Raw genomic sequence first — 72,089 nt, forward strand, 5'->3', positions numbered from 1 at the left:
CTTGCACTTGATAAGGTACGCCTCGTCATTTTCGAGACGGGCGTCCTTTTTAATGACGAGCCACTATTCTGTGAGTGACTTGCACTTGATAAGGTACGCCTCGTCATTTTCGAGACGGGCGTCCTTTTTAATGACGAGCCACTATTCAGTGAGTGACTTGTGACTGATAAGGTACGCCTCGTCGTTTTCGGGACGAGCGTCCTTTTTAATGACGAGCCACTATCTTGTGAGTGACTTGTGATTGAAAGGGTACGCCTCGTCATTTTTGAGACGGGCGTCCTTTTGAATGACGAGCCACTATCTTGTGAGTGACTTGTGATTGAAAGGATACGCCTCGTCATTTTTGGGGCGGGCGTCCTTTTGAATGACGAGCCACTATCTTGTGAGTGACTTGTGATTGAAAGGGTACGCCTCGTCATTTTTGAGACGGGCGTCCTTTTGAATGACGAGCCACTATCTTGTGAGTGACTTGTGATTGATAAGGTACGCCTCGTCATTTTTTAGACAGGCGTCCTTTTGAATGACGAGCCACTATCTTGTGAGTGACTTGTGATTGATAAGGTATGCCTCGTCATTTTTGAGACGGGCGTCCTTTTGAATGACGAGCCACTATCTTGTGAGTGACTTGTGATTGATGACGAGCCACTATTCAGTGAATGACTTGTAATTCATCACGAGGCCCAATATCTGACTGTCCTTTACGCTCTTTTTCTTTTTAGCATGCTAAGGACGCGGCTAAGGCGTCTGGGAAGAAAAAGGGGATGACTCTGTCCCAATTGAAGAAAAGGGTCGTGCCAGCTTGCTCAGAGACTCCGAGTACCTTCAAAAAGCCCAAACCTATACCCCGCCGTCTGGTGAAGAAGGGCGAGTCAAAGGTTGCTGAGGGGGGTCGCCCTGATGACGATGAGATTGGCGTGGACAAGCCGTCTCTGGTTGTGGACTTGGTGTCCAAATCAAAGTTTGGTGGGCATCCTGACGAGTTGGAGGACCCTCTTTCGGGAATTCCGGCCGACGTCCGTTCCCAGATTCCTGCGGAGGTGGCCCGCCGAGCTAGGTCATCGGGCGGTAAGTATTATTCGAACGTCGTTCAGACGTATCGAGCCTCCTCTGGCAGTTCTTCTTACTCTCCGCGTCATCCTAAGGCCGTTGTTTTTCCTATAGCTAAAGACAAAGGGAAGGATGCAGCTGCTGTAGAGGACGAGAACGTACCCGCTACTCCTCACTATTCGTCAAAGGATAGGGTGGCTATATGCCGTAAGGTATTTAAGGCCGTCCCCGCAGAGTATGTTGCTTCTCTTCCTGGCCGCAAGACTGACGCCCAGTTTGGTGCAATCCAGGCCACCCTACTCGACGTGAGTCTATTTCCCACTTTGCTTGTACTTGTTTTTTTTCTTTTCAAGTCATTTACTAACATGTAGCTCCTTTTGCAGTTGTTCTGCCGCATGGAATTCTGCAAGAGTTGGAAGACGCGCACTGCTGAGGAGCTCAAAGCTCAGGTGGCTGAGTCCACCCACCATGGCGACTATGCGTTCAAATCCATTGAAGAGGTCCGCCTGCAGATGCAGACGACCATAGACCTTCAAGCAAAGGAGGTAGCTTCATTGAGGTCTTACAAGGCCGAGCTGCTTAAGAAGATCTTGGCGCAGGACAAAGACATGGTGACAATGGTCGAGGAGGCCAAGACAGCGGCGGCGGAAATACGGACGCTTCAGGACCAGTTGCGGGAGTACCCTCAGGTCAAAGAGGCGGCTGAGGAAGCCGAGCATCTTCGGGGGGAGCTGGAGACGGCCAGGTCGCAAGTTCGCACCTTGCGTGAGCGTCTTCTGGAATCCTATGATCAGGGGGAGCAAGCGGCCAAGGACGCTGTGAAGCACGCCTGGGAGAGCCACATGCCAGAGTATGATCTCGCGTGGTTCCAGCGGCGATTGAAACACAGTGCCGCTGTGTTGGCTGCTGAGCGTCTCGGTCAGCCGCCCCCTGAGTTTGTCCCTTCTGATGATGAGGACGATGCGGCTGCTCCCTGATTTGCTTCCTTCCAAGTTCTTCAAAATTTTATTCAAGTGTTCCCATGCCTAAGGGCAAAAACAATTATTTTGTTAAGTTTTGGCGCTGCTGGCGTCTGTACCATTGTGCCTGCTGAGCACACAACAATTTCTTTCTTTTTTGTTTTTGAATTCTGGGCTACTTTTACACGCCTTTCTACGGGCGTTGTTTTATAAGTAAATAGGTTATTTTTGTTGCTTCTTTTATCTCGCATTTATTTGCTCTTCGTAATTTGATTATTCCTTAATCAATAGGCTTAATCAATAGGTATGGTAGCCAAGGTGCAACTGAGTATACACTAAGCACGTTGGTGCCGCAGGCAACTGAGCATGCGCTAGGCACTACTGTGGTCGTCTCTTTCTTTGGCGAGCGTGTCTATAACGGTGTTGATTGACGCAAGTCAATCTATAGGTATGATTGCCGCTAGACATGCTCGTTAAATGGACTGGACGGCCAAACGTTCGTGCCGCCGAGCTTTTGAGCAAACAACCTTTGTTTCAAAGTTATTGGTGCCGCAGGAAACTGAGCATGCGCTAGGCACTACTGTGGTCGTCTCTTTCTTTGGCGAGCGTGTCTATACCGATATTGATTGACGCAAGTCAATCAATAGGTATGATTGCCGCTAGACATGCTCGTCAAATGGACTGGACGGCCAAATGTTCGTGCCGCCGCACTTTTGAGCAAACAACCTTTGTTTCAAAGTTATTGGTGCCGCAGGAAACTGAGCATGCGCTAGGCACTACTGTAGTCGTCTCTTTCTTTGGCGAGCGTGTCTATAACGATATTAATCGACGCAAGTCAATCAATAGGTATGATTGCCGCTAGACATGCTCGTCAAATGGGCTGGACGTCCAAACGTTCGTGCCGCCGAACTTTTGAGCAAACAACCTTTGTTTCAAAGTTATTGGTGACGCAGGCAACTGAGCATGCGCTAGGCACTACTGTGGTCGTCTCTTTCCTTGGCGAGCGTGTCTATACCGATATTGATTGACGCAAGTCAATCAATAGGTATGATTGCCGCTAGACATGCTCGTCAAATGGACTGGACGGCCAAATGTTCGTGCCGCCGCACTTTTGAGCAAACAACCTTTGTTTCAAAGTTATTGGTGCCGCAGGCAACTGAGCATGCGCTAGGAACTGCTGTGGTCGTCTCTTTCCTTGGCGAGCGTGTGTATACCGATATTGATTGACGCAAGTCAATCAATAGGTATGATTGCCGCTAGACATGCTCGTCAAATGGACTGGACGGCCAAATGTTCGTGCCGCCGCACTTTTGAGCAAACAACCTTCGTTTCAAAGTTATTCGTGCCGCTGAGCTTTTGAGCAAACAACCTATGTTTCAAAGTTGTTCATGCCGCTGAGCTTTTGAATGAACAACCTATGATTTAAGGTTATTTGTGCCGCTGAGCTATTGAGCAAACAACCTATGTTTCAAAGTTGTTCATGCCGCTGAGCTTTTTGAACAAATAACTTATGATTTAAGTTTATTTGTGCCGCTGGCACTTACTATGCCGTACTGGTTGGCCAGCGGCTTGCTATACTGGGAAGGGAGTTGGATAGGTGATCAGCCTACAACTTGGTGCTAATCTGGGCCACTTCTTAGGCTTCAAACAATTAGTCTTGCTGAGAGTTTTTGCTAATCTGGGCCACTTCTCAGGCCGTCATACAATTAGGCTTTGGTTATGCATTGGAGTGTACATTTTTATATTTATTGTGCGAGCAATAAATATTACGAGACAAATAGAGTAGTATTATTTATAACTTTGCAAGGCGAATTTAGCCGGTTACAAAAGTAATTACTACCCTACTATGACCATTAGAGGCCGCCCCTTGGGCAATGGATCGTGGTACGTAAGACAAAGCTTAGCACATATTTAGAAGAAATACTTCTTGAGATTGTCGGCATTCCAAGTGCGCAAAATAGGTCGGCCCTACATGTCTTGAATGCGGTAGGTTCCAACTTGGCGCAAAATAACCTCATCATAGTGCGCAAAATGGCAGTTTGAGCGGTTGATCTGTGTAGACCACTATTTTGTGAGCTAAGAAATAAGGACGGAGCTTTTTGCTGGCCATGAACAGAGCTAAGCCAAACTTTTCCACTGTAGGGTATCTAACTTCAGCATTTTGAAGAACATGACTGACAAAGTATACCGGCATCTGTATTCCCTCCCTCTCTGTCAGTAGAACGGCACTCAACGAGTGCTCGGACACTGCGAGATACATGTACAAAGTCTCTCCTAGCAAGGGACTAACAAGACGAGGCAAGGTATGCAAGTGCTCCTTTAATCTGACCAATACCGCCTCGGCTTCGTCCGACCATTCAAACTTGGCCTTCTTTCTGATTGCCCTAAAAAAGTAGTGGCACTTGTCTCCAGCCCTGGAAAGGAATCTGCCCAGGGCGGCCAAGCAACCTGTGAGCCGCTGGACCTCCTTCACTGTCTTTGGTGAGCTCATATCAATTACTGCCTGGATTTTGTCTGGGTTGGCTTCAATTCCTCTTTCATCAATCAAGAAACCTAAGAATTTGCCTGTCGTCACCCCGAACACACACTTCTTAGGATTCACCCTCATGTTGTAAGCTCGAATAGTCTCAAATGTCTCCCTGAGATCAGTTATGTGCGCCGCCCTCAGCTTACTTTTTACGATCATATCATCAATATAAGCTTCAATATTTCTGCCGAGCTGCTTAATGAACACAGTGTTAATAAGACGCTGAAAGGTGGCCGGTGCATTCTTTAACCCAAACGGCATCACTTTGTAGCAGTAAAGGCCTTGTTCAGTAACAAATGACGTTTTTTCCTGGTCGTCAGGCCACAACGGAATCTGATGAAACCCTGAGTATGCATCCATAAAGCTCATCATAGCATGCCCTGCTGTAGAGTCGACGAGCCGGTCAATCTTGGGCAATGGGAAACTGTCCTTGGGACATGCCTTATTGAGGTTGGTGTAGTCAACACACATTCTCCAGGTACCATTAGGTTTTTTGACGAGGACCACATTAGCAACCCAGTCGGGGTACTGACTAGGCCTGACGAACCCTGCCTCCATCAACTTTTGTATTTCCGCGGCTGCCGCCTGATTTCTATCCTCCCCATGGTTCCTTTTCTTCTGACGAACCGGTTTGAAGTTTGGGTCCACATTCAGCTTATGGACGGCCACAGCAGGATCAATACCCGGCATTTCGTCCACTGTGAAAGCAAAGATATCTTCAAATACTCTCAAAAGGTGGACCAACTCTGCCGCCAGCGGGTCGTCAGGAGAAATCCCGATGGGCACTACTCTGTCAGGTTTATTTGTGTTTAATACCACATTGAAATGAGCCCCAACAGGCTCTGGGCGTCTCTCTTCCATGTGCCCTGCTGAGATAGTTAATGTTTCTTTGACGATCTTGGGTTGTGTGTCGCCACATTTTCGTTTGTTTCCCGATGTCCCTTTCTCTTCACCCGTCCCCCGTGCTTCTGGACTCAAGGTGGTTAGGTAGCAATCTCCAGCTTGTTGCTGGTCACCATGTATAGTGCTGACACTCCCATCATCACAAATGAACTTAAGAAGCATCAGATGAGTCACAATGACAGCCTTTGCCCTATTCAAGGTGGGACGCCCCAAGATGATGTTATATGCCGTCAGGTCTTTCACTATGAGAAAACGGACGTCCATTTGTCGAGATTCCTTTTTATTTCCCATCCTCAGAGGAAGGGCAATTATGCCGACTGGGTGGATGATACTACCTCCGAAGCCTATAATGGGATAGTGGATTTTCTCAATCTTTGAGGAATCATGTTGCAGCCGATTCAAGCACTCTAGACTAATTATGTCCGACGAACTTCCTGTATCAACCAAAATACGCCTAACCCTCAGATTAGCAACTTTTATCTCAATTACCAAAGGATCGTCATGCGAGGTGGAGATTTTCCCACGGTCGGCCTCGCCGATTTCAACTTTTGGAAACGGGTCAACTGTTGCCTTGCCGGACAGCATCACTTGCCCCAATCGCTTGGCATAATCCTTCTGGCCCCTCATGGTCGGCCCGCCGGCGGCCAATCCTCCGGAGATGACTGCTACGCACTCTGGGTCGGTACGATTCCCATCTTCCTCCGAGGGAGGGGATTTGTTTTTCTTGTAGAAGGGTTTGCCAGAACCTCTCGTGTTCCTGCTGATATAACTCTTTAAGAATCCCTTGGAGGCTAGGCCGTCCAATGCCCTTTTCAAGCTCTTACATTCTTTGGTGTCATGCCCAATGTCACTGTGAAAGTGACAGTACAGTTTGGGGTCCCTACTTTCTGGTGGCGACTTCATGGGAAATGGACGATCAATGTCATATTTGGACCCGACGTCCATCAGAATTGTGTACATGTCTGTGTTATACTCAAATCGCTCCCGATCATAAGTTCTGGACCGTTTCTGGCCTGCAGCCCCGGGAGCCCTGTCTGACTCTTTTGCAATAGCCCACGTCCCGTTAGGCCGGCTCTTCTTTTCGAATTTCTCCTTTTTTGCCGCCGGCTTGGCGGTATCACTTCCTCTGGGATCTTTTGGGACGCTGCAAATCTCTGTTGCATGGATGAAGGCCTCGGCCTCATCCAGCACTTCTGGCATTGTTCGGACGCTTTTCTTAACCAGATCAAACTTGAAATAGCCCTTTTTAAGCCCTCGAATGAATTTATCGAATGCAACACCATCTGGCAAATCCGGAATTTGCCCTGCCTCTAGATTGAATCTCTTCACATAGCTCCTCAGAGACTCGTCTTTCCCTTGCTGAATCCTACTCAGATGCATGCTCGTCTTCTTTTCTTCCTTGTGAGCCATGAACCGAGTAGAGAACAATAGCTCGAGCTCCAAAAAAGAGCGAATAGTTCCGGCTGCAAGTCTCTCGAACCACTTAGATGCTACTCCTTTGAGTGTGCCCGGAAAATACTTACACCAGGTTGAGTCAGTTGTTCCTTGGACATACATGTGATGCCGGTAGACCAAGAGGTGCATGTCTGGATCTGTGGTCCCATCGTAAGCATCAATGTTGGGCGGCTTGACTTTGGGTTCCCTCGAGGCTCTCATGATGGAGTCTGCAAAAGGGGTGGTGTGTCCCAGGGCCATGTTGGACACCCCCTCCTGAATGTGATACACAGGATCTTGACGCCTTGAGTAGGGTGTCCGCTGGGAAGACTCGCGTCCGCGAGTTTGACGGGTTGGACAGGTGACCCCTGGGCGCGCCTGGCTCAGATGCGTATAAGTTGGATGAGGGAGAGGTCTATCCGGCATGACGGGGGTTGATCCAGTGTCAGAAAGTTCAGACTCAGAGTCAGGCAATTGCTCTGCGCGTGGCTGCTCACGTCCTCGGGACGTTTCTCCGATCAGCCGCCGTGGCAGTCGGCGTGGTAGATAAGACATTGCCTGATTGGGCTGACTTGCTGGCGGCTGTCTCCTCAGGTCCTCGCCTGTCAGCCTGGTCCAGACGTTTGGGGGGCGCAAAGAAAGTGTTGGCCTATTGCTTGCCGGCCCCTCATAATTTGCAGCCACAGCAGTGGTGTAGATCAGCATACTCTTCTGTACCTCAGCATTAACTGTCTTTCCCACATCAGCTTGGAACTCAGCCAAAATAGCCCGAAGAGCACCCACAGAGACAGGCATATCAGGGTTCTCCTCTATTACCGTATCCGCCCGAGAATCCAGGTGTCCTCCAGGAGGGGTGCGATTGGCCTGGTCGTCCTCCTCGCTGAGCACCTCTACCTCGGCAGCGTGACGAGGGGTGTGCCCGGCCGCAAATATACGCGCGGCATCTCCAGTGATTCTCGTGGCCGGCGTATGATGTTCAGTCGGCATTTCTCTTTCGGAGGGGTGGCCGCTCTACTCGCGTAGGCCGCCCAGTATCGTTGTCCTGTCGTTGATCTTCCATGTTACCGTACCTCCCCACAGACGGCGCCAAATGTTGTGGGGTTTTTCCGGTGAGATACCTTGGAGGTTTTCCGGTAACTTTTATGGATTTTACAAGATTGTATTTTTATAGAGAGAGAAAGTAGAGAGAAGGCAGAGCAGCAATTGCTCTTGAATGTATTGATTGTGACCCCTTTTTCTAGGGAAGTGGGACTATTTATAGTACTAGGTTTTTGTGGGAATGACCTAATATTCCCTTTACATGATTGGCTAGGGTATGGGAGGAGGACATGTGTCCTTTCTCCTTACAATTCCCTGGCCCTTTTGGCAATAGTGGGCTTTTTGGGCCTATTGTGCTTATTCATACCACTTGGAATACCTACTACCTAGGCCCCTTTTCAGGTATAGGTACATTACATACATTCATACATTCTTAAATACAAATACATATACATTGTAAATACGTAGATTGATACCCATGTTGTGGTCTAGTCTTCGTATGGTTTCTGCTTAGGGGGCGTAATACGTGCCATGTGTCGCATCCTCATTGGTACACGAAGGCATGGTAATTTTGCCCACAACAAAAGGCTCTTGTATAACCAATGGTTAACAACCAATTTTCTTTTGATTCAATAACGAACTAGACTCATTGGATGTGGTCATTCAAAATGAATAAAAGAAAGGGACTTTGTAAGTATAACAAAGTAAGAAGATCAAGCAAAGAGTAAAATCTTTTGAACTATAAGAAAACGTGCGAGAAAGGATAGGAAACGGGAACAAAAGAAATGAATTTAGATATTCTATTTCTACCTTGAAGTTTATGTTAAAGAGAAACGACTTAGCAAATAAACTCCTAAAGGTATTAGATTACCGCTTGAGGTTTTAACTCTTGTTAAGAACTCAAATTCCGGGAGCTAAGTTTGGTTATTGACCTACAAGTGGGAAATGAAGCAAAGTTGTGCTACATTAATTGCAGGGTCATCATGTTTGTTTTAAAGTCCTTCTAAAGGCTAGAACATGGCATTATGTTCCATTAATCATCATAATAAATTTATGTTTGGACAATGGAAAGACTCACATTCAAAGTAAACAAAAACATTCGTTGAGTGTTTATTTGAATGAAATTGTCATTTAAGGGTTGAGTCATATTATTGATTAATAAACAAACGAATCTCTTCACACTCAAACTTCAGAAGTTTCAAATCAAACATTTTGATTTGTGTTCCACATATCTTTGGCAATGTCATACGACCATATCAACAAGACAACATTCTAAGATTCCATGGCATGAATTTCTGAAAGTTGGTTAATTTAAGACACGTGGGTCTTGCTTGTTGAACATGATATCGGAATGGACTATTGTTAGAAGAGTCTGGACAATTATGTTCATGGGCCAAAGATGGATTTTATGACTTACCTATTTCACAAGAATTTGAGAAAATATGGCTATATTTACTCAACGTGAAATATGTGAAATGCTTCAATGTGATTCACAAAAGGGTATAAAATCAACTTGGAAAGAATTTTGGAACATCTAGGCTGGGTCAAGGTGATGTTTGCATGAGCCAAGAAAGATTATCTAGATTGTTTATATGGCAATATGACAATCGAAGCTCTATAAGAATATGGTATGTCCAAATGGAGAAATCAGAATCTATTCGATTAACGATAATCACGACTATTTTCCTATATAGTTTCTAAATGATACTCTCAAGTGACTATCACACTAAACAAAGTTGTCGGAGCTAAGGATAAGATGTCATAAGGATTGAACTTCGGTTCAGTACATCTTTTCAGCATATATATCTATGGTTGTCAAACCCAGTGGGAGTTAGTGTTTACATCAAACAAACTCAAGAATAAATATATGTTTCTTTATGAGCGACTCATAGAAACAAAGGGTATTGGTTCTACCACAAATCTGAGAACATATGGTTGTTTCTCTAGATAATGTCTTTTAGGAAACCATCATATTTCCAAAAGGCAAGTGGGAGAAAAATTACCTCGAAGTGACCTCAAAAGAACTTTGAGTCAAGCAACAAACAAATGTAGGATACTTAGGATTCTTTGGAAAAGCTCCGTACTTAGAAGCCTTTGGAAGAGCTTCAGGAAGACTTTGGAAGTGCTTCAAGAGAATCCTAATACTCAAAGGACTTGAGTAATGTCTTTATAGACACTAACGTTTGATGTTCAATATCTAGGTAAATCGTATAAGGAATAGAATTCAACCAAGATAGATACATAGATATCTTGAGGAATGAAAACTATGAAGACTTTGGAAGTGCTTCAAGAACATACGAGTTACTGGTTAGCTACGACGAATTAAAAATTCCCAAGTATGGTTTGAGGCCATCAGAAACATAAGTATGGTTCGAGGCCATACAAAATGGTTTGAGGCCATTTTATCCGAAGTATCTTCATCTTAAAGAATCAAATCTATGATTTGGTTGATTTGCATAAAGGGTTCACTCCCATTGGTTGCAAACACGTTTTCAAAACATACAAAGATGATATTGTATACACATACAAAAGAAAAGCTAGATAGGTGGTTAAAGATTATAAACAACTTCACGGCATTGATAATGTTGAAATCTTTTTCACCAAGTCGGAATGCTTGAAATATTTTGGATAAATCTAGAAATCATTGCATATGGAAATATGGCAATTGAAAAAGGAAACACCTTCCTCAATTGGACTTGTAGAAAGGAATTGTGTACATCACACAATGTAAAAGTTTTGGATGCTAGATAAAAGAGCAAGCTTAAGAAATCTATTCGTCGATTAAAGCATGCAAGTGGGAATTGGAACATATTTTTCAACAAAGCTATTGAGCAATCATAGCTTTATGAAAATATGCATCATATTATAGATGATGAGTTTAGTGGGAGCTAAATCAAGTTCATTGGTTCTATATATATGAGATACATATCTCTCTATTGAAAATGACATTCAAATTCTAAATGGTTAGATTTGAAAGTATTTGTCAATATTAGAACCATGGCGAAACTTAGAAAATACTGGGTTAAAGATCTATTGGATAGGATCTAAAGCGTAGTTTGGATTATGTAAAAGTAATTACTAAATCAAACACAATTGAGAGACTCAAAAGAGACTCTCAACCCATATGAGTAAGTCTAGGTAATGAATTCTTTAACTAAGTATAAAGCTAGGCTGTTATTACTAAAGTTAAGCATGAAGTACCTTGAAGAGGTGCCTCCACCTTATATCACATGGCAATGCCAAGATTTTATCAAGATTCAGTATCTCTTGAAACAGAATAAAGCTAAAGGTTACATGGATAGATTTTAAAATGCGAATGGTTTTTGCATTACAATCAATCATGTATGATGTGATATATAGATCGTCAAGATAACTCGTGAACATTGGGTCGTGACGAGTTTATACCAATCTCTCTTGATCTAGATCAAAGATCATTAGAACAATATCAAGAACATCCAATACATTTGGATATGCAGGATGAGCACTTGATAAGAGGAAGTGAAGATGAACTGAAGTTTTGATGCTACATGCATTTGCCTAAGCAAAAGTTGAATCTTGTTGTTAGGCAAACCACAAACATACACGGGCAATTAGGCGTCGTGATTAAAAGGTGGTAACATAGGTTCTAAGCCATATGTGATGCATGAGAAACTGAATCAATGATTAGTTTCCAAGTTCTTAGTTGAAAGATGTATCTCCCACATCTCTGTGAACTGGTTGGAGTATTCCAAAAGGATAACATTATTTGCAATTCTACATAATTGAAATGAGTTCATTATTGCGTAAGAAGCAATGAAAGGGAATTGTTTCTAGTAGGAGTTCTTCAATGAATTCAGGTTGATCACAAGTCTGCTATCTAGATGATTTTCTATTTTAAATATGAATATCATCCTAAACAACAATGAAAGATTAGATCATTCTATAAACATATTCAAAGATCTTTTCATCTTACATCGAAAGGATTTCGATAGAAAAGATGCTAAGAATAGAAAAGTATGATACACTAAACCTCTGCACCGAATGAGATACAACACTCATATGCAGAAATAGAATCAAGTTTGAATTCCATGAATGTTTTAAGTATTGGGTGAAAGGCCTATATCTGTAAAACATTAAATGCTTGATTTTTGGGTTAGAGGCCCACAAATTGGTAAGCATTTGGTTTAAACAGTTATCATTTATGAAATTACATTTCATAGATCATTTAATCTTGGTTTAGTATTAAATGATGAAGTCCAAGTGATTCAAAAAATTCAAATGATGTCAAGATGGATTCTTTGACAAAGAAACACCCATAAGTGAACTTGAATATTGAAATCACAAAAGGATCTCTAATTCAGGTCATTGAAAGGTTGGACGACCAATGACTAATGAAGATTAGATTGCAAGTTTATTTATAGTTCAGTTTCTTGAACTAGATGGACTGGATGTCAGAAATCATTTGCATAGATACTTATTGGATCTTGTATCGGATTGACCATGAGAACACTTTAAGAGATTAAAGTCATGTCATAAGCAGTTCTCATTAATGGTGATTAGAACCATTCCTCAGAACATGAGTAATTATGATTGCTCGTTTGAGAATTAGTTCGCTCTAATGCTAGAAAAACGTCGCACCGTAAAAGGAGGCTATAAAAGCAATTATTGGGCGTACTATGAATCAAAGTGAGTATTCATAGATTGCAAGAATGGATTGTCCTCCTATCTTTGATAGGATATGGTGTTGTTGTTGTACAAGGCCTCTTGAAGAGTTAGATACTGTGAAAATGCATGGCCGTGCTCAGAATAGTTAAGGCTTAACCTTCTGTAAAATTTTAACAATTGAACTTAGTAATTCGAGGAACACTTCTGGACCTAATAAGGATGGCTTGGATCTTACCTTATGTTCAGTAAGTAACACCAAGAGACAAAGGAATCGGAATGCACACTTGTCAGAATGACAAGTGGGAGACTAAAGGAAATGTGTCCTTCACCCAAGGTGCATTAATCTAATACCAAGGTTCAGATTAATTACGAACAATTAATTCAGTGAGATCAAGTGATCAGAACAGCTAGCTGTAGCAATGCTTCCGATCAGTGAGTTCTAATCGATATTAGGCTCACATCTTCCTCTTGACTGAACCTATAAAGTCACACCATTCGCATGTAACAGATCATAGGATTAAATGAATCGGATATTCATTTAATAGCTTTTCGGAAAATTATTTCGGAAAACATAATTATAGGATTTAACATTACATCGTGAAATCGTATATCGTGATTGCATATATTCGTAAGCTAGGTGAAACGAATAATCGTATCGTACGACAATGGATCGTCAAGTACGAAACGATAAATGAATTATCGAATGATAATTAAATAAAGAAAACATGAATGCAAGCCCACGAGCAAAGCTTAAGGAGCAAAGGCCCATGGCCTTGCTGCCTTGGCCGTGCACGCACACAAAAGCAACAGCAACAGCAGCAGCGAGGCCCAGCCCCACTGCGTGTTGTGTGCTGCGCGCTTGTGCAAGGCTTCGGTCGCAGGCCTTGCTGGCCAGTCGGGCTCTATGCTTGGCTGGTTGGCTTGGCTCACTTAATAGGTTATTAATATAACCTAGTCTATTATATTTCCCTAATTCTAATGCAACAAATCAGTTACACACATCAAACCCTAAGGAGGAGAGAGAAACCCTAATTCTCTCTTAGCCTCCATGGATGTGTTCTTCCCAAAAGCACAAACTCTTGAGTGATGTCTAAGCTACGAATCTCAAGACGGATCTGAACGTGTCGGTGAACCAAATAGAGGAACGACGATTGGAGTTCTTTGTTCGTGTTCGTGAATCATAAACTAGGGAAAACACGCTTCGAATGTAAGTTTGCTTAATATGTGCTTTATACATGTTTCCTGGCTTTGGGGATTGTTCCGCACATGTTAATATGTATTTAACTGTATTCCCCTACACTGTGTTTCCCTAGGATCAAAATCAGTGATCCTGTCAATAGCCTTGTTGTAAACATAAGGGTTGTAAGCATTAGAAGTTATCCAGAAGAGCTTGTGGAACAATTCTCCACTCCAACCTCCATTCTTGCAGTTCATCTACAGATGTTGACTGCAACACCTTCTAGGGGCCCTTGGAAGGTTCTCATGTACAGCTAAATCCACCCCCTGAAATTAAGCAAGTTAAGGAAAACAATTACAGGGAAGAGTATTTGATGAAATAATGAAATAATGTACTTAAGTAAAGGGGTAACTTTTGGGGTATTTGGTGAAATAACTCTATATTATGGGGTATTTGGTGAAATTATAAAAACATGAATAAGAGATAAAAGTTCAGATCTTACTCGCATTCTGTCACTAATGAATGTCCAGTCATCCCTGTTGCAGCCTTCTCTCTCAAATAGTGTCGTGAGGTTCATCATGAAATAGTTCCATCTCTCTTGGGTTTCAGTGTCAACAACCACATAAGTAAGCAGGAAGATCTCATTGTTGCCATTAATCACCAAGGCTAACAGAATAATACCCTTGAAATACCCACTAAGGTGAGCTCCATCAATTCCAATAATGGGCCTACACCCCTTCAGAAATCCCCTTACTTGTGCACCAAATGAGAAAAAGAAAGCCTTGAACCTTGGTTCCACATTTCCAGAATCATTATGCCATGTGATCAGTGCATAACTCCCAGGGTTAGTCTCCTTTATCATCTCTGCATACCTAGGTAACAATGCATTTGACTCACTAAAACTCCCATGGATGGTCTCCTTAGCCACTGCTTTAACCTTGTAGAACAACCTCTTATTAACTTGTATCCTAAACCTCTCTTGATTCACCCTCTTCAATATATGTTAAAACAGGAATATCTATGTTTGCTTCAGTCTCTGGAAACAACTTCCTCACTAACCATTTGGTGGTCACTATGGAGTTCACCTCAAGCCTACCACAGTGTTTGTGCTCCCCAGTCAATTATTTTATTTCCCAACTGATCTTATCAACCATCTTTGAAGCATTAATCCTCCAATCACAACCCTCAATTGCACAAACAACAGTGTATCTTCTATTGTCTTCCTTCTCAACACTAAACCCAAACCCCTCCTGTATGCAGTAGTCCTTTAGGACATTGACAAAGGCCCCCCTATATGTAAATATCAACCAGGGCTCAAGCTTAATAGAACCATAGGGTTGCTCCAACATACACCTTCTCGTTCTTGTAATTCTTGTCCATTTTGAACTCCCATCTAGACACTCCTCAAATGAATTCTCATGGATGGCATCCACCAAATCATTCAACCCCTCCTCATCAACAATGAAATCCCCTATGTTTGTTTCATCATCACTGTCTTCATCACCCTCACCACTCCCAGATTCCTTAAAATTAACATCCTCATTGTCTTAATCACCCTCGCCATCAGATATCATAGCACTACCCTTACCCTTACATGCCTTAGTACCCCTTGTGTTTCCCCTATCAGATTTAAGAACATATGTTCCCATTTTCACCAGTGCCTTTTTCCCCACCCTAAACCCCTTAGGTTTAGCCCTTCCTGGTTTTTTGGGTTTGGTTGGGACAGCTGGTTTAGGTCCTACTTGTTGTGATGGAGGTGGGACACCAGTTTCAGTTTGTGTGGGCTGGGGTGCTTGTTGTTTATGTTGTGTTGTTTCTGGTGATTGTGGGTGAGTTTCTTAAGTTGATTCAGCTTGAGGTGTAGGTGTTTGTGGTCTTGTATCTGGTGTGGGTATGGTTTCAGTAGGTTGTGGGTGGGGGGGGGGGGGGGGTTGGGAAGGTTTTGGTGTCTTTTTTGTGGGGTCATTTTCTTCCTAGGTTTGGTCCTGGAAGCAATGTTATTAGGATCGCGATCCGGATCGTAGAATCGTACGATCCTACGATCCGGAATTTTCAAAACGATCCGAATCGGTGCTAAAATCGCAAATACTCCAGGATCGTATACAGGATCGTTCAGGATCGTATAGAATCGGTGGGATCGTATAGAATCGCGATCCCACCACCAATTCTACCGATCCTGCTTTTGGTCGTTAAAATGAAGCCCAAAATAAAAACCCATTGTTTGAAGCCCACTTAAGACAAAAAAAACAAACCCCCCCCCCCCCCCCCGTGAGATTTGATGCCCTAACTTCATCTTCTCCATCGCACAACTACTGTTCCTCTTCTTCTCGAATTGAAGCTCGCTGCTCAGCTGTTCTTACTCGAATTGAAGCTCGCTTCTCAGCCTGCTCCCTCGACTTTGATGCCCACGCTGCTACTGTACCTCTACGACTCTTCTTCTTCTTCTTTAATTGAAGCTCGCTGCTCAATCCACACAAGGTAATTTCTTTTGTTTCTTCAATTTTTCTTTCAATTTGAGTACTGATACTTTCAATTTATTTGGTGATTTTGATGAATTGATTTTCGAAATTTTAATTTGATTTGTGTATTCAATTTGCATACTTTAATTTTCGAAATTTTAATTTGATTTATCATTTATGTATTCAATTCGAAAATTGCAGCAGCGTAATGGTAAATTCAAATTGATTTATGTATTTGAAATCCAAAATTGCAGCAGACAACAGTTTAATTTGATTTATGTAAATTCGAAAATTGCTGGCTTAATAAGGCAGGACTGCAGGAGGGTGAATTGTCTTTAGAATTGTGAATTTTTTGCTGCTTTCTGCTTGCAAAGACTCAGCCTTAATAAGGCATATGATAATGATAATTGTTGTGTGATAATTGGAGACTTGGAGTTGCTTAACAACACTCTGAAATCTGAATGTCTGATACTCTGAAATTTTGAATGCCTCTGTGATCAGTTTCTTACTCAATGTTCTGTAGAAATGCTGTAGAAATGTTGTCTGGTGAAAAAGAAAAGAAAACTTAATTGTTTGGTGTCCTAAATCGAACTGGTGTTTGTTAATTATATGAAGCTTATTTGTAATATAATGTATTTTATCTTTTATCATTAAACTTTTACTTTTCAATTTTTTGTATGATATACAATTAATTCATTCCCGTAGATGCGGGTGTCGAGCAACTTGTAATCAGTGACGACGAGAATGATGTGGCTGCTTGTGTTGCTTCAAATGGGGTTCATGATCCTGGAAACTTAAAATTTGATTTTGGTGATGGTGATGGTGATGATTATGATTATGATGATCTCAATGTCACGGGAACCGGAACATCGGGGGCATTAAGTGATTTTGATGACGGAATTTCGGCTATGATGAAAATTAATTTGTGTTGTTGGTTATTTACTTATTTAGATTAATTACTAAAAGTTATAATGCTTAAAAAATATTTTCCTTCTATTATTTGGATTTTTAAGCTTTAAAATAACATTCGAAGTATTTTGTTAACCATGTATGACACTTATATCGATCTTATGTAAGCAAAAGTGTGTTTTTGGGTCTTATTTTTATTAGAAAATCATGTACTAGTCACCTTCTATCATTTCACTCGCTCAATTTTTCAAATTTGTAGGATCTTACGATCCTACGATCCGATCCTACCGTTCCGATCCTACCCCCCCCCCCCCTCACCGATCCCAAGTGGGATCCCGATCCTGATAACCTTGCCTAGAAGGTTTCTTAGGAGGGGGGGGGGGGGGAGTCTTGTGTTTGTTGTTGTGGATGAGAAACCCCTGAAAATACTTCATCGGCATCCTATGTGTCAAAAATCCTCACATACTCAATCCCATCATCCTCAAGATCCACCACTAGAACCTCCACAACAACTATGTGTCTTAGTTGTTCCTCCATTTCCTTCCTCACCCTTTCCCTTTCCTCCTCTTCCCTCCTCTGCTCTTCTGCCTCTCTTTGCATCCTTAAAATCTCTTCTTGTCTCTCTCTTAAATTTCTTTCATCCTCCTTCCTTTGCCTCTCAATCAAAGCTATAGTAGACTTAAAAGTTACTCTTAGACAATCTGATTCCTCTACCCATAATTCTAATGTGTCCTTGCCCCTATTCCACCCCCACATTCTCATCATTACACTATCATCTAACAATTCTACCCTCCCACCAGGTGACTCAGTGTAAAACATAAACTTATCAGGAAAAAATACATTTTTCTTAGACGATTCAACAAATATATCCAGAAATATGTCGATCAAATGACATTTATCATTGTCCACAACCCTCACATCAAAATCATGAGACTTATAGTGCAACAACAACCAAATAGCAGACATCCTAACACAAAAAAACATCAAGAAAAAACAAAATTTCCATTACCAAATTGGCATGCAAGACATAAACAACTAATTCATGCTTTATTTCATGAAAACGCAAACAAACAAGTCATCTCCAACATCAAATTTCCAGAAACTATAAACCCTGAATTTGCGCAACAGAAGTTTGTAAAAACGGGAATTTTTTTTTGTGCGATTGACATTACATACCTTACACAATGCGCAAGTAACCTAAGAACACGAAATTCACATTTGACCTTCAACTTCTACAACTTCCTTGCGCAATTCGCCAAAACCCCCTTTTCGAGAAATCGTGTGTGGTTAAAAACACAGAAAATGACTTCACCAACACAATGCGCACAAAATTCTAAGGTTGTTTGTGTGATTGATGATGCAGTTATGGTAGAAGAAGGAGGAAGAACAGGGAAGAGAGAGAGAAGCAGTTTGAGGGTGGCGATTTTTTTTGAACTGTAGAATGGGTAACCCCGGGTAGGGATGGGTTATGGCGCCCAAAAGAAAAATAAGGGAAAAATGGTAAACTTCCTCTAACGGAGAGTTAACGTCTATTAACTGTGTGGGCATTCAATGATATTATAAGAATTGTGAGGGGTATTTTACGAGTTATTGAAATTGATGGGCGTTTGGTGAATTATAGCAAAACTCGGGGGCATTTCATGAAATTTCCGTAATTAAAAAGAGGGGTGGAAGCTGTAGTTGTGGAGGTGGCAGAGCTAAGTCAACAGGGATCATGGGGTGAGGGGTGGAGTTAGAGAGAAAGGGGTAAAGGTGGGTGAGTATGTAGGAGGGACAAGGTGGTAATTTCCCTTTAGAAAAGGTGGGTGACATATGTAAAAAAGGACGACGAATAGCAACACCATGTTGACATTATAAGCGAACAAGTAATAGCACCTTATCTTGTATAGGGTGATAAAGGTGTCCATGGGTACTACTCTTAGGGACGACTGACCTCTTTACGTGGAGACCTCGCTCGTGAATGAGTAATTTCATAAGAAACTACCAACGTGAACTCAATTAGTGAGTAATGAATGCAAAACGAAAGGCTTAAGATTAACATCAAATGATGTCAATAAATATCATTGATTGATATGTAATGAAACTGGACAAATAATAAATCACGAGGAAAGTTACCTCCATGGTTGAATTATTGGAGGACACACTGGCGCTGACAAACCAAATCTTGAGTTCTTCACTAACATAAAGGACGCTATGCTACTGGTAGGCTACTAAGCATAGGGTTAACTACGCGCTAAGCCTAAAAGTTAAGAAATTTAGAAATGTTCTTGTGTTGTTCATGATGTCTTTCTTCTGCCTTTTTAATCTCTATATATACTTCTTCATTTGTGGTGCAGTTCAGGGGGAGTGAGAGTTACTTTCCTTAATTTCCTTGGTAGGAGGAATAACCGACTGTTTGGCAGTTCATGGCCACGTTAGCTTTCCTTCTTCTTGACTTGGTCCGCGCGTCCTATCTTTCGATGATGGAGTTGAGTTTTGGCTCTTAGGCATTTACTCCTTTAGGGCTCCGCTCATCTTAGGCTGATCTAGCTTCTTTTTTATATTCTTTCATATGTTGGGCCTGTCCATATAACTGAGCTCCAAATGTTATTTTTGGGACTATTTAATTAGTCAAATACCCTTTCTAAGGGCAAGTTTTAAAATGTGTATAACAACCTCACTTTAAATTACAACCCCAAAGTCATTTTCCCGCATAACATTGGAATATGATGTTATTAATATCATAATCAATCTAAATATAAATTAAATAATTCCAAAAAAAATAAAACAAATTAATCAGAAATTATTCGTTTTTATTTCTTTAGGAAATTATGTACTCCAATTGTGTTTTAATAAGATTAATGACATCATATTCCAATTGATTTTGCCAAAAAATTATCCGGAGTTGTAGTTTAAAGTGGAGATGTAAGTTTAAGGTTATAATTTAAAATTTTGAAAGTTTGATGTTATAATTAATAAAGAGACAACTTTATTGGGTTGTATTTGACAAATTTGCAACATGTGAGATAGGAGGGTCTAACATAATACACCCTTACCCCTGCAATTGCAGAGATGATGTATCCAATTAGCCCAATAACAATAACGAGATGAGACGACCATCTTCCACTTCATGGAAATGAAAGGAAGTGAAGAGATTTTGAGAACGAGACTGATTTAATCAATCATACCCAAAGGCAAACGAACAAATGAATCTTTAGCTCCATCAGAAATAAACAAATTATTACATTGACAATATAACAAAAAAAATTTATTAAAATCCCCATGAATCGCATGAGATAAAAGCCACTCTCCTCCATATTTTTTTATTGTTTATGTTTTGTATCATACATGCTACTCCCTCCGTCTCTTTTTGTTTTTTACGTTTTCCTTTTTGGGTGTTTCAAAATGTTCTTTACATTTCCTTTTATATTATCACATAAATAATTTAATATTTTATCAAAATTTGTGCCAGTTATTACATTAACCAATTAAATCCATTGGGTCATTTAATCTCTCACACTTTTCCATAAAGACATTAACTTTTTCTCATATTTCCAATATCAGAATTTTGATAATAGTGAAAACATTATAAATAAACGTAATTTTCCTCGTTTACATGAAAAACTTAGAAGAATCTCAATGCACATTAATTAGTCGTTAAAACGCGTGCAAAATACCAAACGTAAAAAACAAAAAGAGACAGAGGGAGTAGTATTTAACAACTAATTAATGTTGATAAAAATTCTTCTTTTTTTATTTAAACAATGCAAATTAAATTTATTGATAATATTTTTACATTTATCCAAAATATGACATTGGGAAATTGTGAAAGATTTAATGTTCCAATAGGAAAATAGTGCACAATGAATTTGATTGATTAAAATAATCACTTGCACGATTTTTGACAGAATATTAAGAACATTTATGCTACAATATAAAATAAAATATTTCAAACGTAAAGATTAAAATGAGAAACCAAAACAGAATATGTAAAGAATAAAAAGGGAAAAAGGGACGGTGAAAGTAGTTTGTTTCCGTTTAAGGGGTGAAGGGCACCCAATAGGCGAATAGTAGGGAGTCCTGCTCACTCCTGCCTCAAATTCAAGACCATTAAGCAAATGTTTCTTCTTCTAAGAATACAAACAGTTTTGGTACACAGCTTTTACAACAACTGGAACAGATGAAATGTAGCCACAAAAAGGAAAGGTTCCCTCAGTAAAAAAAGAAAGCTATGAGCTGATTGTGTACAATACGCTACCTCTAATCTGCACCCAAGTCTCACATATATCAGAAAGGAAAGCAAATTTTTAGCAATTTGTTACATTGGTACTTGACTACTTGGTAGAGGGGGAAAAAATGGAGAAAAGGATACGAAGTTGCAGAAACAAATTAGCCATCACTAGTATGCGTGAAGGCGAGAATAATGATTATGAAGGTAGAGAAAGTAGTGACCAAAGGGAATAACCACATAACCTTGTTGCTTACTCCTCCTCCTCCTCCTCCCTGGTTTTCCTGACTTCCTAACTCAACTTGATTCAAAAGTTTTTGTACCTCTTCTATGTCGGAATCTTTAGCAGCTTGGATTAGCTTACCTTGTATCTTTTCTAGCTTATTAAGCCTTTTCTTTCTAGATACATCTTGAGCTGACCATATAAAACCTGTCATCTTCCACAACAGGTAACCCACGTATATAGCTACGATACAGTCTACACTGTAGTGATGTCGTTCCCTGATTTCTCTCTGAGCACTGTGCAGGACTAACACCCACACAAGGGCTGAACTAAAACCTCCATAAGCTTCCTGTATTAATTTCAGATAGTAAAGGGTACAATATCTGATAATTCAACAGCCAGTAGTCAAACTGTGTATTTAATTATGACATGGTATGGAAACAGAGATTTAGATATGGAAGGACAACTAACTAGATGAAGAATGCTAAAAAAACATATGTCAATTCAGATTAAACCTTTTGGAACTACAATCTGGTTTGTCTGGATATAATGGAGACATCCCATTGTGCGCTTCTAATAAGGAGCTCACCCTCTAATTATTTTGCTTTTACCCTCTGACTTTGTTGTTTTCCGTGTCAGTTATGTTCGCTCACTTTCCAGAAAAAAGAGTACCATAGAGCTAGCTGTAAATTATAAGGACAGAGCAAATGATAATCATACCGTCCAAGCCATGGCTGTGAGCACAGCAACAAGCATGTGGCCACTGTAGAGTAGGTCGTTGCAACCACCTCCAGCTTTCTTCAGCAGATGAAACCATGATGATCCCTCACCTGGAGTTGGCCGCAGAAAATCTATGAGAAAGCTCATTGAACCCCAGTCAGGCCGGTAGTCACCAAGTAATTTACCAGAATCAGCTGCAACACATTGGAATGGATTTGGACTGTCAGCAACAACTTGTTAATGACAAGATATGACAGTTGACTATAACACAAAAATTTGAAAGAACTTGATTACAGAAGCTGTGTATTCTAACTTCATTTTCTGATCTACATCAGCACAATTACACAACCAGGGACCAAAACTATCACCAACATCACAAAATCCCACGAAACCTGAAAGTCAATCACTGTGATAAAATGGTCATTGCTTCATTTCATGGGAAACAAGCTAGACATCTGATGTTCCAATACCCTCTCCCCACATTATAACTTGTAAGAACTTGTATTGGCCGCTGAGTCCTATTCTTGATGAGCGCAAAAGGTCTCAATTGGATGTCAAGTATTGAATCACCAGGTTGAAAGAATTTTGGCGAATGAAAAAGGTCCGCAATGGTATTCCTCTAAACAGTCGAGACAAATGGACTAAGAACCTTCATATCTCATTTGCAGAGTAGCTTTTGATCCTGCATTATTGTGGGGTTTCACTAAAATCATACACAATATGTTACACATAATGTAAGATTTGGCTTTTGGGTCAACAAAATTTCCAACTGAGACCCCTTTACATTAAATCCATGTAGAAGATTATTCACACATAACAGAAGAGGACAGACTGGTCAATTGGAAAACAACCTCTCTCCAATTGCAGAGGTAAGGTTGAGTACATCCGACCCCCCCTTACCCCGCTTGTTATGGGAGCCTCTTTGAAGACAATGGGGGTAATGCTAATGATGAACAGCAGAGGACAGACAACGACCAAGTATTTCAAGAAAGAAAAATGGAGAAACACACACGACAAATATAATACTAACCATAAGCAAAATCCTTATTTAATAACTGACGAATAGCATTTGCGTCAGAAGCATAAGGGACATAAAATTTCTGTGCCCAACGATGAGGATGGCCTGGAACTTGAAAGCGAGCTGAAGCGCACCAAGGCCGAGCTGATGGAAGAATCGTTGATGCAAAACTTATAGCCCGTAAAAGACGGCCAATTGCCATTGTGAACAAGTACCTCGTTCCAAGCCCAAAGCCAGGAGCTTTTACAGAGCCGAACAGCACAGAGAAAGCAAGCATAATAAAAAGCATCAAGAAGTGATGCAACCCAACTATGTGTGCTCTCAAAATATCAACCACAGTCTGGGGCAGCTTCTCATTCAGAGCCAAGAGTAACCACTGGCCAGTGTCAGGAAGCGGAGGTGTATTTCTGCCATAAGTAAAACAAAAATTGTTCAATTAATTGTGCACATAGACATCCACGCACCAAGTCTATGTTACTTGGACTCTTCACCTCAAGTATCCGTGTAGGATCCTCGACACTCAAACATGGATATGGATATAGGACACTTCGTTTTGGACCAAAATCATGTTTTTTTCCACATAATAGCCGAGTCGGATACTTGGACACGTAACCGTGTCCAACATGGGTACCCGAGTCCTAGTAACATAGCACTAAGTTACCCTAGAATGAGGCATGCATGCAATAATTCACAGAAAGGAGACACACTATGTACTCACAATCTACAAATTGATTTAAGCTAGAAACATTTACCAGAAGTGAAATAAGATAAATTCCCTACAACCAGAAATACCCGTGTTTGGTAAATAATCCTTAGTAGATTAGGACTTTCCTATGCAAACCTTCCCCATCTAGCATCTCTTTTTTTGAGGGACCCATCTAGCATCGCTTAAAAAGTACTTTATATTATTCACATTGGTGCTTTAGATTCCTGAAGTTTTCACTTCGACAGTACTAATCTTTTTTATGAACATGGTTCATAGTTAAGTCTTTTTTTGTATTTTTGCTTAGTCCGGTCCAATATGTTTTTTTTATGAGTACCTGTAGTTCAATAGATTTAAATCAAATTTTTTAACATTAATTATTTCACTTATACTATAACCAGAATGTATTTATGCTATTGTATATAATTTTATATCCAAAAGGAAACTGCTATACCCAACCGTTCTACAGATTATACTAACCTGCGCTGGTCTTTGCTACTACAATATGCTATCTATCTGCTATTTGCTAAAAAGGATCAGCTATCAGCAATATTTTGCCTAAATATAAAAGAAAATTGGATAAATTAAGCCAATTCCTAATCTCGCCTCTCTCCCCCCCCCCCCCCCCCCTCCTTTCCTCTTAAAAGAACCTCTTTTCATTCTAGATTCCTGAGCTTGTGGTCAAAGACACCAGTGAGCGAAGGAGGGAGAATGAATCCCAATCCAGATTCAACACCATATAATTGTAAAAACCTGAATGGAAAGGACTTGTCATCCAGTTTACTTTAAGGAAACAGGACACATGATCCCATCACCTCCCCTCACCAAACAGCTCAACCCCTTCCGACCCCAGATGAAAAAATAATAAAAAGAGAGCTCTTTTAACTGACAATATAATATGAGTAGCGAGAAAGAGAATCATGATTAAAATCTTAAAACCAATTTGTGATAGGTGGAGTAACCAACAATCTTATACGTTAGTCAATCTCCCTCTACTTCTTCAATCTTATAGAGGCATTATACCTGAATTGTTTTCTAATATCCAAAACCACCTAAAAACAAATGATTTCTTGCACAATGCAAAGTAAGACGAGACAGAGCACGGGAATGCACACTGCATACTACACACTGCCCAACTTCATCTACTATAGAAGTAAAACCAACTTTAATTCAGTTATTGATTTCCTACCTTAGTAAAAAGCAATGTCTCTTAAGTACCAATCATGAAGGAGACTCCCGTGTAAGCTGAGAAGTTAATTAACACTTATCAGGGTAAGTTAGAGCTTGAACTTTAGTCAATAGGATAAGCCTTTGGACCTTCTATTACTTGTATCTATACTTCCATACATTATATACTCTTATTCCATATTTCCATGACAGATCCAATAAACTAGATATTCTCATTTTCTAGCTGTCTTGGATCATCTTTACGACTTTTAAGTACTTGAAGAGAGTAAACATCACGTAAAGCATAATCTAGCGGAACCTCGGCTTGATTAAAACCACGTACTCAAAAATTAGCAAGCTCAAAAAGCTAAAGATTGATACTCAAAAATTAGCAAGCTCAAAAAGCTAAAGATTGATACTCAAAAATTAGCAAGCTCAAAAAGCTAAAGATTGACTTGAACTCAAAACCTCAAACCCGGGTTTGACTTGATTTCAGCTTGAAAATGAACGCCTATTGCATTTTTATTAAAGGTGCTAAAGACATAAAAAGAAAAATTTTGAGAATGCATATAGGTGATACTCACAAAACTTGACAATACTTCTAAAAATTAAGATATATTATAAGAAAAAAATCCTACCATTCTCCGACTTAGGGAATGAAAAAATCGAGCTTTTCGAATATCTATCGTGTCTCTTCAGCACCCCGACATTAAAATTATTATTCTCTGGAATAGGAATGTTAGTCGTGCAATTCTTCATTCGTGATGTTGGAGGGGAAGACATATGTAAATTGTGGAGAGTATATTTGCTTTAGGCACTACAGAAAGGTCTACTACTCTGTATAATTCACAAACATAGCTTTTAAAACATCATTTCCACACCTCTAGCTATACTAGACCACTCATAAGCACAAATATTCACAATGTAAATCAGAGCTGCAGTTTTACACACCTATCCAGCTATACGTCAAACACAGTTCCAGCACAAGACTATCCAAGAGGAGAACGAAAAACTCGTAAAAATCTAGAAGCACTCCAATAATCAGCACTTTCTTCAATTAGTTCTCGAATTATTATTATGGAAATAACTGCTGAAGCCTTCTACTTTCCTTAAATAAAATATCTTTCTCTCATAAATAAGAAAATTGTTCACAATGGTACTAACCCCAGACCAAATTTAAACCCAATTTTTAACAGAAAATTGCCAAAATTAACTCATAACCTAACATTTAATAATCTGTGGATTTTCCCAGATTACCAAAAAATTCTACTAACAGCAAAACCCACCTGAAATTTACAAAATAATTAACAAAATCGATAAACATACCCTTAAACGCGCGGTAAGCTAAAAATAGAATTAATGGACGTGTGATTTTGTCATGGGTTCCTGAATTAATACTCGCAACACGATGAGAAATATATTAAATGCTTAAATTCAGCCCGGAAACAAAAGAATACCTATGCCAATCGAGGCCGAGGACGGCGGTGACGGAGCGAACAGAAAGAGCTTCATAGAGGAGAGCACATAGAAGGAAAATGATGGAACCGAGAAAAGGAAGAGCGGCGCGAAACTCGGAAGACCAGTGCTTGTAAGTGAAGATACGAGAGAGGGCGATGAGAGAGAGAATTGACCAGAGAGCTGGTTGAAGACGAGAGTGCCATGTGGGGGAGATCTCTCTGAGGTAGTCTATGGCTATGTATGAAAATGCTGCTAGTCCGAGGCCACCCTCACTTCTGATCGGTGGCGACCACCGCATCATGGTTGTTGTGGCGATGGTGGTGGAGTTGGGTGGGTTGATGACTTGATGTTAATGCTCTCTCAAACTCACTGTGATAGCAGCTTTAAGGCTCCTACGACTGTCACTAGTACAGTCGTAGACTTTCTATTACTGACAGTGAAGAGCTTGGTGAGTTGGAGAGACCTTTTTAGGATGATGATCAAAGTAATCACCATCTTATTGAATTAACTAGATCAGGTCCCGAATGCAACTATGCACCTTTATTACTAAAATAGTTTATTATTTCAATAGTAACTTAATATTTGTAATAGAATATATGAAAAAGTATAAATTTAAATTAGTTGTGTAAAAAATATTTAAATGAACTAAATTTGAATATTACAATACAAAGTTAAGGATTTGTTGACTCTAAAGTTTTGATGATGACAAAACAAACTCCTGACTATTGATTAAGTTATGTTGCATAATAGGTTCCGAGATCCTTAGAGGGATAATGCAAAGTCACTTGATCCATGTCAGACACTACGTTGAAGAATTAATCATCTAGCAAGTTTACAACGCGAGATCCTTAAATTAGGCGAGTTCCTAAGGCGAGATCCTTAAATTAGGCGAGTTCCTAAGGCGAGATCCTCATATATTATGTGGATCCTCGGTGTTCCAGAGAAAGAACAAATTGGGAAGACTTCGAGTGAAGCTTCTAAAGGTGCAACATGAAGACTACAACATATGAGTTTATGTTTAGGATTTATGTAAGTATTTAATAATGTTTATACGTAATTTGGAACGCAAGGGACATAAGTATTTTTTGGTACGTTTTAAATGAAATATGTTAACTGTAATTATAAAAGAGTTTTAACTTGGAAAATCTTTTTAATAAATAAAATGAATTTAATTAATAAATGAAAACATAGGATTCTGATTTCATTCTCCTTGTTTCTCAAGCAAAAGATTTTTCATGATCCTTGAAACTCTCCCACGTATTTCTGTTTAAACGTGCAATTAATGTTTTGATTTGGTCTCCCCTGTTTCTCTCCAACTATGCCCATGTTACTGAGCAGTAGCAGTTAGTGGGTAGTTGAGGAGAACATGGGTACCCAACCTTAGGTAAAAATCCTCTATAAAAGGAGAAGATTTTTTGCTTTTCAAAACACAATTGATCTCTACAAAATATATCTTAAAGAGCTTAAACGTTTTAAAAGAATCAGTTTGCAGAATAGAGTGTTCCTTGAGTTCCTTATTGCTATAAGCTTTATTATGTACTAGAGTTTATCTATCATATTGTATTTTGGGTTTAAGGGTTGAGTGATCCTTGAGTGACTTAGAGTTAAGTCAAAGAGAGAAAGAGCGACTTAGAGTTAAGTCAAAGAGAAAAAGAGTGACTTAGAGTTAAGTCAAAGAGAAAAGGAGCGACTTAGAGTTAAGTCAGAGAGAGAAAGAGTAGCACAGTAATCGAAGGGGGTTGCTGTGGGGAACTCGTGTTCGAGAGGAACTCGAGTTAAAGAGTGTATTTGTAATAGAGTTATTACATTAATACAAAAGAGTTGTGAGGTTCTTCTTGATTAGGATCAAGAAGGTTCCTCAGTTTTATATCTTTCTTCGCTCATTATTCTCAGTCTCTATATTGTTTAAATTCTGCAAGAAACTTACTCAAGTTCCCAAGAAACAATTCACTCCCCCTCTTGTCAAGTGTTCCTACTGAACTATCAGTTGGTATCAGAGCAGGATCTCACAAAAATACAGGAAACCCTGTTGAGAAAAAGTTCCTGGAAAGTATGAACGCTTACGAGAAACTCGAGGAAGGTTATTCCACTCAAAGACCTCCAATGTTCAACGGAAAATTCTACACCTACTGGAAGAATAGGATGGAGATCTATATCAAGGCAGAGAATTATCAAGTCTGGCGAGTCATAGAAGTTGGCGATTTCGAGGTAACAACGACTAATGCTCAAAATGAGGTAGTTCCTAAACCTATGTCTGAATTTGCTAAGGAAGATTTTGAAAAATATGAAATCAATGCAATAGTTGTGAAACTCTTGCATTGTGGCCTTGGACCTCACGAACATAACAAAGTTATGGGGTGCAAAAGCGCAAAGCAAATTTGGGATCTCCTTCAAATAACTCATGAAGGAACTAATGAGGTCAAACGTTCAAAAATTGGTTTATTAATGTCTAAGTATGAACGTTTCGAAATGCAACCAAGAGAAACAATACAGGAAATGTTTACTCGTTTCACTAACATTACTAATGAGCTAGTTTCTCTTGGAAGAATTATTCCCTCTGATGAACAGGTTAGGAAGATCCTAAGGAGCATGCGCGCCTCAAGATGATAGATGGAGAACCAAGGTCACTACATTATTTGAAACAAAGGACTTCACCAAATTCAACATTGAAAAATTGGCGGGATCCTTGATGACTCACAAATTACATCTAGGAGCAGCTGTTCCTGAGAACCGAGGCCTTGCTCTCAAGGCTGAGGAACAGGAGGACTCAGAACCCGATGAAGATGAGGTTGCTATGTTGGTCAGAAGAATAAAAAGATTTTACAGGAACTCTAAACCTGGAAATCTAAGAGGAAGGAACTCAGTGAGAAAATCAAGTGGTTCCAAGTCTGACCAAGGATGTTTCAAGTGCGGTGATTCTGACCATCAAATCAAAGACTGCCCTCAGTGGGAAAATGAAAAAGGGAAAGGCAAGGGAAAGGATCAATACAAGGAAAGATTCAACAAATCTAACTTTGACAAACCCAACTTCAAGAAGGCAATGATCGAAGCTTGGGGAGAAGCCACTGACTCGGAAGAAGACGAGGATCAACCAGAAGAAACAGCAAACCTTTGTCTTATGGCAAAGATCGATGAATCAACCCAAGATCCATCAAGTGAAGTAAGGTCCTCAACTCTTCTATCTCTGTCTAAAAATAAATTAGTGGAATTATTGATAGAAACTCTAGATAACTTTAAAAAGCTTAGCATAATAAAGGCTCAAAGTGACAAAGCCTTGGAACTCACCAAGGGACACATGACCTACCTTAATAATGTTAGATCTGATGTACAGGGTAGGTTCTTTGACATGCTTGATAGAAACACTGCTCTTCAAAACTCCTTTGAGAGAGTCAAAAATGAAAACATACTTCTCAAAGTGGAACTCAGTCAATATAAACTGTTTAATTTAAGCCTAGATCCTAGCAAGTCCACTGAGATTAGCATGGGGGTCTTCAACGTTGATTTGGAAAACTTAAACAGTGAGTTGGTCACAGTAAAGGAACAAAAGGAGAAATTAATCAAGGAACTAGCTTTAGCTAATGCATGGAAACAAGCTCCTAGAATCACTCCTAAGTGGATTGAGAAGGCTCAATCTTAAAAAACTGAAGGCGTAGGTTTTTACTATAAAAGGAACAATGGTAAAAAGAAAAATTATGTGGAACTCCCTAGTGTCAAAGTTTGTTCCTTTTGTGGTACTGATGATCATGCTGTGACTGTGTGTTCCAAAAAGAAGGAACTGTTTAATAAAAACAAGAACATTGTCAAGAAGATATGGATTAAGAAGGTTGATCCTTTAGTAGAAAAAGAACTCGAGGAAACCCGAGTTCCTATATCTAACAATTGATAATATTGCAGGTCCTAGTGAGGGGGAACAACTCGTGGTATCTTGATAGCGGGTGTTCCAAGCACATGACAGGAGATAAAACCAAATTTCTCTCACTAGAGGCCTACAACGGAGGAACTGTGACCTTTGGAGACAACAAGAAAGGTGAAATCATCGCCATTGGAAAAGTAGGAAGGTCAAGTTCCCATTCAATTGACAATGTGTTCCTGGTAGAAGGTTTAATGCACAGTCTGCTTAGTATTTCACAATTCTGTGACAAAGGAAACTCAGTAAGCTTTACTTCAGAAAATTGTCGAATTATTAACAATAACAGTAAGGAAGTTATTTTGGAAGGAACTCGCAAAGGGAACACATATACTGTGGATCTCAACAAAGTTCCAAGGAACAACTTAACTTGTCTTAGTGTTATTGAGGAGGACCCACTTCTATGGCACAAGAGATTCGGACATGCTAGCTTTTCATTGCTTGACAAACTGAGGTCAAAGGAACTAGTGAGAGGTCTACCTTCCATCAAGTTCCTTAAAGACAAAGTTTGTGAAGCATGTGCCAAAGGAAAGCATGTCAGGAGCTCCTTCAAGCCTAAGAAAATGGTCAGCACAACCAAACCATTGGAACTCATCCATATGGATTTGTGTGGACCTATGAGAATTCAAAGTAGAAGTGGAAAACGTTATGTCTTGGTTATTGTTGACGATTATTCTCGTTTTACCTGGGTTATTTTCCTAGCAAGTAAAGATGAAACGTTTAATGAATTTGTTGCTTTTGCTAAGAGAATACAAAGATCCACAGGACGTCAGCTAATACATATAAGGTCAGATCATGGAACTGAATTTGAGAATCACAAGTTTAATGAATACTGCAAGGAACAAGGTATGGATCACAACTTTTCTGCACCTAGGACTCCACAACAAAATGGAGTTGTTGAAAGAAAAAAATAGAACCTTGGAAGACATGGCTAGGACCATGTTAATTGCCAGTTCCTTACCAAGGAACTTCTGGGCTGAAGCAGTAAACACAGCTTGTTATATTATTAATAGAGTAATGATCAGGGCCATTTTAAACAAGACTCCCTATGAGCTATTAAAAGGAATCAAACCCAATATCTCTTACTTTAGAGCCTTTGGGTGTAAATGTTTTGTTCACAACAATGGCAAAAGGAACTTAGGGAAATTCGATGAAAGAAGTGATGAGGCTGTGTTCTTAGGATACGCCTTAAACAGTAAAACATACAAAGTTTATAATAAAAAGTCGATGTGTATTGAAGAGAGTGTACATATAATTTTTGATGAAGCTAACAATGTTGATGAAGTTCAGGAACAGGAAGATTTTGAAATTGGCTTAATTCGTTTTACAGATAATGATGAGGAAATCTCTCCTGGAAGACATCAAAATGGAATAGCAGATCCACAAACACAAGAAACTGCTACTAACCAAGAAGTTCTTGTACGAAGAAATCCAAGAGTTCCTGATCCTGAGGAACCAGAAACTGCTGATCCTGAGGAACCTGGAGAAGATCAAGAAACCTCTGATGCAGAGGATCTAATAGAAGTTCCAGTTCACGTTGAACAAAATATCATTCAACAGGAACAAGGATATCACGAAACAGAAGAAACTGAGGAGACCTTAGATGTTCTAGTGGCATAATTTCAACCTAAGCCCTGGAAACATCAAAGTTCTCACCCAATGGAACTGATCATCAGTGACATTAGGAAAGGAACTCAGACAAGGCCTCAACTAAGGAAATTTTGTGCTTTTCATGCGTTTCTCTCCTCAATCGAACCAAGGAACCACACTGAAGCATTGGAAGATGCTGATTGGATCACTACCATGCAAGATAAGTTAAATGAGTTCCAAAGGAACAAGGTGTGGCATCTGGAACCCAACCCAAAGAATCAGAAGGTCATAAGTTTGAAGTGGGTGTTCAGGAACAAGCTCGATGAACATGCAACAATCATTAGGAACAAGGCAAGGTTAGTAGTCAAAGGCTACAATCAACAGGAAGGTATTGATTTCGAAGAACCTTTTTCTCCTATTGCTAGGTTAGAAGCTATTCGTATCCTAACTGTATTTGCAGCCTTTATGGGATTTAAGTTGTATCATATGGACGTCAAATGTGCTTTCTTAAATGGTTTTCTTGAAGAAGACGTCTATGTGGAACAACCCCCCGATTTCGAGAATCCCGAATTTCCGAACCACGTCTATAAGCTTGACAAAGCTCTTTATGAGTTGAAGCAGGCTCCTAGATAGTGGTACAAGAGATTATTCAAGTTTCTTTTACAAAATGATTTTAAACGAGGAAGAATTGATAAAACTCTGTTTTTAAAATCAAAAGGATCTGACTTACTAGTTGTACAAATTTACATTGATAATATATTGTTTGGTACAACTAATGAAAGTTTGTGCAAGGAACTTGCAAAGTAAGTAAGCAGAGGGAAGCACGAGAAAATGAGATTGGAACTCGGGATGATCAAGCTAAGATAAGTAAGCAGGAAAGTTCCTCACGAGGTATTACTTTTATAGATTTATGCATAACTACTGTATACCATTATAAATACATGTGCGTAAAGCATAACTGAAGTTTACCATTGTTAAAGAACAACCAAAAATTTGGAATTAAAATGTGTATTTAATTAGCCAGTAATATCAGATACGTGATTCAAACAGTTCTACTAAAATAGGAGGATCATGGATATACTCTTTTTGTTACAATTTTTTTTCCATCTTTTATTTTTCCACAATTTTTTTTATTTTTTATTTCTTTTTATATATCCATATTTTTTATTTATTTATTCCATTAAATTTTATTTTTTCCAAAATTAAAAGCTAATGGATCACACCTATGGATCTCTCATACCCAAGGCTCACATCTCACCAATTCCACCACCACAAACCCTAAAAATAAAACCCCCAAATTCAAACACCACAAACCCGAGAAAAAGAAAACCCCCAATTTGTCACCCTAACCACCACCACCACCGGTTGGTGCCGGACCCAGCAAGCCTTGACCGCCGGCGAACTCAGCTCAGCGACCAGACTCGACTCGGCCAACCAGACTCGACTCGGCCAACTGACTGAGCCCAGCCGCGAAGCTCCTCGTCGAGCCAGCCTCCCTGCCCAGATCCGTCAGTTCTTCGACGCTTTGCAGTCCACCAACGTCGGTGACCCCAACCCTTCGCTGGTGGCGCAGGCAACCCACAAACGGCTGACCAATTCCGCCCAGCCACCACCATCCCTTGTCCCATTTCGCCCCGACCCGACCGAAAACTACCACCCCAGCCCCGACCCGTCAGAAAAAGGACCACCCAGCCCCGACCCATTCCTCTCTCTGTCCGGATCGATGCAGCCACCGAGGGAAGCCCCACCGTCCCGCAAAATTCCATAAACCCGATAAAAAAGAAAAAGAAAAAGAAAAAGGGGGAGCCCGTTCTCAGGGGGAAATTACCTCATCTCGTGTTCCTTCGATTGAGGATGCAAATTGGGTAAAGGCGTTTGCAGTTTATAGATTTGGTGTGAAAAATATTGAGGAATTCGTTGAAATACTAGAACATCAAGACTGGGGTTATGATGTATATATTAAAGGGAAGACGTTGTTTAACAAAAAAAAAAGGGGGGGATAAAGTATGAAAGGGTTAAAAAGTGGTTCCTCAGGTGAACAATCCTCTGTTGTTTGTTGATATATTGTGATATTGAGGATAATGATGAGAAAGTGGAAGAATGAAAAAATGCAGTAGAAATTGAGAAAGGATATGGATCGATATGCAGTTGATAAAGGAACAACCTAAACTTGCTACATACCCAAGCCATCTTTCCTGATCCTATCCATTTGTGTTACATTATGCTTTTGATTTTTTTTGGAACTTTTTATTTTATTTTTTATATTTTTTTTGGTATGTAACCCTCTGTTGGGAAACATAACGATTTTTATTCTTTTATTTCTGTGGAACTCCTAAAAGATCGTATCTCTAAAATCATGGCTAGTTATTTATTATGTTTTATATTCAGATTTAGTACGTTGGAACTTAACTTTGTGGCTAACTTAGTTCGCCAACCGTTGATCGGAGGGCGCTCTAATTGCTATATATTAGTATTGTGTATTTCTACTTTTTGTTAATGCTAACAGGGGGAAATGAATGCAAACTTAACTTAAATTGATCACTTGCGTCCGTCTCACTACTCTCTTCTCGATGTAAGCTATTTTTTGTTAAATTTTGTTTATCGTTTTTAAATTAATTACGTTATTAAAAATTAAATTAATTTTAATAAATCTATTTTATTGTTTTATTTTATATTTATGCTAATTGATTAAAACTGTATTTAGTGAAAGTTTGCTTTTGTTGTCATCACCAAAAAGGGGGAATATTGTTGACCCTAAAGTTTTGATGATGACAAAGCAAACTCCTGACTATTGGTTAAGTTATGTTGCATAATAGGTTCTGAGATCCTTAGAGGGATAATTCTAAGTTAGGGAGATCCTGAGTTGGATAAACTAAGCAAAGTGGAATATATGCAAGTCACTTGATCCATGTCAGACACTACGTTGAAGAATTAATCATCTAGCAAGTTTACAAGGCGAGATCCTTAGGCGAGATCCTAAGGCGAGTTCCTAAGGCGAGATCCTCATATATTATGTGGATCCTCGGTGTTCCAGAGAAGGAACAAATTGGGAAGATTTCGAGTGAAGCTTCTAAAGGTGCAACATGAAGACTACAACATATGAGTTTATGTTTAGGATTTATGTAAGTATTTAATAATGTTTATACTTAATTTGGAACGCAAGGGACATAAGTATTTTGGTACGTTTTAAATGAAATATATTAACTGTAATTATAAAAGAGTTTTAACTTGGAAAATCTTTTTAATAAATAAAATGAATTTAATAAATAAATGAAAACATAGGATTCTGATTTCATTCTCCTGGTTTCTCAAGCAAAAGATTTTCCATGATCCTTGAAACTCCCCCACGTATTTCTGTTTAAACGTGCAATTAATGTTTTGATTTGGTCTCCCCTGTTTCTCTCCAACTATGCCCATGTTACTGAGCAGTAACAGTTAGTGGGTAGTTGAGGAGAACATGGGTACCCAACCTTAGGTAAAAATCCTCTATAAAAGGAGAAGATTTTTTGCTTTTCAAAACACAAATGATCTCTACAAAATATATCTTAAAGAGCTTAAACGTTTTAAAAGAATCAGTTTGCAAAATAGAGTGTTCCTTGAGTTCCTTATTGCTATAAGCTTTATTATGTACTAGAGTTTATCTATCATATTGTATTTTGGGTTTAAGGGTTGAGTGATCCTTGAGTGACTTAGAGTTAAGTCAAAGAGAGAAAGAGCGACTTAGAGTTAAGTCAAAGAGAAAAAGAGCGACTTAGAGTTAAGTCAAAGAAAAAAGGAGTGACTTAGAGTTAAGTCAGAGAGAGAAAGAGTAGCACAGTAATCGAAAGGGATTGTTGTGGGGAACTCGTGTTCGAGAGGAACTCGAGTTAAAGAGTGTATTTGTAATAGAGTTATTACATTAATGCAAAAGAGTTGTGAGGTTCTTCTTGATTAGGATCAAGAAGGTTCCTCAGTTTTATATCTTTCTTCGCTCATTATTCTCAGTCTCTATATTGTTTAAATTATGCAAGAAACTTACTCAAGTTCCCAAGAAACAATTCACCCCCCCTCTTGTCAAGTGTTCCTACTGAACTATCAGGATTATAGTTGTATACTTTTTGATCGATCTAACAAAGTTAACCAAACTTGAATGACTAACCCAAGACTAATTTTCGAAAAAACCCGAGCATAACTGATAGTCAAATGCAACATAGTTTGAATTGAGTACAATTTTAATAATTGGACTTCTAATTTAGTCTATTTACCATGTATTATTATTTTAATTAACATTTGTACTTACCATGTACTTCGTATAATATTAACATTAGAAATAAACTAACATTAGAAGTTCATTTATCAATATTATTTAAATTTATTATCAGATTGAAAAGTTATAATAATACAGAAATAAAATCATATCATATAGGAAAAAATAACAATGATTCAGCTTTCCTCCAATAATATATTATGTAGTAACATTTATGATAATTGAATTATATTTTTATTTCGTTTTTATCTTAGTTTCCTAAAAAAGGTAATGTAATTTTTTTTAAGTAAAAAAGATTTTGGCGAGAAAAAATTGCACCAAGAAGTGACACGTGTCATTCCTGGTGTCTGTTTTAGTATAATCTAACTAGTTCAGACCCCGTGCCATGCACGGTTGCTTATAAATTTAATTTATTATTTTTATACGTTCATGCATCATATAGAAACTTTATTTAGATCATTATTTAAATAGAGAATACATTTCTGAAAGAATATGGGTAAGAAATTATGAATTAAAAAGGAGATAATGCATGTATAGGCTTATAGCCAAATAACAAAACTAAATGTATAAATGATCGCAACAAAAAAGTTCAGAAAAAAAAAAAAAAAAAAAAACCTTATACTATACGATATGTAAATGGATAAAAGAAAGAATAAAAAAACAACTTTGACAATTAGTTTCAGTGGCCATGGACGACATTTCCAATGTAAATAAAATGAAGGATCAAAATCTTCTTCGTCCTTCTACCTGACTTCGCCTTCTTCGTTCACCATCTTCCCATTCCTGTAGATCCGCACAGAATGAATATTGTTCGGAAACGACAGTGTACTTCAGTTTATGGGTAAACGTGTATCATTTATATAGTGTAGATAGACGTCAAATAACCAACTTTTTTTTTAATTCAAAAAAGAAAGCTAAACTTAAATTCATAAAATCTTTAAGCGTACATGTTTTGTTATAGGGATCTTTTTTTTTAATTGAGGAAAAAAGTATTTAAAAAGTTGTTAAAATCATTTTAACTATACACGTTTTTTATAGTGATTTATATCTTTTATTTTGTTTTTTTAATCATAAAATTCAGATATCCTTTGACTGCCTAATATCAAAGAGAAATTTCAAAACCGTGCAACTACCTTTTTAAATATTTGGCTAGGTATAACAACTGCTTTTTTTTTTAAAAAAAAAATATTAAAAAAATAGTACTCCCTCCGTTCCGAAAATATCGCACCATTTGTTTTTTACACTATTCACACTACGACTTTGGCCATTATTTGTGATTCGTACGTAAGGAAATTTTAAACATGTGAGGTCATGTTAGATTCGTATCGATATATATTTTCTAAATATTAATTTTTAATAATTTTTACTTGCACACGATTTGAGATATTAAGAGTCAAAATAATGGTTAGAGGATTAAAGTCAATCATGGTGCGATATTTCCGGAACGGAGGAAGTATATGAAATCAAGGAGAAAGAAAATTTTATTAAAAAAATAAAAAAAAATTAGGCAGGAAAATAATTGCTAAGAAAGTGACACGTGTACTTCAGAAAATCCTCTGGTGATTACTTTAGTATATAGTAAATGATATATAGGTAGATTTCATCCACTTATTTTACCTTTAAATTTAAAATATTTTGCCTTTAAATTTAAATGTCGATTCATTCAACCATAAAATTTAATGTTTAAAGTGAGTCCCCCATACAATTCTAATTTAAAGTTTCTCTCACGAAATCTCTCTAGGAAATCTCTAGAGTTTCTCTCACGAAAAGTGAGTCCCCCTTAGGGTTTCATAACATCATTGTTCATCAAATATCTTCATCGGAACAACAATCGAAGATCGGCGCCGCTTGTTCCACCAATCAGGATTAGATATTTGTCAATTTTCTCTTTCGATCAAAGCTACAACAAATCGTTTCAAGTGCCACACGTTCATCAAGGATTGTTGCAATTTCAATACTCATCTATCCTAGTCTACTACCTAGATCCTACAATCCCTTAGTGCTTAAGGATCCGTTTCTCTATTAATACTAAACTCCATACTCTGCTTGGTATTTACCAGGAACTCAAACAACATACTTATTGTCTGTAGTTGTTCTTCTATGCAATAAATATGCAAAATAACCAAGAAAGTGAGTGGAGGAATTATAGGATGGGAGTTCTAGTGGATCCCCCGGCTGTGCATCGATTAGGGACACCTATTAACTGGGAATCTTCAATGATAGGTGCGTTCTATGGTCCTAATCCACCTCCTCTTCATGTCATTCAGATGTTAGTTGATTCTCGTTGGGCAAAGAGAGGGCCAATTTTGGTCAAAAAAATTGGTCAGTACTTTGCCTTCCTATGCTCTAATCAAGGGGATGTTTCTGCGTTGCTGGAGCAGAACACCACAGTCATGGATGGCAGGATTATTGTGTTTAGAAGGGGATACGATGAATTAATCTTAAGGAAGCTCAACTTTAGGATGGCAAAAATCTGGGTTCGTATCTAGGGTCTACCCCTCAGCCATCTTCATGTTGAATGGGCAATTCAAGCTTTTTGTCACATTGGTTACATTGAGCACATTCAGGATAACAACGACGAGATTCCACCGGAACCGGAAATCAGAGCACTGATGATGATAGACCTTTCTAGACCCCTGATTCCAGGATGATATCTTCCCATATCTTCAGAACAATCGGTATGGGTTTATTTTCGTTATGAAGGAGTCTTTAAATTCTGCAAAAAATGTGGTTGCGTAGGTCACTATACAAGTCACTGTCGCATTACTAATTACTCTGCTGGTAGGATGATTGGTGCGTGTTTTGATCGGTTTGAATCTCTGGGTTTGAAAATCAAATATGGCCCTAATTCCCAACCTTTTTATACTAATTATATAGAAGGTTCCCCTGATCTTTATTGCTGCCGCAATCATCGAGTTAATTTGTTAGCTTTTAATGTTAATGATGATTATGACCCAAATGATGTGCACATGTATGATGGGGGGGGGGGGGGGAGGGGATAATGATGGTGGTAATGATGGTAATGAAGGGGGAGGTAAATGGGGGTGGTAATGAAGGAGGGGCTAATAACAATCAGTGGGAAGGGAATGGGTCTCAGGGTAATACTAGCGAGGGTAAGAGTTCTGGAAGTGTAAGAGGGGGTAGCGAAGGAGTTGAAATTATTGGGGTGGACTCGAGTTCATATAGTGAGTACCACCCTGCTTCAGACTATCTAGAGGAGGAGGTGGTTCAACAGAATGCAGATGTTAGTATGGGGATGAGTTTATATCAACAAGCAACAGGGCATAACTACACTTCCTTATCAACAGGTACAAGGTGCGGTCTCTTTGATGACCCATATGCTCCTTACCATCCAAGAAACTTCCAAGCAAATTTTCAACATACTCGGGGAAACAACAGGGGTTCTTTTCGAATGCATGTTTGGGAAGACCATGTTCCAGGAACAACTACTCAGCATGGTTTGGCGTACAACCCAAGGAAAGTTAATTCCACTTTTGAGGTTGGTGAAGCATCTTCAAACCTAACCCTAATTCTAGGGTTTTGAACAGTTACAACAACACTCATATGGAGACTGAAGATGCCCTGCAACAGCCGTTTAGCTACTCTCCGCCGCCTCGCCAAGAACTGGGTAATCAGAGGTGGGTGGAAGGTCGACCGCAAATTTTCTTCGATGGGGTCTTTACTACAATACCGAGAAGGGATTCATATTCTATACGAGGGGGAAGTTCTGATGTTCCTCAAACTATTCAGCCACCACCAATTCAGGCGCCGTTATTAACTTCTCCAACCAATATTGTCGATCAAAGGCTGCATATCTCGCCAGGATACTCGCCGGAAAGTGATGACTTAGAGTCCAAGGAAACAGACCCAATTTCACTGGAAATGGACTCTCTCTCAGAAAGTCCACCACCACAACCGAGTTATCAAGACAGGCAATCATCCCAGCCGGAATCACCACCATGGTTGAGGAAGAGACCGCGGCCAACAGGGATTGGCACAGACCGAGCGTGTTCTGATGATGATCCTCTGAATGTCCGATTTTGTTCGACTGATTGAAAGCAGAAACGTCGATGTTTGAAGGTGGTTCGCTGGGAATCTAAAGGAGGGTTTAACTTGTGGAAAAATAAAAAAGGAGAGGCACAGATGAGGCCTAAGTGTATTACTAATGTGCCTCTAGCTAGGGATTTTGGAGTAGAAGTAGGAGATGAGATTAAATCTCATCTTGGGCCGGTTTTAGTGGAGCCGAGTGCAGCATCAATCGAAACCAACAATAGGAAAAACAAGAAGCACCAGATTGGTTCTTCTAGCTGCAAGAAAATGAAATCTCTATCTACTGGTAATGGAAGCTCTGGAAGTTCTGATGGGTCGGGAAGCAGTGTCATGGAACTACAATTTTCTTCATCCCTCTCACTGGATGGTACCAATGCGAGGGAAGGTCCCTCTTCTCGTCAATGAAGTTAATTGCCTGGAATTGTTGGGGTTTGAATAATGCTAAATCGCCTAAGCTAGCTTATATTTTTTGGCTTTTGAAAATGCATTCCCCTATGTTTTTGTTTTTGATGGAAACCAAGTCTCTAGTTAGTTATGTAATTAGAATGTTTAGTTGGTGTAACCCCTCTTTTTGTTGTGGAGTCAATGCAGAGGGTTCAAGTGGGGGTTGGTAGTTCTTAGTTGGGGTAATCTTGATGTTTCTTGTAAGTTTAAATCCCCAGATTTTGTTCTTTGTAATGTTCTAGAGCCTAGTGATGAATGGAACATTTTATTTTGCTACGGTGCTCCTCAATTAGAGAATAGATTAGGAGTTTGGAATCAAAGTCTAAATCTAATCAATATGCCCACCCAAAGTGCCTTATTTTAGGTGACTTTAATCAAGTTGAACATCATATAGATAAATTGAGTGGATCTCCTATAATTAGAGGTTGGGAAAATTTCAATCAATGGCGTTTATTGTCAAACATGATGGATATAAGTTTCACGGGGCCTAGGTTTACATGGACTAATAAGAGTGATGGTAATGCGCGTCTATTAGAAAGTCTAGACCGAGGTTATATGTCAAGCGAATGGTTTTCTTCTTTCCCATATAGTAGAATTATTAACCAGCCTATTTTGGCTTCTGATCACGCAGCTATCATTTTCGATAATAACCCTACTGAGTCTAGGAAAAATAGGCCTTACCAAATTGAGGAATGGTGTTTGAAATTTGATGAAGTTAGGGTGTTAGTAGAAGAGGTTTGGTCTGATCATCATCTTGGCTCTTCAATGTTTACTCTCTCATGTAAATTGGTTACTTTGCGAGGCAAAATTCGCAAATGGTGTCTAAAAAATAGGAAACTTTGGGGGATTAACTGGAAAGAAATGTCAGATTCCTTATCAGAAGAAGGGTTGAGAGTAATCAATTTAGAACACGGTAGGGCATACATGGGGAAAGTCGAGGAAGCTTTATCATATGCTTCGATGAAGACTATCTACTGGAAACAGAGGGCGAAAGAAAGATGGGTTACTTTGGGTGATTTTCCAACACCTTTGTTATACTCTAGGGTTGAGGTGAGGCAGAAAAGGAATCAAATTCTTTCTTTGAAAAACCATGAAGGAATTTGGAAGGAAGGTCAACAGCAGGTGCAATCGTTGGTGGTGGATTTTTTGAAAAAGGTCTTTATAAATGATATTGATCCTCATCAAAACATCGATGGAGATTATGTATTAAGGGAAATGGAACTGCCTCAACTTTCTGATGTAAACGTTAACATGCTTAATCGGCCTTTCACGGAGGATGAGATTAAATTAAGCATATTTTCAATGGCTAGTTCAAAATCTCCAGGCCCAGATGGGTACTCGGTTGCCTTCTTCAAAGAACATTGGTCAATTGTGGGTTCGACGGTCTGTAAGGCAGTTTTGAGCTTTCTCTCTACGGGGTATCTTCTAAAGGAATTGAATCATTCTCTCTTGGTCATGATCCCAAAGCAGGATGTACCAGAGGAAGTTGGTCACTTAAGGCCAATTAGTCTCTGCAATACTATCTACAAATGTGCCTCGAAGTGTATTTCTCAAAGGTTGAAGCAGGTTCTGCCGTCCATTATTCTACCATCTCAACATGCTTTCATAACAGGTGGATACATGACTGACAACATTCTCTTGAGCCATGAACTGATCGACAAAGTTAACAAAAGATCGACAGGCAAAGGGTATTTGGGAGCTATCAAGATTGACATGAGCAAAGCCTATGATAGATTCCACTGAGATTTTCTCATTAGGGTTCTAAGAGCATATGGATTTCCAGCTCATTGGTTACAACTTATTTTTCAATGCATCTCAACATTATCGTATAAGGTCCTAATCAATGGAGAAACGACAGAGCAATTCCGACCAAAATGTGGAATCAGACTGTAGACACCTACTTTTGTACCCATTCCCGAAAGGGAAGGTTCGATGATGAGAACATAAATCTCCACTTGACAACGCATCACCTATAAAATAGCGAATCTCAATCACCCTTTTCATTTCTCCCAAAACTTGCTATTTATAGAAACCTGTTATTTATGGAAACCTGCTAAAAATAGTAACTGTCGTAATGGGTAGTTGTTAAAAGTGGCAAGTCATAAAAGATAGAAACCTGTCAGAATTAGGTGTTGCACTCCAACATAAATCCTAAATGAGATAGAAATTGCGAGGGAATCCTATTCCTAATACGATTCAAAAATAAAAGTTACGTATTAATTAAAATCCTAACGAGCCTAGAGTTCGTAACGGGCCCAGACGCATTCCGTCATAAAATTAATACGCACTAAAAGACTCGATTAAGTCTCATACACTCCGGATTCTAAGAGTCCGAATCTGACAAAGAAACGGCCCAGACCCTATTTTCAACGCCTGGCTCTGGGCGCTGAAATTACCTGGGACGTGTTCTTTCCTAATTCCTCGTGGATTAGAGTTCTACAATTCTATCTTTCCACGAACTCTTTTCTATAAATATAGCCCCAAGTTCGACGTGAAAAGACACAATTCATATTCTGAGTATTGACTCTAACCCCTAAGCCTAAGCCTCACGCTGCGTAATTGATCACGCGTTCTGTCGCAATCGATCCAAAAATCGAACAGAACGTATCCTGTCCCGTAACTTGAGATTCGTTAAATAAAAGGAGAAATAGAAAAGTCAAAGTGGTTAGTTTTCTGAGAACCGTGACGCACCTCTCAAGGGTGCGTCGTAATGTGTCCCTTTTCCATGATTTAATTGCTTTCCTCGCCCTTTTATGAACTGTTAAACTAATTAAATCCGATTGTTCTATCACGCCTAATAAAGATAATATTTTTGGGAAATTGGATTATCATGCTAGGTCCCTTAATACAATCTAAATCAGATAATCGCGCTCGATCTAGTATTATATGTTGCATATTGTTAAAATCAACTCAGATTAGTTTAATAGTTAACGCGTGTCCCTTCAATTATTTATGCTGAGCTAGTAAGGATATCCTGCCTCTAGAGTTATCGAAGAGCGAGTACTCCTCTCGGTAGTTACAGTCCCCCGAACCCTCAATCTCTACCTTGCGGGTGTATGTTGAGAGATCCCCACACCAGGGATCACAAGGGAACCTACGGCCGTCGTGGTCAAACATAATTGCACTCCCTTTATGTCACGATAACCGGGTTTTGTCAGTTTTTCTCATTTTCGTTAAAAACTGAATGGCGACTCCTATATTACTAGTCAATTGGGTGTAAACTCACAGGAAATCCAATTACACTTGATTTGACAAAAAGAAACGTCACACCCACGAGGGACGAGGTCACGCATTAGCCTCGTGCTTTTTCGACCCCCTCACAGTGGCGACTCCACTGGGGATAGTGAAGGAAATACTCGTGCTTGTAGGTAATCAAAATAGCTGAAGGGTGAAACGATCCTACCCCGCGTTTATTTCCCCATCAAGTTGGGACGACCTGAAAATCAGCATATTAATGTGAACGGGCAGAACCGCATAACGAATCTTGGCTCCCTCAGGGAGTTTGGACTAAGGATACCCATCGCCAACCGGGGGGGTGCATACGCTTCGAATGTTGTCCACTCGGCACTTTCGCTAGTAGTACACCCGTCCCAAACCCAATCGCTCGCCCATTAGGTCCCTCTCATTGGTGCATGCCCCCTTGGCTTACATCGTGATTGGCCTCTTGGGCGAAATTCGTCTATTGAAGGCACTACCTCGACCGGGGCATGTGTTGGATCTGCGATAGAAGCGGTACCAAGCCAGGCGCAAGTACTACCCATAGAAGCCTATCATAAAACTACATGACATATTATTATTGCCTCATGATGTAATGTTAGTTATGTGTAGCGAAATGTATGATTGTGTGTGGCAAACAATGTTAGAAAACCAACGACCTTAAAAATTGCCCAAACATTCATAAACCAATTGGCCAAAGAGTTATACCAAAATACGTGTTCCGCAAACCCGAACGATCGCCACAAAAATAAGCGACGCTCGGGATGGCCTGTAACGAATCCCACAAACGTTGCACAACGCGTAAAGGACGTTATTAGGCAAGCACGCAAAATCAAAGTCGGAAAGTAGACGTAAACAGAAAACGAGAACCAGCCAGGGACGCATTTTCAACGCCCCTGGCTGGGCGCCAAAATTTCTCACGCCCTACGCTGGGCGCTGAAGTTGCTGCCTGGCCTTTTGGTCAGGCGCAGCAGCCTCGGTGCCCGCGCAAAAAAATATCTAGCAAAAAAAAACCATTCGTAAAAATTGTTGCAAGGGCGTATGAAAAGCGCTCGATTCTTAAAGCGACTAAAAAAAAATATATAAATAACTCTTTGTGTCGTTGTTAGGCCTCCTACGACGACAATGCTCGGCACCAAAACCGAACATGCCAATAACTATGAATGTCACAACGGGCAAGTGTTTCGAAAATCCAAGGAATGACCAAAAAACCAAAAAGTGTACCAACAAAAGAAAGAGCGAAAAAACCAATAGAGAGAGTCAAGGTCTAGACTAAGTAATGCTTGAAACTTTAGGGCCTAAACTTTAGCTTATCTTATGCATAGGACTGGTCCTGCCACTTGGTGCCGATCGGGAAATCAAAGGTTAGTGCGTCTCAAAGATACATCGACAACACCAGGTTTAGTGACTCCAAGCTCCGTCCGTCATCCCTCATTTCAAGGATCTCCGCTTCCCCAACCTCGATTCGCACCCTCAAACATGTCCATCGAAGAATTGCGAGACCAGATGGTCCAAATGACCCGACTTATGGGCCAACTGAAAATGGAAAACGAAGCCTTAGCGGCTGCACAAGCCAAAAATGACCTCGATAACGAGAAGAGGATTGAAAAAATGGTCCTACAGCAAACCATGGGGAGCAAGTACTTCTCCCTCAATCCTGAACCTTTTCCTGGCAAACTACCAGAAAAGTTTAATTCATCTGACTTACCAAAGTTTAAAGCCACGGACAATCCCCGTGATCATCTATTGAGCTTTGTGAATGCCATGAACTTGAAAGGCGTGGACAAGTCCATGTATTTACCTGCCTTTCCTTTGTCCTTGGAACCTGTGCCGCTCAAATGGTACTACCACCAGGACCCTAAGCTCTTCCCCACTTGGGAAGACTTTGTCAATGTCTTCATCAAGCAATACTCGTCGAACATGGATTTTCAAGCCACCATGCGCGAGCTGGAAGTTCTCTTCCAAAAGAAAAATGAGGGTTTCACAACCTACTTTGCTAGATGGAGGGACCAGGCGGCCCAACTAATCAATAGGCCTCCCGAAACAGAGTTGGTCCAAAAATTCATTGACAACCTGGACCCGGCTTACAGACAACACCTTAGGTACCTGGGACTTGACACTTTCAAAAGAGTTTATGATGTGGGAATAAAGATCGAGGATGACCTCGCAAAAACAATATAAAGTAAGCCCGCATACAAAAGCAACGCCTACAACAGGGGCAACACATCCCAAGCCCAAGAAGTCCATGCCGTAGAGGAGACTCCCGCCCGAAGAAGCCCTGGAAGATGGGTTCGAGACCGAAAGTTTGCCCCACTCTGGTCGACTTTGGTACAAGCCTTTAAAAGACTAACCAATCAAGGAAAGTTGAGGCCTATAGGCCCCACCCGTGACCCTCCTGTCAAGAACAAATATTGGGTCGAAGGTACTTACTGCAAATTCCATCAAGGAAATGGGCATGACACTGAAAACTGCTGGAATCTAAAACATACGATCCAGGACATGATAGAGGATGAAGTGATACCTCTCCCTAACGTTGGCAAACCCAACAACAACAAAAGCCCACTCGGCTCTTGTCACATCTCTCTCGACCAACCAGAAAATGAGAATTTCGACCCTACGGTGTATATTACACCTCAAGGTGAACCACTCGCTGTGGTCCCTATGGATCGAATCGAGAGAAGTGTGCGGTGTGTGGGATGATGATGCTGAAGATATCTACCTATCTCAAGTACCGGGCCAAGACCTCTTTACTGAAACTTGGCCCGGGTATTCCCTCATTGACACCACCCCTCAGGAACCCGAAGTAGATAATCTCACCCGATCCGGAAAGATATATCAACCGGATATTCGCCCACCTCCTATGGACGATACCCCAGTCAGACAAACTCCTGAGAATGGACGGCACACCACCGTCGCAGAAGTCATTGAAAATCCTCTCTTGAAGCAACTAAAAAGGACTAAGGCCGAGATTACCATCTGGGATCTCATGTGTACTTCAAAGGAACATCGCGAAAAGCTTATTCGCTCACTTGACCTCATCTCAGTGCCTGCGGATATCACACCTGACTCATTGGTTAACCACGTCACGAGAGATGCTGGAGAAAAGGCCATAGTTTTCACTGACAAAGACTTGCCCAAAGAGGGGGGTGCTCACAATAAAGCCCTATATCTAGTGGTTGGATGCAAAGGACAAAATATCCCCCTAGCGCTCGTAGATAACGGTTCGGCGGTTAATGTTTGACCATTGCGAACCGCCCATTGCTTGATGCTAGGAAACGATGACTTCTAAACCTCCACGCAAGGGGTACGAGCCTATGATAACTCTCGAAGACCTGTGTTGGGAAAAATCAACCTCACCATACAAACCGGGCCTGTGGCACGCACCACGGAGTTTCAAATAATCGACGTCAAGCCCACTTTCAACCTCCTCTTGGGGCGACCTTGGCTCCATGACTTAGGAGGTGTGGCTTCTACCTTGCACCAAATGGTTAAACTTAACCATAACGGGGTAATACTGGAAATCCGCGCCCCAAGACATGATATTGATCCTCATCAAAACATCGATGTAGATTATGTATTAAGGGAAATGGAACTGCCTCAACTTTCTGATGTAAACGTTAACATGCTTAATCGGCCTTTCACGGAGGATGAGATTAAATTGAGAATGTTTTCAATGGCTAGTTCGAAATCTCCAGGCCCAGATGGGTACTCGGTTGCCTTCTTCAAAGAACATTGGTCAACTTTGGGTTCGACGGTTTGTAAGGCAGTTTTGAGCTTTCTCTCTACGGGGTATCTTCTAAAGGAATGGAATCATTCTCTCTTGGTCATGATCCCAAAGCAGGATGTACCAGAGGAAGTTGGTCACTTAAGGCCAATTAGTCTCTGCAATACTATCTACAAATGTGCCTCGAAGTGTATTTCTCAAAGGTTGAAGCAGGTTCTGCCGTCCATTATTCTACCATCTCAACATGCTTTCATAACAGGTAGATACATGACTGAAAACATTCTCTTGAGCCATGAACTGATCGACAAAGTTAACAAAAGATCGACAGGCAAAGGGTATTTGGGAGCTATCAAGATTGACATGAGCAAAGCATATGATAGATTCCACTGAGATTTTCTCATTAGGGTTCTAAGGGCATATGGGTTTCCAGCTCATTGGTTACAACTTATTTTTCAATGCATCTCAACAGTATCGTATAAGGTCCTCATCAATGGAGAAACGACAGAGCAATTCCGACCAAAATGTGGAATCAGACTGTAGACACCTACTTTTTTCCCCATTCCCGAAAGGGAAGGTTCGATGATGAGAACATAAATCTCCACTTGACAACGCATCTCCTATAAAATAGCGAATCTCAATCACCCTTTTCATTTCTCCCGAAACCTGCTATTTATAGAAACCTGTTATTTATGGAAACCTGCTAAAAATAGTAACTGCCGTAATGGGTAGTTGTTAAAAGTGGCAAGTCATAAAAGATAGAAACCTGTCAGAATTAGGTGTTGCACTCCAACATAAATCCTAAATGAGATAGAAATTGCGAGGGAATCCTATTCCTAATACGATTCAAAAATGAAAGTTACGTATTAATTAAAATCCTAACGAGCCTAGAGTTCGTAACGGGCCCAGGCGCATTCCGTCATAAAATTAATACGCACTAAAAGACTCGATTAAGTCTCATACACTCCCGATTCTAAGAGTCAGAATCTGACAAAGAAACGGCCCAGACCCTATTTTGAGCGCCTGGCTCTGGGCGCCGAAATCTTCGGCGCCCAGCCCTGGGCGCTGAAATTACCTGGGACGTGTTCTTTCCTAATTCCTCGTGGATTAGAGTTCTACAATTCTATCTTTCCACGAACTCTTTTCTATAAATATAGCCCCAAGTTCGACGTGAAAAGACACAATTCATATTCTGAGTATTGACTCTAACCCCTAAGCCTAAGCCTCATGCTGCGAAATTGATCACGCGTTTTGTCGCAATCGACCCAAAAATCGAACAGAACTTTTCCTGTCCCATAACTTGAGATTCGTTAAATAAAAGGAGAAATAGCAAAGTCAAAGTGGTTAGTTTTCTGAGAACCGTGACGCACCTCTCAAGGGTGCGTCGTAATGTGTCCCTTTTCTATGATTTAATTGCTTTCCTCGCCCTTTTATTAAATGTTAAACTAATTAAATCTGATTGTTCTATCACGCCTAATAAAGAAAATATTTTTGGGAAATTGGATTATCATGCTAGGTCCCTTAATACAATCTAAATCAGATAATCGCGCTCGATATAGTATTATATGTTGCATATTGTTAAAATCAACTCAGATTAGTTTAATAGTTAACGCATGTCCCTTCAATTATTTATGCTGAGCTAGTAAGGATATCCTGCCTCTAGAGTTATCGAAGAGCGAGTACTCCTCTCGGTAGTTACAGTCCCCCGAACCCTCAATCTCTACCTTGCGGGTGTATGTTGAGAGATCCCCACACCAGGGATCACAAGGGAACCTACGGCCGTCGTGGTCAAACATAATTGTACTCCCTTTATGTCACGATAACCGGGTTTTGTCACTTTTTCTCATTTTCGTTAAAAACTGAATGGCGACTCCTATATTACTAGTCAATTGGGTGTAAACTCACAGGAAATCCAATTACACTTGATTTGACGAAAAGAAACGTCACACCCACGAGGGACGAGGTCACGCATTAGCCTCGTGCTTTTTCGACCCCCTCACACAGACAAGGAGATCCTTTATCACCATATCTTTTCCTTTTCTGTATGGATATTCTTTCTAGGAATAGAGTTACGTCAATTTCAGGGGATTTCTATATCAAGGAGGAGCCCAAAGATTTCTCACTTGTTTTTGGCAGACGATGCTCTTATCTTTTTTAAAGCCACGGAAATCGGGTGCACTAATATCAAAGCAATCATATCTAGGTTCTGTGATATTTCAGGGCAACAAATCAATCTAGCTAAATCATATTTCAAGGTTAGCCCGAACACACCTTTATCGGATCGACAATCTATTCGGAATATTCTTACCATGCCTCACGTGGAGACCCTTAGTTTGCACCTTGGTGTTCCGATTGACTTACCGGGAAAGAAGAAGACCCATTTCCAATTCCTGCTTGATAAGATTGCAGGGAAAATCAATGCTTGGAATGCTATCAACCTTTCGCAAGCGCAAAAGTTGATCCTCATCAACACGGTCTTGATTGCTACTGCATCTCATGTTCTTAGTTGTATGGAAATTCCGGTGGCAATCTGCTCTAAAATTGACTCCCTGGTCACTCGTTTTTTCTGGGCTAGGAAGGAGAATAATGGAATGCATTGGGTTAAGAGAGAGTCACTGCAACTCCCTAAAGGAATGGGGGGGTTCGGAATAAGAAACATGGCTAATTTGAATAGAGCTCTCCTCATGAAACAGGCATGGCGATTAGTGAATAATCCTCAATTGGTCCTCTCTAAAATTTGCGAAAGCAAATTACCCTTTTCTCTGTCTAGTGGAAATCCTACTCCAATATCAGGGAGGGGGCTTTCATGGGGGATGAGAGGCCTGGCCATAGCCGTTAACCTTATTTTAGATGGGTGTGATTGGAAGATTGGCAATGGTGACAAAGTCTTCGCAGGAAATGTTAGGTTATGATTCATATGACAAAACATAAATCATGCGGAAAAACCATAAAGCCAGGAAAGCATATTATTTACACATAATCATTTAGCATAGTTAAGATGCATACACTTTGTTGCGTACCCTCCCTAGCTGCGCCCGAACCGAACAAGAACAAGTCTTTAGGACTCCAAGTGTCGTCCCTCCGTAGATAGTCCACAGCACGTCCGGATCCGCCTTAAGCTTGGCCAACTAGAATCGCCCTTAAGGTAGCTTAGGAATTTCGGCTATTAGGTGCAAGTGTATGGATGATTTTTCTTCAAAATCTTACCTTTAGAATACTTCAATTGTCTCTATAAATTATGACTCTAGGCTCCTATTTATAGAGGTATGGAAAAGGAATTATAATCCTACTAGGATTTGGATTTATTAATTAGAATCCAACTTGAACTCTAAATAATAAACTTAATCTATTAGGATTAGGATTTAATCATATATCGAATCCTGATAGCTTTAGGATTCGTATAGCACGCACACGAGCATCACACGAGCACCGCACACTCGCGCAGGCCTTGCGGCCCACGCTGAGCGCACAGCGCTCGGCCCATGCTCGCTGCCTGTGTCCGCGCGCGCGCCCAAGGCCTTGGCTGGGCCTGGCCTTGCGATGGGCCTGGTCGAGGCTTGGCGTGTGATGGTGATGCGTGTGGCTTGCTGGGCGATGGCCTGGCTTCGTGCTGGGCCTTCGTCTAGCGATCCTCGTCCGATGTTAATTCGTACGATACGTTCCGATTAAATTCCCGATTCCGGAATTCATTTCCGATACGAACAATATTTAATATTTCCGATTCCGGAATTAATTTCCGTTTCGAACAAATATTTAATATTTCCGTTTCCGGAAATTTTTCCGATTCCGGCAATATTTCCATTTCCATTAATATTTTTCGATACGTACCATGTTTCCGTTTCCGGCAACATCTACGACTTGGATAATATTTATATTTCCGATACGATCCATATTTCCGTTTCCGGAGTATTCATTTGCTTGCCTTTGACAATCTCAGCTCCCACTGAAACCGAGATCCGTCGATTCCGAATATCCATAGATGGAGTATTTAATGCCATTAAATACTTGATCCGTTTACGTACTATTTGTGTGACCCTACGGGTTCAGTCAAGAGTAAGTTGTGGATTCATATCATTAACTCCACTTGAACTGAAGCGGCCTCTAGCTAGGCATTCAGCTCACTTGATCTCACTGAATTATTAACTTGTTAATTAATACTAAACCGCATTTATTAGACTTAATATTTTATGCATACTTGGACCAAGGGCACTATTTCCTTCAGTCTCCCACTTGTCCTTAGGGACAAGTGTGCATTTCCTAATTCCTTTGTCGCTCGATGCTTGCTCTTGAACATAAGGTAAGAGTTGTCATCCTTATTATGTCCAGAGGTGTTTCTCGGTTTCAGAGTTCAACTGATCAAATAAACATATAATCATAGCCTATGATTCATCTGAGCACGGCCATGCATTTTACAGTTTCTAGCTCTCTGAGTGGCCTTGTACAACTTTTAAGCATCTCATCCCGATTTATGGGAGGACAATCCCAATCTTGTGATCTTGAGATTAGACTTTGTTTGATAGGTGATTACCTGAGCGTTGCCTTTATAGCCTCCTTTTACGGTGCGACGGTTGGTCAACGTCAAAGTAACCAGTTCTCAAACAAGTAATCTCAAATCACTCAGGTATTGAGGATTTAGTGTCTAATAATTTTAATGAAATTTACTTATGACAGATTTTCATCTCTTTCAGTAAAGTTTCATAGGTCTGTCCGATACTAGTCTTCCCAAAGTAAGTATCTATGCAAATGATTACGACATTGCCATGTCCACATAGTTCAAGAAACAGAACTACTAGTCATCTTGCATTCTAGTTGTCTGACGTTTTCTATGCGTCCAATTTTATAGAAAACTCCGACCAGGGACCATTTTCAACTTTTGACATTCAAGTTCACTTGATAGACATTTCTTAGTCACAAGACCGGTCCTGACAGTCTATCTTGAATATATTGTCAAATTGAAGGGACTCATCATTTAATACTAAACCAAGATTAAATGGAATATGAAAATGCATTTCATATATGATAAATGTTCAACCCCAATGTTTTAGAACCATGGGCCTCAAACCCATCTTTAAAACAGTTCATGGAATTCAAAGCTATGCTTAATTTCCAGTGCTACAACGTGAGTGTTGCTTCTCACTTATTGCATAGGTTTAGTTATCATGCTTTGCCAATCTTAATATCCTTTTCATCGAATGTTCTTCGAGATATGATGATAAGATCTTTTGAGTATGTTTATTTTGTGATCTAGTCTTTCTTGCTACATTAGTGGTTCTACGCATTTTGCAATGAAGAACCATTAAGTCAACAGACATGTGATCTTCCCAAGTTCAATGAAGAACTCATTAATATAAACAACTCTGTTTTATTGCTTCTTAGGCAATAAGTACTTTTACTTCAACTGTTTAGGTTGCTAGTGATGCTTTGTTTGGATTTTCTTATCCAAGCAGTTCACAGATATGTGGAAGACTTTCCAGCTGTATCTTTGGAACATAGAAATTAATATTTTAATTTCCCACGCAACAACTCATGGTCTCCAACCAATGTTGCCATTTTCAAAACACGATGCTCTATAGCTCGTCCTTGCCAATGGTTAACTCTAAGGGAATCTTGCTTGATCCTTTGCCAGTGTTTATGCGTGTAGCATCAATATTTAGCATATCTTTATTTCCTTGAATCAAGAACTATTCCTATGTACCTTTTCAAGTACCATAAGTTTTTCTTGATCTCAATCTAGTTGATCTTCACTTAGATCAATAGAGATTGGTATATGTTCGTTATGCCTAAAGCCATACGATACATTTTTGGCGATCCTCATATTATATTATACATGATAAATTCTTTTGCAGAATAATTCTCAATTGAATTCTATTCATGTAACTTTAGCTCATTCAATTTCAGTAGATACTGAATCCAGCTAAATTCCTTGACATATAATATAGGTTAAGAATCTCACTTAGATCCTTTGATGTTTTAACTTAGTAAATGCTTATACATAGTTCAAACATTCTTTACTTAGATTTATTCATATGGGTCGAATATCTCCAATGGAGTCTTTCGTGTCTGATTTAGTAAATTCCATTACTTAATCTAAAACAATATCATAAGATCTTTGTAAATAGATCTTAATACCCAGTATGTACTAAGTTTCGCCATGGTCCATCATTGATGAATAATCTCAAATCTAAGTCATTAGCATTTGAATGTTATTTCACAATAGAGAGATATGTGTGTGATACGCATAGGACCAATTAAGTTTTACGTACTCCCACTAAACTTCTTATATATCTATAAGAATCATGTACATTTTATGAAACTAAAATACTTATTAGCTTCACTAAAATACAATTCCAATTCCCAATTGCTTGCTTAAATCTGTACTTAGATTTTATAAGCTAGCTTTCTCTTTCAAGAATTTATTTGGATCCACAAATCCGATGACATACCATGTACATAGTTTATTCCAACATTTGATTGAGGAATACGTTTTGTCATCCAATTGCTATATGTACCAATATGCAATCATTGCTTGAATTATAGACTTGAGCATTACGATTATGCATGAGGTTTCAACACAATCCACACCGTGAATTTGCTTGTAACCTTTAGCAACTAATCTAGCTTTGTGTGTGAACACAATTCCATGTTTGATGGTTTTTATTCCTTAAAACAAACTTGCAATCAATAGGTGTGAAACTATTCTTGCAAATCAACAAAATTTCAATTTTGTCATCAAAACATTGAGTATGTTTTATGGCCTCTAACCATTTAAAACATTTGAGTCTATATATGGCCTCTAACCATTTTAGGGAATCTAGGTTTCGTCATAGTTTTCTTACAAGTCACAAACTTATTAATCTACATGATAATAGTTTGACTGCAAGTTGTAGGTTTCTTCACTATCTAATAGAAGAATCGCATAGCTTCAGTGACCTGAACTCCATGATTCTTCACTATCTAATAGAAGAATCTCATAGTTTCAATGACTTGAAATCTATGCCTACTTGGGTATAGAACATCGATCAAACAAAAGAATATTAACAGCCACTTGAAAGTCCTTTGAATATTCTGTTCTCCTTGAAGCACTTGTAAAGTCTTCTAAGAGATGTCTATTCTTTAAAGCTACTTCTAAAGTCCTTAAAGAATAAGTTTGGATTTTCTGAAGCACTTCGTAAAGCCTCTGGAATGTCCGTTTATGTTTGTTGTTCGCCTCGAAGACTTTCGAGGTCTATTTTCTCCCACTTGTCATTTTGGAAACGAATCTCCAAAAGGACATTATTTTGAGCAAACAAACATTATGTTCTCAAAAATTCGTGGTAGAAACAATACCCTTGTGTCTCATTTGAATAAATCACAATGAAACATATATCTAGACTTGGGCTTTAGTTTGTTGAATAAAAAACACTAAGCTCCCACTGAGTTTAGCAACTCTTTAGATATATATAATTGAAAAGATATCCTGAAATTACTTTTCAATAGCTTTGACGAATTTGGTTTAGTTTGGTGGTAGTTGAGCATTTTGTTTAGAAATTATAGGAAAATTCTTTATGATTCATCATTGATCGAATCAAGTACTAATTGACTTCGATCATTCCAACTTCGATATGCCATATCTTATGGATCTAGATTGTGAAAGTACAACACACAATCATTGATGATCATTTTGGTCTTAAAGTAATCATCGTCATGATCTAACCTAGATCTTAATGATTTCTTGCCATGTGTATTTTATACTTTTGAATCTTTGAACTAGCCAAATGGATTCAAACTTATATCACTTTGAGTAAATAAACCTATATTCACTCAAATCTATGTGAAATAATAAAGTTATAAAATCTTTCTTTAGCTTTGAACTCTATTGTCTAGGTGTTCTAACAATAGTTCATATCTTTTGTTACTTTCAACAAGTAAGACTAGCTTGTCTTGAATTGATCTAGAAATCAATCAACTTTCAAAAGTCCATCAAAATAGAGCTCTTTGAATGTTAACTTGTTGATATGGTCTAAGCAAAAATGCCAAAGATTAGTGGAACTCAAATCAAGGGGTTGATTTCAACCTAGTAAAGTTTTTATTGTTAAAGAGTTGTTTGTTTTAATCAAGCATATTGACTCAACCCGTAATTGACCATTTCACTCAAATAAACAAACAAAATTGTTTTTGTTTTTCTTGAATGTGAGTCTTTCTGTGTTTGAAAACAGAAATTTAGGTATGCTGAATATGGAACAAAATAGCCATTAAGTTCCAGCCTTGAAAGGACTTAAAACAAACCAGATGACCCTACAACTAATGTAGCATTGCCATGCTTCATTTCCCACTTGTAGGCCATTAGTGTAGCCTAGCTTCCATTGTTTGAGTCATTACCGAAGTAAGAACCTCAAGCGGTATATGATACCAAGGAAGTTTGATTGCTAGGTCACTTCTCTTTAAACATAAACTTATAGGTAGAAACGGAATCGTAAATTCCTTTTATTTGTTCTTTGTTTTCCTATTTCTTGTACCCTTTCTTATAGTCTTAAGAATTGACTTCTCTAGTGTTGACTTTTATACTTTGTTAGACATGTCCAATGTCATTTTATCAAAGTTCTTACCATTTATGTTGAATATTCTGTTTCAACTAGATGATCTTACCAGAAGCTTCTAAAGTTCTCTAAGCATCGATCTATTCGAATGTCTAGGGACTAGACTCATTCGAGAATTAAATGGACAAAGATATTAGGTTGTTAACTATTGGTAAAGCTGAGCGTTTTTAAACTCAATGCTTTATGATCTCAAAACTACAGTGTATTTTGAATTCACAAGCACCAATTGGTTTGCCATTCGATTTTGATATTCGAAAACAACCATAAAAGTCGATATAAGAAACGTACATTTAAAATTGCTCACTTTCTCTCATTTCCGTGAATCGTTCTTGGATTCACTACCAATCGAGGAAATTTACTGTTACCTTTCTAAAAGGATTTACTGCAATGCAAGATATTTAATTATAAACAATAATTAAAACATACATTGAAGCATACAAAGTCTAAACATTTATCATGAATAATAACTTGAAAATTAAAGCAATCATGCAATTCAAACAAGTTATTAGCATTTTATTCGAATTTATTGTTCCGGCAGGTGTGAATAAAATGATTCCAAGACCCTAAAACCATTGAAGAATTAAGCACATTATGTATTTTGACTCAATTCTAAAACATTTTAGGTAAGCAAAAGCCTTTTGCTAATAGTCTAGAAACTACTCTTGGTTGATAGGTACGTCTAAAAATTATTAGGAAAACCTATCGAATTTGCCACGACATAAAAGGACTCCTTACTTGTATCGTTGAGTTTCACCAAAACTAACATGTACTCACAATTATTTGTGTACCTTACCCCTTTAGGACCAATAAGTAACACATCGCTGAGCGAAAACTATTACTAGATTGATGTAAAGGATATCCAAGAAAGTGTTTATTTTGGCATGGCACCTTTTAACTCAATTTTTAAGTTTGGAACTTAAGGCTCTTACTATGTTGGTTAGATCTTAAGTGAACTAAAATCCTTAATCATGCAACATAATCAAGCCACAATCTCATGCATAATTAAGACATATTTAAAGCAATAAATAACTTAAAGCATGCATAAGATAAATGTGATCTAGTATGGCCCGACTTCATCTTGAAGCTTCAACTTCAAAGTCCGTCATGAAAATGGATTGAAAACTCCGTCTTGAATTTCACCGTGGGAGGCGCCATTTTCTTCAAATAGGATAAGCTATAATTAAACTAATTACAACTATTTGATGGTACGCAGACCATATTTGAATTGAAAAACAATTTTGGTACTTTAGACCAATTACATTCAAATTAATGGTACGCAGACCATATTTTCTATCCTATTTAGGCCATACTAGTCACTTCATAACCTGCAAAACAGTACATATACAATATATATATACCATTCATCCATTCATTATCATGAATGGCCCACATAATTAGTTAGTTAAAACACATTGTATGCATCACATAAATATTTGCAGCAATTAATTAAGGGCACCAATAATCTACCAATTATTCAGTCCTTATTAATTCTAATCAAGTTGTTTAACCTTAAAGGATTTGTAGACCTAATCAAGAGTTTAAGACTAAAATTGCTCCCACTTAAATCAATAAATTCATATGCTTTACTAATTTTAAACATAAAAATGTATTTCTAGTCTAACCGGAAAAATACAAATTTAATTAAAATTTAAAACTCATATAAATTTATAATTGAATCCACTTATTTAATTTATTTTCAGTCGAATTTAAATTAATTCAAGGTTTTTAATTTTAGTAAAATAATTAGAATAAATTAAAATTTATAATAATTATAATATTCAAAATTAAAATCCAAGAAAAAAATTTAAAATATTAATTTTAAAATTAATTAAAATTACACGAACTGAAAATCTCATATTAAAATTTAAAACTCGACAATCGTAACATGACGAGCACTTGGGCTTGCGCCCAAGCCCCGTCGTGTGCACGACCTATCGCTGGCCCATGGCTCATCGCAGTAGCAGCCACGCGCAAACGCAGCAAGCCAAGCCACGCTTGCGCGCAGCCCGCTTGCCCGCATGCATCGCAGCAGCTACGATGGGAGCGCTCGCTCGCTCGTGCGCAAGCAAGCCCTCGAGGCCACGCGTGTTGGTGCGCGGAGCAGCGATCGCTGGGCGACCAGCTCTCGCCCTCGCGCGCGCGCGCGCCCCTGCTCGTGCCACGCCTTCGCCTTTCGCCCATCGCCACAGCACACAGCACACACGCACAGACTCCCTTGCCTCGTGCGCGCGCCATGCGCTAGGTTGCTCGCTGCATTCGTACCGCACGGGCGACGAGCTCCCTTGCTCGTCGTCGCGTGCCCGCACTATACAACACCCCATAAGGGTAACACGTAGCTTCCATTGCTTTGTGCGTGCAACATTAATGAGCGTTTTCATAAAAAAATTTAATTTTTAATTCAAAATTAATGACAAATTAATAAAACATTTTAATTTCATAATTTTGGGGCGAAAAATCGAAAATTTATTAATCAATTAATTTCCGATTAACATGGATTCAAATCTAGGTCATAAAAATTAAAATTTTAACATAAATTAACAATTTTTATGGTGGATTTTAATCATGGATACCTAATTAAATTATTAATTAATCATGAAAATCAAAACAATTCTAAATTATTCGAATTTCAACAAATTAATCATAATTACAAATTAGGTTGTATAATTAACAAGTCTAGGCATTCATAATTTTTAAACATATACAGTAGGTCAATCAAAAACTCAAGATTTATCAACAAGAATCGCAAATACTTAATTTAACATCTTAAATTTACAAACTTTTGCGTTCGAAAAACTAAAACCTCCGAAAAGTCATAGTTAGGCTTCGAATTTGGGAATTCTGGGTTCGGCGGAAAAATATCTTTTTTGTCAAAATTTTAGAATTCCTTTTACATGCGGAATTGACACAAAAATCACTCGATTTTGATGAGTAACGAATAAACTGCCGAAAAACTGCGTACATATAATTAAATAAACGCAATTTGCAATTAATTAACAATTACGAAAATTAATCACCCCTTTTAATTCTTTGCAAATTTGTAACATTTAACCATGTTTATGCAATTTAGATTATGAAAATAATAAGAGGCTCGTGATACCACTGTTAAGTTATGATTCATATGACAAAACATAAATCATGCGGAAAAACCATAAAGCCAGGAAAGCATATTATTTACACATAATCATTTAGCATAGTATAGATGCATACACTTTGTTGCGTGCCCTCCCTAGCTGCGCCCGAACCGAACAAGAACAAGTCTTTAGGACTCCAAGTGTTGTCCCTCCATAGATAGTCCACAGCACGTCCGGATCCGCCTTAAGCTTGACCAACTAGAATCGCCCTTAAGGTAGCTGAGGAATTTCGGCTATTAGGTGCAAGTGTATGGCTAATTTTTCTTCAAAATCTTACCTTTAGAATACTTCAATTGTCTCTATAAATTATGACCCTAGGCTCCTATTTATAGAGGTATGGAAAAGGAATTATAATCCTACTAGGATTTGGATTTATTAATTAGAATCCAACTTGAACTCTAAATAATAAACTTAATCTATTAGGATTAGGATTTAATTATATATCGAATCCTGATAGCTTTAGGATTCGTATAGCACGCACACGAGCATCGCACGAGCACCGCACACTCGCGCAGGCCTTGCGGCCCACGCTGAGCGCACAGCGCTCGGCCCATGCTCGCTGCCTGTGTCCGCTCGCGCGCCCAAGGCCTTGGCTGGGCCTGGCCTTGCGCTGGGCCTGGTCGAGGCTTGGCGTGTGATGGTGATGCGTGTGGCTTGCTGGGCGATGGCTTGGCTTCGTGTTGGGCCTTCGTCTAGCGAGCCTCGTCCGATGCTAATTCGTACGATACGCTTCCGATTAAATTCCCGATTCCGGAATTCATTTTCGATACGAACAATATTTAATATTTCCGATTCCGGAATTAATTTCCGTTTCGACCAAATATTTAATATTTCCGTTTCCGGAATTATTCTCCGATTCTGATAACATTTCCATTTCCGATAATATTTTCCGACACGTACCATGTTTCCGTTTCCGGCAACATCTACGACTTGGATAATATTTATATTTCCGATACGATCCATATTTCCGTTTCCGGCAATATCATCGTTTCCGGAGTATTCATTTCTTGCTTGTGACGATCTCAGCTCCCACTGAAACCAAGATCCGTCGATTCCGAATATCCATAGATGGAGTATTTAATGCCATTAAATACTTGATCCGTTTACGTGCTATTTGTGTGACCCTACGGGTTCAGTCAAGAGTAAGTTGTGGATTAATATCATTAATTCCACTTGAACTGAAGCGGCCTCTAGCTAGGCATTCAGCTCACTTGATCTCACTGAATTATTAACTTGTTAATTAATACTGAACCGCATTTATTAGACTTAATATTATATGCATACTTGAACCAAAGGCACTATTTCCTTCAGGAAAAGCCAGATGGGTACACGACAGGATTCCAGAATTCAAGTCACACATTACTCCACAGCAGGCTGAAGAGTGGAAGTGAAATGATTTTATATTGCCTTTTGGAGTTACTTGGAATCATCACAGGATAAATTCCTGCTTCAAATTCTATGATGCTCAAAGTATTGTCTCTTTGGAACTACCGGAGGAGGAAAGCCAGGATTATCTTTATTGGTGGCATCACAAGTCAGGAAAGCTAACAGTCAAGACGGCATATGCTATGCTTTCTTCCAACGTGGTTCCCTCAAACCAGAGAACTCGGATGACAGATGTGTTCAAACTTTTGTGGTCCCTTAATATTCTTCCTAAATGGAAGCTCTTCATGTAGAAAATTTTCAAAGGGGGTCTGGCTACAAAGGTAGGTCTTAATAGGAGAGGCATACATGTTTCTCTGCTGTGTGGCTTTTGCAATAACAAGGATGAAGATACCCAACACATTTTTCGGTTTTGTGAGATAGCAAAGGAAACTTGGAGGGATGGAAACTTAGGTATCCATTTAGAAATCAATGGGGAACTTCCGTTTTTGGATTGGCTCCTCTATTATATCCGGTTGTTTATCTGCCGGGATGGTAAGGAGAGTGAAAGGTGTACGTACTTCATAGGGACGTTGTGGGGTTTATGGTTATCCAGGAATAACCATGTTTTTAGAGGATGTGTGTGGAATAGAGCAACGGTGAAGGCAGTCATTGAGGAAGGTCTTAGTCAACAAGGTTTGTTGCAAGGTAGTGTTTCTGCTACCATGCGTCAGCTTCACCCTTCAGAAGGAGATCTTGTGTACCCCCCTGGGTTCTTTCAAGCAACTCTGGCAAAAGAGGGGCAAGGGGGGATCAGAGGGTCCTCTTAACTGATGGTGGGTGGAACAAAAACACGATGAAAGCAGGAATGGGGTGGTTCCTTGAAATTGATAACGATCTGGAAGTAATAGGGGGTGAAACCTTTGGGGTGGCTAGCTCATCCTTGCACGCAGAAGCTCTGGTTGTCTTTTTGGCCTGAGATGGGCTGTTCAATCTGATATTGACTCCGTAGCTGTTTTTACTGATTCTCACAATTTGGTGGCTATGTTACAGGACAATTCACAGGTGGATATCAGATTAGTTGGACTATCAAGGAAATTCAGAGGATTGGAAGGGTGTTCAGATGGTGCACAATTCACAAAGTGGACAGGCAGAGGATCCAACAGGCACATCTGCTAGCAACCAAAGCAACTGCTACCCTTTTAAGTTTTTCTACTTGTTTGTAACCTTCTTTAAGCATATGTCAAAAAAAAAAACAAATTATTTTATGAAAATATTTCTGAATTTTTCAAAACTAATGATTTGTATTTGTCTAATATTATAGGAAAATCAATAAGTAGGATAGTTATGAAAGTCAATCAATAATTAACTTAATTTGTCTCTCATCTTACCTAAGCTAACCAATAATTATATACCACTAACTATCGTTGGAGTTCTTTGGTGTCCGCTGGCCGGCAAACTGACCCTCGTCGTTCTTTATCCTTCATCATTCATCGACATCGGAGTTTGTTCATCGTCCATCGAAGAAGAAGAATTTATGGTGGGACTTTGTTCATCTAAACTTCTAGGTTTTGGGTTTCCTTGATCTGGAAATCAATGGGGATGAAGAAGACGAAGGTGTTGATTATATGGAAGGAAATAGCAAAGAAATTCGGTGCTTGTTGGGAATTACAACGATTTATTGGTTGCCATGGTCGGGGATTCGATAAACGAAATACATTGGTGGTCGCCCGCAAAAAATGGACAAACAAATGAACTGGAAATCGTCGGGAGTGGGTTTGTTAGATCTGGATAGCGCATTTGGGTTGAAGAATAATGAGGGTTTAAGGCATTCTCGTCGATTTGATGGTTGCCATGGCTGGAAAGTTGAACGCCATGGGAAAAGGGAGGAACTGAGATGTATTACTAACTGTGGTATGTAGTATCCAAACATTTGATTGGAAGTTATCATCCTTATGTATCATCCTTACATATATGGACATTATCAACATCACGTATTGACATTACCTAATACTTCATCTAATCTTATTTACATGACACAATTGGGTTTTGAACACTATTCACACAAGCTCCTTAGACTCCCTTTTGTGATTTATACTTAAGAAAAAACACAATCATGAGGGGTCTTGTTAGATTCGTCTCAATAATATTTTTTAAATATCAACTTTTTATAATTTTTTCTTATCCGTAATTGAAGATATTAATGTTCGAACTCGTGCATTGGCAAACGTGACTAAATAATTATATCATATATATAAGAACAGGGGAAGTATGATATAAAAATGATGATTTAGGGCAAGGTGTCCATAATTTCCCCCTATTTTGTTCCAACAGTGAAATTCTTTTACTATGTTTCCCGCCTTCTCCCCTCGACTTTCTTGTTTAACCCACTCCAAAATTTGTACATTCAACCCCTAAATTCTAATCTTCCAAAACCTAATTTTGCGTTCTTGAATTTCATTTTCACCACCTTTTGCCTATATGTTTCTTTAACACACTCCTCGGGCGAATTACTAAACCCTAACTGATTAGTCAGCGCTAATGCAACTTTTGCTTAAATGGGTTGTCCAAAAATAGGTTTATATCCTATACCTCGTTACGTTTTAATATTTGCATAAGTTTTAATTATATATATTGGGTACATGTCTTAGATATATATTTTTGGTGCATTACTAAACTTCTAAGTTGTAACCATGTGATGCCTTATGTATTATCACAGTCTATATATAATATGTTTTTCATGACATTTGATGAAACCCTATTACTTAGATGGTCCTAAATAAAAAACGAAGGACCCAAATGCAGCGGATATTTTTAAATCATTAATCCATTTACAAAAAAACGAGGGTTCGTAATTAACTTAATTAATAAAAGCCGAGCTTAAGAATTCTCGCAAATTGAAAAACGCGGAAGGATTCAATGGATGTGACGATTCACTTCCAGTGTGGATAAACACGTCACGTCAGTGACCCAATCGCCTATATTCCTCTGTAAAACAAGGGGACTTGACCAGTGTACTTTCCATCTCCATATTAAGAACCACTATTATTCTTCAAATTTAGGTGAGGAAATGGAAAACGCCATCTTCCATGAGAATGAGTGTTTCCTTAATTAATGATTGCAATAACTGAAGAAAATATGTCCTTCAGCCAAGGTGCATTATTCTAATACCAAGGTTCAGATTAATTACGAACAATTAATTCAGTGAGATCAAGTGATCGGAACAGCTGGCTGGAGCCATGCTTCCGAACAGTGAGTTCTAATCTATATTAGGCTCACAGCTTACTCTTGACTGAACCTATAAGGTCACACCATTGACATGTAACAGATCACCAGATTAAATGAATCGGAAATTCATTTAATAGCTTTTAGGGAATTAGTTCGGAAAAACATAAATATACGATATGACGTTGGATCGGAATCGTATAACGTATTGCGTATATTCGTAAGCTAGGCGAAATGAATAATCGTATCGTACGACGTTGGATCGTATCGTATGACACGATAAATAAATTGTCGGACGATAATTTATACGCAAGACGGAGTGCGGCCCACGAGCCGAGTGCGCGAAGCACTCGAGGCCCATGGGCGCGAATGCTCGCAGCAACAACAACACGGCAGCGCTGGCCCGCGGCCACTTGACTGCCCGAGTGCGCGCATAAGCACAGCAGCCCAGGTGCTGCACGCAACGAGGCAAGGGCGCGACCCAAAGCCCACTGTCGTGCAGGCCCATGGGCGTGTGTGTGTGTGAGAATTGTTGGCCGGCTGAGCTTAGGCTTGGTCGGTTGGCGCACTTACTTATTAGGTTATTCTAATAACCTAAACACACATGTTTTTCCACACACAACCTCGAGCTGGGTTTGGGTAGGAGGTATTGCACGACCCATGCTAGGGTCGTGCCCCAGAATCTGCACGACCAAAGTGGAATCTTGCACGGCTCATGCTTGGTTTCTTCCCATGGCGTTCTTCCTTCCCAATGCAATATAAGGGTTGCATCATCTGTGCATGGATCATGCCCCTAGCTTCCCTTCTTCTCTTCTTCACGTCTCCCGTTGTATAAATGTTGTGCTACTTCAAGTCCAAAAGCTCAACTTGGTGGAAGCTTTCCACCCATACTTCTCTTTCCCTTGTGAGATCCTTCAATGATAGTAGTGAGATGGGATGACGAGGATGCCGCAGAGCTTGATCTCGAACCCATTGGTGTGGTCAATCTCTCTTTTGGATTAGGGAGATATCCATACTCTGTGCGTCGCTTTAGCTTGGCCTGAAAACAGGGAGAGAGGAGCTCTTTGTAGAAAACAAGCAAAGAAAAACAATAGAGTAGGAATAGCTCTAAATGCAACTATATGCAACTAAACTACGCTAATATGTACACAAAATAGATCATATTTGGCTCCTAAAGATGTTCTAATTACAAGCACATCAGATATTGCGGTCAAACATAAGACGACAAGGGATCGTTTTGGCAAGAGCCGTTTCGAAAGAGCTTACAAAAAGATGTTCAGTGCCGAGCATAAGGCATAAGAGGCTTCTCATGATCCTAAGAGAGCAAGTGCGACTTAGGTCGGTGCGATGCTCGATCTAGAAAGCCAAATATGGGCTAAGTTGGACCAACCAACCAGGGTTAGTGTTGCCTTAGTTTGCAAAGCCTAGGGTAAGGAAATTATACCACAATACCTCCAGCCAAACCTAGACCGCGATTACGTCCGGAGGCTTCAAGTGGTATGTTTCTCATGCTATGAGATCACTCAATGCAAAGAAATGATGGAGATCTCACTTTTTTGAAGTACAAGTGCGCTTGTCAGCTTTGGAACGCCGCCGTTATAAACGGCCGTCCTCGTCCATACTTCTTACTCGTAGACAATGACGACGAGTATGGCAATTTTGATGCTGACTTCGAGGCGTCAAAGGCCCTTTTCTCCACCAAATTCAACAAAGGAGATGATAGGAATGTTTGATCTATGTGCCAGGACGGCCTAACCACCAAGGTATTTAAGTTTAATTCAACTAAGTTAGTTATTTTGTTGTTTCATTATCTCATTTAAAGTTGATGTACGCTTAGTGAATTTTTTTTAAGTACTAAATCTCTAGCATAAACTCTAGATGTGAACTCATGAACATAAATACGACCTTGCAAACTGTCTTTAAAAAGTCATACAGAAATCATGGAGTGTATCACAAACTCCCCATTCAGCTAAACCACCCCACTCAATCGGAAAGTGGAGGTTAAAAATCCTGAATATCCGGGAAGATAACGGCCCACCATTTAGAGATTCAAAAACTCTATAAATAAAGACAACAAAATCAGAAAAATGAAAACCCCCTCTATCTTCATTCAAAACATGGAACCTATGGAAGAATGATGGAGAACATAATTGGCTTTGTTCCTGACTCTCTCAATAATAAAAAATTTCTAGAAATCGGAGGGGATTCCCAATATCCTGGCAGATGTATCAATCACCATTTAGCCAAGGATGTTTCGAGGGAATATCAAGAAAAAAATCTTCAAGAACAGGTGAAGTCCAGAGAAACAACCCTCCTTAAACACTTTGGCAAGAATCATATCCTCCAACGCCACCAGGCTTGGAGAGAACCTCGATATTCTAAGTACACACATTTTCTCAGGGTTGGATCAAGCTACAAAGAGAAAGTGTGTGCAAGGGTTTGTAAATCTTTGGGGGGGGGGGGGTGGAGTTAGTGGAGCATCACCTCCCACCTAGGACTATGATCAAACTCCTTAGTAAAACTACGATTGAGAAGCACACGAACTATAAGCGGTTTATGTGTGTGGCGATTATGGGGAAACCGAAGTAATACTCTATGATTGCGCCTGTAGCATATGAAACAAGTGCATCTCCAGGAAGATCATACCTTGGAATATCATTGGTGATGAAGAAGGGGAGATAGACCAGTTTAGACCAGGTGAGGGCAACAGAGCCATTGGCATTACAATCTTTGGGGTAGCGCTAGACATTCAACCAAAAATCATACCTAAAACCCCATAGAAATTAAAGGAGCGCAACCTAATGGATCACTTAACCAACTTCAACTATCTAGAACACAGTATTCAAGCAGCCTCACTCTTTGGGTGACAATCATACAAAGAACCAACACTTCACTCCCCATATAAATCAATTATAGGAGAGTCCATGACAAATGAGAAACGTGCTAGAGTCAATACATCTTGTCTATGGTATAAATAAATTATGCCAAGTCCGAGAGCCTAAAAAACAGTCATTCTCAGTAGTCAAATTTGGGATTCACTATAGCCATGTTTGACGAATGATCAATTTGACAAACTTGTCCCTCCACTAAGATAGTTTTGGATAAGTACACAATGTACCCTATCAAATTAGGGGGCATTTGTTATGCACATTTCAAATTTTAAATTTCGCCCTTAGAAATGGTATATGACTTCTCAAAAGGTTCTAGAAAGAAGGACCGAAGCCCAATTACAAGGTTAGGACCAAAAATCATGAAGGTCCAGGTTGAAAAGACAAGCGTTGAAGCCAGGAGTATAAGTCCAATGCCAACCAAATCAAGGAGGCCGCAGAGACCAGGCCAAGAAGAAGAAGTGGATGACGTGGACATAAACTGCCCTACATCCGGAAACTCCTCCGCACTACGACAGTTAAGGGAGATAACTTTCATCCTTCCATAGCCTCCCTCCAACGGCGAAAAAGGTAGAAGTATAAATAGTAAGCAACATTGATCAGAAGAAAGCCCCTAACAAAAAAAAACCACTCAGAACATTTCTACTTTTCTTAACGTTTTTAGCTTTAGCATTAGCGCATAGTTAGCCCTAGGCTTAATAGGCTAGCAGTAGCATAGCGTAGTTCTTAGCGTTCTCGTCTATTGAAGAACTCAAGTTATCAGCGCCATCGTACTTTTCCAAGCATTCGACCATGGAGGTAACATCCTCGTGATTTACCAATACTTGATGGGTTCAACGTGGTACTTTTCTAAGAAATTAATCGTTCACGGGCAAGGCCTCCAATCATAAGAAGTCAACCTTCCACAAGGACGTACCCCTAGGCACCGTGATCGCCCTACAAAATAAGGTGCTATTGTTCGGTTGTCGTTAGCATCAACAAGAAGCTAAAGAAGTTAAAGAACTCCGCATTAATACTAGGGTGTGCCCTCTCCAAATGCAAGAGTGCATAGTGCAGGCGCCAGGCGGTGCAGCTAGTAATTAAACAAACCATAAAAATAAAAATAAAATCTATGACTAAGTTTCTCAATTTCATAATTGTTCCGAGTGTGGAACTGGGAGGACGTTCCGGAGTGCCTTGGCCCTGTCAAGCAGAGCAAACGTGAGCTAACCTCGGGGGTTTAACCGAGGAAACCCCCTCCGATGCCTAAGTCAGCAAATAGATAAGAAGTCTTTAGAGAGGGAATATAGAGAGAAGGTGGAGCAAGTACCGTGTGTAAGAATATGTCCCATCATGAATGATGTGGGTGCTATTTATAGGCGTACTATTCTGTACTTTGGCCTACTTAGATGCCGCCACGTGTATGACTGCGATGTACTTTATTCCTTGTCGTTGTCGTTTAGCCTGCAGGTCTCTTCTTGGACTGATGCAGCTTTGCCTAGCTCTGCTCTGTGTCTTTACACGTGATCTGGGGAGGTTTGATCTGCCTGGGCTGCATATACTTGGCTTGGGGTTTAGAGTCTTTCTTTGACTTGGGTGTGCCCTGGGTGTCAGGGTTTGCTCTGTTATTGATGTTCTGTCCTCTCTGGATATGATTCCGTACAACTAGTCCCTCAAGAGTAGAGCTGACCTTTTAAGTCAGGTCTGCTCTTTTGTCCTTGATCTGGATATGACCCCGTACAACTAGTCCCTCAAGAGTAGAGCTGACCTTTTAAGTCAGGTCTGCTCTTTTGTCCTTGATCTGGATATGACCCCGTACAACTAGTCCCTCAAGAGTAGAGCTGACCTTTTAAGTCAGGTCTGCTCTTCTGTCCTTGATCTGGACTCTTTGGGGTTGCAATGCTTGTTTTGTTGGTTTCTTGCTTTTGTTCTGGCTGTGTATTTTCTTGCTACCAGTCCCTCCAGAGTAGATTTTTTTTTTTTTTTTTTTTTTTTTTTTTTTTTTTTTTTTTTTTTTTTTTTTTTAGGCGGGCTTTCTTTGAGGTGAATGGTAAGAAATCTTTGGGGATTTTAACCGGCTTTTCCTCGTGCCACGCGTTGCCCATCCGAAGAGTCAATCGGAATCGTCGCTCAATCTGGACCGTCTTTCATCATGATTAAGTTTGGTTGTATTGAGGTCTACACGTGTCCTTCATCCTGCTTGTGCAACTGTATCGTTGCTCGCATCCTAGCCGTTCTTCTTTGGCTTTTAAAAAGAAAAGGTAACTTCCTTCCTTCTTCATCTTCATTTCTTACCTTCTCTCTCCTTGGCGTTTCTGAGAAAGAACACTCGAGTGCTCTCATTTTCCGTTGCTTGTTATTTGCAAAACTCTTCTCAAAATTCGATCTTTTGCACATTTTTGTGTTTGCCGTCACTTTTCCGGTCGATTGCTAGTGTTCTTGTTGCTTGTGGTGGTCATTTGCCCCTCGTGTTTTCGTTTGCCATTTCGCGAAGGGAGGTTTTCGTTGCTGTGTTCCTTTTGATTATAACTCTATCTTCTTTTTCCGGTAAGTTTCTATTTTTTTGATGTTTTTTCGATTCTTTTGCACGACTTTTGTTTGTTGTTCGCTTGATTTTAGTGTCTTTGGGGTTTCAATTTCTGGTATTTTTCGCCATTGTTAAGTCGTTTTTGAACTTCCGCCATTGTTGAGTAGCTTTTCCCCTTTTTTTTTTTTTTTTTTTTTTTTTTTTGTTATTTACCTTTGTGCCCTTTTCCCTTGTCCTGTGACTTTCAGTTCATAATGTCTGATGCATCTGATAGCCAAAACCTTAGTAGCTCAGGCGCTAAAAGCGTTTCCTCTGCTTCCTATGTTACCTCTTCTCCCTCCTCTGTCTCTTTATCTTCTGATGAGGAGACTCGGGCTTCTGCTGAGCACAGAACCAAATCAATGCATGATGTTTTGTCTCGCTCTGTGCCTGCTGTGATTCCTTTGTCCTCTGACGATGAATCCTCTGGGGAGGAGCCGCCCCCCCCAGATGCGGGTGATTCTGGAAGTCCTGACTCTACGGCCGACCTGTCCCCATCTTTACGTCAAACTCTTAGGGAGATGCGCCATGACTATCTGTCACGGATAGTTAGGATAAATCCGCCGTCCAATGTCCCCCCAGGGCTTGATGTTCAGCCTCTGTCTGAACAGGCCTGGTTAGATGATTTTGAGCAGCTTGCTGGAGCTAATGAGTCTGAACTGTCTTTGCGTGTTTACAGACGCCGGGAATCTATCTTTCGTTCTATGATGGCCAACCATGTCACTATTTCTGTGGGTGGGCAAGCTGGTGGGGAGGATATTTTGGCCCAGGTGAATGAGATGAGGCCTTTTCCCAACTACGTGGAAGAGAATGTCGTTCCTGGGGATTCGACGCCCTTCCTTTCTGAGGCCTCTGCTTTTGGTCCCTTACACGCGAAGCTGAACACTAAGTGGACTGATGATGCGCGAAAAGAGAATCACGCTGTTGTTGGTAAAGAGTTTTATGGTCTGCCTGATGGTTATCGACTCATCGTGCCAGACGATGATGCTCGGATTACTCATCCACCAGAGGGGTGCATAGGCGTTTATGCCTATAGTCTGGATTTTGGTCTGCGCTTTCCTCTGGATCCTACCCTGGTGAAGATTCTTCGTGCCTTCAACGTTTGCTTAGCTCAGCTCCATCCCTTCGCTGTTCGTACTTTGATCAGCTATATTTGGGTCTGTCGGTTTTTGGAGTTTCCTGAGACCCTTTCTCTCTGTAAGCGAGTCCATCATCTGCGCAACAGCGGTACTGGGAACAAGATTGGCTGGTTTTCCATCTATTGCAATCGTGGAAGATTGACCTTCCATGGGATGCCTACCGGCCAAAAGGAGTGGAAGGATAGGTTTTACTGGCTCGCTGTCCCTGCTGACTTTCCTGTTGCTCGGGGCTTTGTTAGACCTCGGACTCGGCTAGAGGGAGTCGAGATTTTGGATGGTGCTGTCTTGGAGGAGAGGGCTTTTGAGCATTTTTCATCTGAGCCCAAGTTTAATGCTGCTGGTAAAGAGGTTGGGCGGTTGCCTCGTGTTTGGCTTCCGCATTCAAGTTATGTTCTGCGGAATGACGTGTTGTCCGCTATGTTTCTTTGTTCTACTCACCCTCAAGGTTAGTTCTGTGTTACTTTCTCACTTCACGTTTTCTTTTCTCTTTGTGCGAGTTGTTTTTTTTTTTTTTTTTTTTTTTTTTTACTTTTTTTTTTTTGTTAGGTCGTCGATTCTTGAATCTTGAGGAATTGGGTGTTCGGGCTGATGGTTCTTTCATCTGCGCTGCTCCCCCCGATCCTGCTGCGAATGGGTATCAAATTTTGGCTGACCAAATAGAGGGCAGCAGGAGAAGTTCTACACGCCGTTCTGGTCGGGGTGGCGGTTCTGGGATCGTTCCCAGAGTGTCTCGAGTGGTCTCCTCTACAAACACTGGTTCTGCGAGCACTCCTATTCGTCGAGGGCAGACCTCTCGCGGAGCTTCCCATCGTGGTGCTCTGTCAGGCTCTCGTCGTGACCGAGCCGATTTCGAGGCTGGGCTCGAAGCTCCGACAGAGGATGCAGGCCATGATTTTGGGGAAGTGGCTGGTGAGGTATGTGACCAGCCAGGTTGTTCGGGCTCTGCGTCGGAACCTGTGGATATCGAAGCTGAGGAGCCGCCTTTTGTTCAGCGTCCTGGGAAACAACCTAGGCTTGATAGTGGAGCTGAGCAACTTCGAGCCTCCCCTTCTGCGGCTGATCCCCATCGTAGCAACACTTCTGGTAGCTCTCTTCGACAGTTTCTGGAGCAAGAGCTTCAAGGAAGTGATCTGGCTGCTGATGATCTTGACCTGCATATCACGGGTCGGCATAAGGAGTTTGTTGAGAAAGAATTTCTCGACATTCGTCCCCAGGCCGACCCTGAGCTGGCTGCTATCTTCTCTGGTCCTTCTGCTTCGGATCGTACTTTTGTCCCGCGCTGGGATGTGTCCGAATCAGAAAGCTTATATGGGAACTACCCTGAGAAAGGCGGGACGCTTGCCCTGAGGATGTTAAGAGGTCTGCAGTTGCCCAGCGACCTGCCCAAAGAGCGTTTGTATACTCCTGGGGCGAATGCCTGCCAGAAGGTCATGGAGGTATACTTGGTTTACTTCTC

The 72,089-nt window shown here is 39.9% G+C and overlaps 2 protein-coding genes and 1 long non-coding RNA gene across 3 annotated transcripts; 2 read left to right on the top strand and 1 right to left on the bottom strand.

Annotated features, from left to right (window-relative positions):
• Window positions 1-1,130: 1,130 nt before the first annotated feature.
• Window positions 1,131-14,046, top strand: LOC130472070 (uncharacterized). The gene is made up of 3 exons (XM_056842491.1): window positions 1,131-1,352; window positions 1,431-1,897; window positions 13,866-14,046. The coding sequence occupies exons 2-3, from the start codon at window positions 1,443-1,445 to the stop codon at window positions 14,044-14,046; spliced, it is 636 nt and encodes a 211-aa protein (XP_056698469.1). The 5' UTR covers window positions 1,131-1,352; window positions 1,431-1,442.
• A 1,954-nt stretch (window positions 14,047-16,000) lies between these two features.
• LOC130459720 (uncharacterized) lies at window positions 16,001-17,288 on the top strand. Its single transcript, XR_008919307.1, has 2 exons — window positions 16,001-16,207; window positions 16,894-17,288. It is a non-coding gene; the product is annotated as an uncharacterized lncRNA (long non-coding RNA).
• A 3,898-nt stretch (window positions 17,289-21,186) lies between these two features.
• LOC110784822 (protein PHLOEM UNLOADING MODULATOR) lies at window positions 21,187-27,063 on the bottom strand. The gene is made up of 4 exons (XM_056827815.1): window positions 26,593-27,063; window positions 23,278-23,672; window positions 22,248-22,441; window positions 21,187-21,876 (listed from the first exon to the last, which is right to left on the bottom strand). Exons 1-4 carry the CDS (start codon window positions 26,892-26,894, stop codon window positions 21,466-21,468), a joined length of 1,302 nt encoding a protein of 433 aa, XP_056683793.1. The 5' UTR covers window positions 26,895-27,063; the 3' UTR covers window positions 21,187-21,465.
• Between the last annotated feature and the right edge of the window lie 45,026 nt (window positions 27,064-72,089).

Source organism: Spinacia oleracea, chromosome 4, assembly GCF_020520425.1.
Source record: "Spinacia oleracea cultivar Varoflay chromosome 4, BTI_SOV_V1, whole genome shotgun sequence".
NCBI classification, from domain to species: Eukaryota; Viridiplantae; Streptophyta; class Magnoliopsida; order Caryophyllales; family Amaranthaceae; genus Spinacia; species Spinacia oleracea.

Coding starts and splice junctions, on each gene's coding strand:
- LOC130472070 (XM_056842491.1), top strand. CDS start 1,443: ATGGAATTCTGCAAGAGTTGGAAGACGCGCACTGCTGAGGAGCTCAAA. Junction 1,898..13,865: donor TGGGAGAGCCACATGCCAGA/GTATGATCTCGC, acceptor GTGTTTCCCTAG/GATCAAAATCAGTGATCCTG.
- LOC110784822 (XM_056827815.1), bottom strand. CDS start 26,894: ATGATGCGGTGGTCGCCACCGATCAGAAGTGAGGGTGGCCTCGGACTA. Junction 23,673..26,592: donor CTCGGCCTCGATTGGCATAG/GTATTCTTTTGT, acceptor TACTTATGGCAG/AAATACACCTCCGCTTCCTG. Junction 22,442..23,277: donor AAATAAGGATTTTGCTTATG/GTTAGTATTATA, acceptor AATGTGTTGCAG/CTGATTCTGGTAAATTACTT.